General features: G+C 49.7%; 2 protein-coding genes and 1 pseudogene across 2 annotated transcripts in view; 2 read left to right on the forward strand and 1 right to left on the reverse strand.

Annotated features, from left to right (window-relative positions):
* The window catches only part of ADAMTS15 (ADAM metallopeptidase with thrombospondin type 1 motif 15), a 26,267-nt gene extending 12,774 nt beyond the window's left edge, over positions 1-13,493 (reverse strand). Inside the window, exons 1-4 of the mRNA XM_040631019.1 lie at positions 12,537-13,493; positions 1,070-1,202; positions 414-581; positions 1-179 (exon numbers count right to left, since the gene is read on the reverse strand). The exon at positions 1-179 is cut by the window's left edge and continues 105 nt beyond it. Of these exons, the coding sequence (XP_040486953.1) occupies positions 1-179; positions 414-581; positions 1,070-1,202; positions 12,537-13,493 (1,437 nt within the window). The remainder of the gene's footprint in view (positions 180-413; positions 582-1,069; positions 1,203-12,536) is intronic.
* Positions 13,494-22,394: 8,901 nt separating this feature from the next.
* Positions 22,395-24,894, forward strand: LOC121102828 (annotated as a pseudogene).
* A 6,629-nt stretch (positions 24,895-31,523) lies between these two features.
* On the forward strand, positions 31,524-51,615 carry ADAMTS8 (ADAM metallopeptidase with thrombospondin type 1 motif 8). Its single transcript, XM_040630642.1, has 10 exons — positions 31,524-32,147; positions 32,181-32,318; positions 39,927-40,166; positions 41,185-41,320; positions 41,939-42,106; positions 43,088-43,389; positions 45,650-45,833; positions 48,258-48,430; positions 48,550-48,725; positions 50,431-51,615. Exons 1-10 carry the CDS (start codon positions 31,524-31,526, stop codon positions 50,999-51,001), a joined length of 2,712 nt encoding a protein of 903 aa, XP_040486576.1. The 3' UTR covers positions 51,002-51,615.
* The last annotated feature ends 19,105 nt before the right edge of the window (positions 51,616-70,720 follow it).

The raw sequence follows: 70,720 nt of genomic DNA on the forward strand, positions 1-70,720 counted from the left end.
CACCATCTGCCCCTTCGCCTTGCCGGTACACCACAGCTTGGTGCAGTACTGCATGTAGGGACACGGCTTCGAGCCCACGCCGAAGGCCAGCTCACACTGCTGGCTCAGGCTGTAGCTGGCACCCGGCAGGTCCTCGGGCAGGGAGATGGGCTTGCTGGGGGCGTCCAGGAGGCAGTCACCTACAGAGAGTCAAGGGCATTCGTGAGAGCCGAGTTGAGGAAGGCATGACCAGGCTAGCCTAGCGTCTAAGCGGTGGGGAGACAATGAAGCAAGGGCCAGTGGAACAGACCCCCTCGAGAGCCCGACTCTTTGGGGTCAGGCACGCCTTGGGCAATAGAAGACAGATCCAGAGAGGTGGTGAGCACACTCTCCAAGGACAGCACCGACATCCCTCCTCCGTCCTCCTGGCTTACCGTGCCCACTGTCCAGGAAGTCGGTGATGATGGCAGCGCTGCAGGCTGACCAGGGCTTGGCACGGTCGATCTGGATGAGTGTTGGGGACATCATGTGGTTGGCTCTGAGTTTCCCAAACACCTCCTCACACACTTTCACATTGTCATGGGGCATGTTGAACACGTGGCCTGCGGGGTGAGGCAAGAGGACTCAGAGGGCAGAAGGATGTGGGCTCTGCAGTTTTACAAGGAGGGGGGGTCAGCTGGGAAGCTAGAGAGCCCACGTCAGCGATTTTCAGGCTGGTCATTTCGACCTAGTGATAGACTGCTTTATAAATGTCAAGATGGTGTTCTTGTGTTCTCAGCCCTGTCCATCAGGCCGTGGGCTCAGGGAGGACAGCAGTGTATTTAAAATATTCTCCCCTTAGTGCCTAATTGACGAGATACTCTGACTGCTGAGTCAGACGAAATCACTGGCCAACTGGGCTGGGGCAATTGGAAAAAATAAAACAAAGCCATGAGTAAGGCAGACTCTGACCCTAAGAAAGGATCCCTAAGGCTTCAGGACATGAGGAAGCAAAGACAAATATCTACCCCCTGCCCAAAGCATCCAGGACAAACCAGAAAGAACCCAGAGGGGAACCCCCACACACACCCAAGAGCCCCTCTAGTCTTACCCAGCTCATGGGCAGTGGTGAAGGCTGATGGAAGCCCATCATCTTCGATCACAGAACAACTTCTCTTGGGGTCACACATAGTGCCCACATCAGCCATGCCCAGCGTGTCACAGGTGGTGGCCCCACACAGGTCCTGCCGGGATGGGGGGAGGAACAAAAGCCAGCCAGAAATTAGTGACAGGTACAGAAGGGACCTGATGGAAGACAAGGCATCCCGTGGGATGTTCCAGCTCATCCCCACTCTCAGTCCAACCACGCCCAGCTCCTTCCTAGCCAGGTCCTTTCTCCCAAGGCGTTGCAGGGCTATCCACAGAATCAACCCAGGCTGAGGGAGGAGGCTTCAGGAAGAAAGCCCTGTGGCTCTCTAAGAAGATTCTACCCAAATCCTACTCAGGGAGATCCTGTGGGAGGAAATCAGGAGGTACAAAATTAAACCACAAGGCCATTGCTTTATATAGAGACAGATTTCCAAACCAGAAAACGATGAGTTCCGCAGCTGGGCGAGGTTCTGGTCATGGCTAACTGAGGCAGGTGGGGGCGGAAGGCAAGTGTGTTCCTCATCCGGAGTCAGTCCTGAGCCGGCTCAGCCCTTGCTGAGCGATTGCCTTTGGACAACCATGAATTAAGCTCAGATTCTCAGCCAAAGGGTCACGGGCCAAGGACCCGCCCAAGCCAGAGATTTGGCTTCCTCAGGCTGGGAGGAGGCAGACGGAGGTGGATACAAGCTCCTATCCAGACACAGCTCGACTGGCTGCAGAAGACCAAGGGGACCATGGCTCTGTGACTCAATAGAAGAAAAAATAAACGAATTGCCACCCAAGACAGTCCCTCCTTTTGTACTAAAACTTAACTTGCAGCAGAAGCTAGGAATTCCTGCAACAACCCCAATGGGAAGCACTTCCGGGGACACTAAAGGGCAAAAGGGGGTCCTGGGGGCTGATATCTCAATGAATTTATTGAGCATTATGGGCCAGCAATGCACCTATATATTTTAAGAGCCCAGGAGTTGTTAATAAGATAAAATACTTATCACTTAACAGAGAAGACACTGTTGAACCGGTGATACTGGGATTCTGTTCATTACATCCTTGCCTTTCTCTATAGTTAATGAGAAACTATTCTATGTATCATCTCACTTAGTCCCCAGCCGCGTTAGGAGGCAGATGTATTTTTTTTTTTAAAGATTTTATTTATTTATTCGACAGAGATAGAGACAGCCAGCGAGAGAGGGAACACAGCAGGGGAGTGGGAGAGGAAGAAGCAGACTCATAGCAGAGGAGCCTGATGTGGGGCTCGATCCCATAACGCCGGGATCACGCCCTGAGCCGAAGGCAGACGCTTTAACCGCTATGCCACCCAGGCGCTCCAGGAGGCAGATGTATTATTATACCTATTTGTCAAAGGTGAAAACTGAGGCTCATGCTCATAGTGATGATTTATTAAATGCTGACATTGTGTGTGCACTTCACAGGCGTGACCATATTTCATCCCCGCAACATCCCACTGGAAGAATGACTGCTATTATCACCTTCCGCAGACGAGGAAGCTGAAGTTCACAGAGGTCCAAGTCGCGGCGTGGAAATGTGCACTGGGGTCTGTATGACTGACTATCGTCAGCACTCTTTCCACCACGTCAAAGCTGATTGCTCAGCAACTCCTAAGTTAACTCTCCGGAGAAAGAGCTGTGTGTGTTCTCCGTGGGAGCCAAGGTGTCCGCATAAACACACCCAGAGCTGTTCTCAATTTTCGTTCTCTTTAGGGCTATGCGCACGTGTGTGTGCAGACACATGCTGACGTGGGGAGAAAGGGGGGCAGCAGAGTTAGTGGGGCCAGGGGGCATAGGAGGAAAGTGGTCATAGTACAGAAAATCAGCAAAATTTAATCCAGAGCACTCAGAAGTTTACCACCTGAGCAGTCAGACTTGGCTTCCCACGGTCAGGTGACAGTCACACCTTCTAATGAGTTAACAGTTTCTCTGGCCAAAGAACTGAGAGGGCGATCAGACTCCAGAGTTCGCAGGTCAACAATGAGTGATGCATGCCCGGCCTTGATCTGCTGTCCTGAGCTCACACGTGGCATGTCTGCCACTTCGGGGAACCCTCGGGGTGAACCTCAAATTCCCTCTCTTCCAAATATTCTTCCCACTCCAAAGGGTCACCCTTCCAGAAAGTTCTCCTTCCCCTAGAGTTCTGAAACCGAAAAGAGGTTGGGAGGGGATGTTCACCAGGCAAGCAGTTTAGGGAATATGGCTGCTGAGGAACAGGACCGGGTCGCAAGGAACAGCCTGTGAATGGCCGGAAGAGGGGGCAGAAGACGAAGAAGGAAGGAATGGAGGTTTGCATTGGGGCATGGGGCAGAGGGTGGAGGAACTGGACCCATTTGTTCCTGGACACTACAGTCTAGCATCCCCACTAAGGCAGGAGTCTCTGAAAACTCTTATCTGGTGGTCACAGCCCATAGGAAGACCCTGTAGGACAAACGTGACACTGCCCCAGGGTCACCATGCACACACACAAAGGGCATGGGAGGAAGAACCAAGAAGCCTAGATTCTGGTCCTGGCCCCACCACGAAGTAGATGTGTGACTTTGAGCAGGTCACCTCTCTCCTCGGGGCCTCAGTTTCCTCCTCCAGAGAAGGGCCGATTCTCAACTAGAACCCAGACTGGACTAGTGCTTTAATTAAGCCTCTGCTCCTGCCCCAATCCCAGGGTACACCGCCCCTTCTGGCCCTCTAGGTTATAAAAGGAACACACAGAGTGATACACTTTAGAATGGAAAGAACCCCGATCTTGTCTTCTAACCCATCAAACTAACTCCCCGAAAAGGGAAGGTCAGCCATGCGGACACTCCGAGTCCTAGCCCCTGCCCTGGTCAGCAGGAATGGTGAGGCCAGACTGACCGCTCGGACTGGGCTCTAAGCAGCCACTGGACCTCCACTGTCCAGCAGCCCGCCTCTGCCGCTGGAAGGTCCTTAAAGCCAAAAGCCTCCTTCCTCCCTGGGAGGGTGGATTCTCTCTGGAGTGAAGACATGCAGCTGCAGGCCCTTCCTGGCCAGGAGCAACCTGTTCTTTCCATCAAGAAATCCCGGTTTCCCTGGATCAAACAAGAGGAACGAGGAAGGAGCCGGCGAATTTCCTGAGGATCAGGGTGTAGCTGAGAGCAGCCAGCCTGCAGGAACCGCTGTCTTCACTGTGGGAAGATGCAGCTGGTTGGGGTCAGAGGCTCTGCCTGTCCCTCTTCCCCCGGTCAGGGACTCCAGTGAAGAATCGCTGGACCTTCATTCTTTGAACGCCCACAGGCGGGTGCGCGGGGCTCAGCAATGCCTCATTTGTGGCACTGAATGTCTCCACCCTTCTGGAATGAACTCAGATGCACTCAAATTGCTTTAACCTCTTCAGTTCAGGCACTTGTCTCCAGAAATAGAAACGGTTCTGGTTCCTTCTGCCGGGAGGGTGTAGACACTCCCCACCCAACCCCTAACCTACCTCACTATTTCCGGTAATCTGCCATTTCTCCTTGAAGCTGCGGCTGCTTTTCCAGATGACCCCAGAATCATCTTGGCCAAGACCCTAGTCCTCCCAGATTACTGTTTTCTAACTGTGCCTTTTCATAAAATAATTTAGGATTGGAGCCACAATTTGAGAGAAAGCAAGCACCTTGCCGTGGCCCAATCCGCATTTCCCATGCTCGCTCCCTCCACGCCCCACCAGGGCTCCCCATGGCCCTCCTTCTCACCTCCTCTCATTTCGCCTGCCATGTACTGAGATGCTCATATTTTCCAGCAGTACAGGGTGGAGGACCCACAAAAATTAAGCACGTTAACTTTTTTTTGGTAATGTAGCAGAAGACATTTGTTCTCCCGTACCAGCTTCCTACTCGTTGAAGGGCAGGGCTCCTCTTCATGGCCACACCATAGCATCCAGTACCACACAACTTTCGAGCCACCCTCTCATTCTGCAGATGGGGAAATCAAAGCTCGGTGGACTAAGATTGCTCACCCGAGGCCACACAGCCACTAACATGGGAACTGACCCCATGCCTTTTGACACCAGGCCGGCAGTGGTCTTTGTAGTCAGGATATCATAATTACTGTTGAAAACCTCCCTGCGTTGGTATTAATACTGCGCCTTTAACTTGTTTCCCATGAATCTCTGTCATGCATCACTGTATGACCTTGTCCGACCCCAAATCCACGTCTGTTTGTAATCCCCAAGCATGGGAGGGCCTTGCTTTGCTAGAAGAAAAAAAAAAAACCTAGCGATTCTGGGTGTCTGGAGAACATGGCAAAGATGCCTGGCGAAGGAAAGAATGCACCCTGGTCACGGCCATCTGCAGGTTTGGTTTCGCTAGAATATAAATTCCTCAAGGTGTACAAAATGGTATTACAGCGGGAGACTGAGATAACCAAGACAAGAATTGCCTCTGTGAGGAAGAAGAGAAATGAAGCTTGCAGGGAGACCAGGCTTTCTCCGGAAATCATCAGTTCAAGAGAGGGCACGTACCCACCTAAGGTGGGTAGCGAACACTTACCGAGTTGCTACTATGAGCCGAGCACTGTTCTAAGAGCTTCCCTGCACTAGCTCATTGAATCTTCACGAAGGCTTTGGGAGGGAGATGCCATTATTAGGCCCCACTTTATAGATGAGGCTCAGAGAAAGTAAGTTACTAGCACAGGGTCAGTGAGCCCAAGGTTACACAGGAAGGGAGAGGCGGAGTGAAGGTTGAAATCCAGAAGCGCAGCCTCAGGGCTGGAAACTTCCCTAGCATTGGTTCTGCTTCTGGTATAGACGCACCCCTCGAATAAAGGGGCTAGGGAATCTCAAGATAGCCAGACTGTCCACCCCATACCCTCAGCCCCCAAAGTACACATTGGCCACTGAGTGGGGAGAGGTCTGGGAGAGGCCGGTGGAGAGGGAAATGGCAGAATTAAATGCCAAGAGTGCTCTTAGTGCAGTGCCTGCACCTCCTTCCTGGTTGTGCAAGCTCCTGGTTCCTTGCCCACACCTGCACTGACACACCGATCTCATCCCTGCTCTGCACCATGTCTGCTGGCTCCTCGCCGGGGCCTCTCCTTTCTCCAGGGCAAAAACGGATGGCCAAGAGCCAAGAAGAAATGCCAGAAGGACCTAGGACTCCCTCTCCCAACCTTGAAGCCTGACAGCTACAAACGCTGGATTAATGGTCCCCAGTAAGGAAGGCGAACTACCTCGAAATCCATAGCTGCACACAGTCCTTTCGCTAACATCGGTGCCCTCCTCCCATGAATACATACTGAACAGTGGCTGCGTGCAGGGGCCCAGTGGAGGGGCTACAAAGATATAAAAAGGTCTTACTTAAAGGAGTTTACAAGTCAGTGGGAACGGCAAATTCTGGGGCCATGGTTTCCACACAAAAACAGACGAGTATTAAGTACACTTTTAAGTGCAATGCGACAGAATGCTTTAAAACAGGGCCATCCCAAATGTAAGTTCCAGCAACGGACCTGTAGGTAATTACTCAACAACAACAGAGGTGCTGAGTGACCACGAAGGAGCAATGACAGTAGCTGCCATTAACTGGGTGCCTGTTCTGGAACACTTGCTAACTTATCCTTGATCCCACCTTTAAGTTCAGTACCATGACCATCACCCTTATGAGGAAAGTGAAGTTCAACTGGCTGATTCGTTCAACGTCCATTGCTAAAAGTCAAGTGCCAGGACTGAAACTCAGCTCTGTCTCACTCCCAACCTGTGTTCTTTCCATTGTACCACACAACCAAGGACAGGCATTGAGGCAAGGTGTGGGGGGCAGGGGGTAAGCACCAAGAGTGATACAAACATCTACCAAGAAGTTCAAAGGTAGGACAAGAGCAGGACCAAAGGAAGGAAAAAACCTCATTTGCCTTCCTGATTGAACCAGTGGGTAAGAAAAAGAGAGAAAAAGATTCTGGTGCACATTCCTCCCGATGTTTATAGCAGCGTTATCTACAATAGCCAAATTACGGAAAGAGTCAAATGTCCATCAACAGAAGAATGGATAAAGAAGGTGTGGTATGTGCATACAATGGAATATTACTCAGCCATCAAAAAAATGAAATCTTGCCATTTGCAACAACATGGGTGGAGTTAGACAGCATTATGCTAAGGAAGATAAGTCACTCAGAGAAAGACAAATACCATCTGATTTCACTCACATGGGGAATTTGAGAAACAAACAAAAAAAACTGGTCATAGGGGAAAAGGAGAGAGGCAAAGGAGAAACAGACCCTTAACTACAGAGAACAAACGATACCAGAGGGGAGGGAGATTAAGAAGTACACTTACGGCAATAAGCACCGGGTGTCGTATGGAAGTGTTGAATCACTAAATTGTACAGCTGAGGGACACCTGGGTGGTTCAGTCGGTTAAGCATCTGTCTTCAGCTCAGGTCATGATCCCAGGGTCCTGGGATAGAGTCCCACAATGGGCTCCTTGCTCAGCGGGGAGCCTGCTTCTCCTTCTGCCTGTCACTCCTCCTGCTTCTACTCCTTCTCTCTCTCTGACAAATAAATAAATAAAATCTAAAGAAAAAAAATCGTACACCTGAAACTAATATTACACTGTATGTGAACTAACTGGAATTTAAGTAAAAACTAAAAAAGAGAGAGAGAAAGAGAGATTCGGTGCCCATTCCTTCCTCCAAACTTCCTCCCCATCTTCCACTATTAATGCAGGCATTCTTATTTGGTGTAAGTAAAAGAAGGAGGGAGAAGAGCAATTACTTTCCAAGTCAGGGAGCAACCGTATTCCACTCCTTCCTCTCTATTTCTCCTTCCGCCTTCCTCCCTCCTAGAAGTAGTGCTGAGTTTCCATTCAGTGATAAAAGATTTACAAACTCTTGAACACTGAAACTACAGATGCCCCTCTCTGCTAATATCTTCCAAGGCCTGACTTCAAAAAAGATCCTGACAAAATTACGATTCTCTTTATTGTATTAGGAGAGATGTATAAAATACATATTATCATTTTATTAACCTTCTTTATTGAACAGTAAATTTCACTGCCATATGGCAAGTCGTTTATCATAGAAAGAACTGGCCTCCATTTCAAATGAGGTTCCAGAGTGCCGTTCCACTCAGCACAGTACAGAATACGTGTACGTGCCTACCCCCACGGCTGCCGCACAAAAGCGTGGTACAACTCAAGGCCAAAACTTCAAGAAGGTAAGTGCCAAGCTTCGGACTGGGAGGCAGAAAGGGTGAGGACATGAATGAAGGAAACGAAAGAGAAGAGAAAGATGACAAGGAGCCTGCCCTGGAGAATCTCAAAAGAGGAGAAAGGGAGCACAGAAAAAAATGGTGAGGGGAGGAGGGGAGGAGGGAACGGCAGGCATACAGTGGTACTAAGCGCAACAGAATACAAAACATGAAGGAATAAGCCAGCAGAAAACCACAAACTATAAATCCTACAAGACAAAGTCAGTTCAAAGGAGAAAATGTTACAAATAGCAAAACAGATGGTGGAATGGAGAGAGACTCCTGCAACTCGGGAAACAGGCTTCCTTTCCCATTGCCACCAGCTCTCTCATCCCACTGCCTTCTTGCCACCTGTCCCTTATCCCCCTCCCCCACCCCACCCCACCTCGAAAGCCTTCCCTGGCTCCAGCCGCAAGGAGAATGCCTCCCCACCAGACTTTGGACGAAGGGGCCCGTGTCCCCCCCATGGCACTCAACACGCCCAAGTATAACGAGCTATTTCCTTGTCAGGCTCCCTGATATTCGATGAATTCCTGAGAGCCAGAGGCCACATCTTAATATCTGTACCTCCACAGCCCAGGACGGGACCTGGAAATAACAGAGGCTCAAAAAGTATTTTTAAAATGTAGAACAAATTCATGAAACCTAGTCCACCACAAAGCTACCCAGATAGCAGTGGCATCAGAGGCAAAGAGAGAGAAGACAGAGGGAAATGCAGTCTTATTACGTCCCAGCACCAAACACCCCGTCCCTGCTGCCCGGGGCAACAAGAGGCCATAGAAAGGTTTCTTCTCATAGAAATGAACGTCCACCCAGAAAGACTGGCTCTAATTCTCCGCAGATCCTGGTTCCAATCCCGTGCTGACCTCACCCTGCTGTTATGAGCCTGGAGACCGATTGCTTTGCAAAATCAGACGTGTGCGCCTTCTCCAGGAATAAGAACTTACTCTGAATCTTTAAGTCAACTCCTCAAATTGTCAAAATACTTGTTGTATGATCAATTTTTTTTTCTCCTTTGCACACAGCAAAGGCTCCTCCCTGGGTCATGTCTTCCCAGTGTTTTGATTTCAACACCCCACGCCCCTCCCTCTGCCTGCCAAGAGGACAGCAGCGTCTCCCCATAGCCTGGCCCAGCCTTGTTTTCACACACAGCAATCCCGATGGTGGGTCCAAGGGGGAGCCCTGGGGCTGGCCAGTCCTGCCGCTCCTACCCTCCTTCAGGCACCCGGCACCCAGAGCTCTACACGAGCTGCGCTTAGCTCTTCCTCACAGGGGGAAATACAGTCTGACTGAGCCTGACCCTTTCCTGCTTCCTCCCCGTGAAAACCACAACTAGAGTACAATCAGTCAGAGTCACTAGCCATTTCAGAATTTTCTGGGGGGACCAGAAAATTTAGGTGACTCTAAAGATGTCTAACAGTTCAAGATCCATTATAGACAAAAGGTGATTAACAAAATAAGCACATTTCTAGAAACTTCTTATCCAAACAAACAATATACAGGTGATCCTTGAATAATATGAGGGTTGGGGGCACTGACCCCCATGTAGGGGAAAATCCACATACAACTTTTGATTCCCCAAAAACTTAAACTACAAAATAACTCTACTATTGACCAGAAGCCTTACTGATAACAGTCAATTAACACATATGTTGTATACTGCATGTACTATGTACTGTATTCTGACAATAAAGTAAGCTAGGGAAAATAAAATGTGATTAAGAAAATCAAAAGAGAAAATATATTTAGAGGACTGTACCGTATGGAAAAAAGTCCACATATAAGTGGACCCACGCCGTTCAAACCCATGTTGTTCAAGGGTCAACTGTATATATTTATCTTCATAGAAATAAATATGTATATGTCTATATGTATATATATTCCAATTTTAGTAAGAAAAAGCATTGATTACGCCAACATTATAATAATCAGGGAAGCGCATATCTGAGCTAAAGGATCACTACTAACACTTACAAAGTACAACAAAAGTTCCTCTTGTGTTGGAGGACAGCGGGAGGCTCCTCCAGGTTCCCGGAGACCACATCTGCCTCCGTCCACAAAGAGCAGCTGCATGCTCTGTTCTCATCACATACTGTACCTTCCCCAGGGGATTCAGGAATGAGCAGTGCCTAAGACCCTGAGAACGCAGCCAGGCCCTAAAGTCTGTGCTGGCAAGGAGGTGAGAGAGAGAGAGAGATGTTCCCTCTAAAGCATGAAACACATACCTGGATGTTGGTCCTGCCAACACAGCCTCCCCACTTTCTGGCTTCGCCCTCTAGACGCCTAAGAGATAGAGCTTCTAAAAATCACATCTTGCACGTCACTGCTTCTGACCCAAGTGCTCATGCATGTTGTCCCCATTATGCATGTTTCATAGAGCCCCTGGGTCTACAGCACACACCACTGACAGACAGAAGCTGTCACGCTGCTCGATTGCTTCTTCTTCAAAAGGCGAATCCTTCTGATGGGGTGGCCCCTATTCCCAGCAGGAGTCCTCTTTCTAGGGCTGGTTCCAAAAGTCAGCCTCGCCACTAAGCGGCGGAGACAGAGGTCTGTTACTTTAGAAGCCGAAAGTAACCTCCACAGGGGCATCCCAGGTAGCAGATGGGCCAACAGCTGCTTTGCCCATTAAGATATCCTGTTCTTGGCCTTTGCTTTTTTTTTTCCCCCAGCAATCTGACTGCCGAGTTGGTCTGTGTGCAGGGGTGGAAGCCACCTCCTCTGCTGTCTCCCCATGACTCAGGCAGTGTGTGTAGGGGCTGGGCAGTGGCAGCTCTGCAGACCTCAGTTGGAAGAATGAGTGCAAGGAAACTGACTCAGGCCAAAGACCTCCCTAGAGAAACCAGGTGGTGGGAGGAGAAGGCTGGGAAAGGAGGAAGTTCAATTCCAGGAGGGGACCAGCGGTGCCAAATGGGTTAGTGTGGAAGACTTTAGCTCCAGCCCCGCGTGTGCCAGCGCAGCTCTGAGTGGCCTTTGGAAAGAGTGGAGAGTGAGAGCCCCACAGGCAACCAAGGATTCTGGGCCATCCCCGGAATAAGATGGTTGTGATAATAACAAAACAAGAGCATGGCACAGATTCGAGCCGCAGCCCCCCAAATCAGGGGAAGCGGGTCACTTTGGATGGCCGTCTTCCTCCCAGTCCCAGCCATGAATCTCAGAAATTGCAAGAATCCAAAAACTTCACAGAACCCTATCACTCCAATGATCTATGCAGGTAAAGGCTCATAGACCCATAGCGAAAGGCAGAGCTGCTTCTGTGATCTGACCATCTTTCTAAGCCCCGTACTCAGTATCTTTCCAATCCCGCACCTGGGGTCTCCAGATGCTCTTGACCAAGCTCACACCACTTGCACACCGCCGGAAGTTTCAGTGAGTCGGTGTCATGAGCAACCTTGCCTGTTCTGCTCCATAGCACACATCAGGGCAAACGGGTCACCCTGGGCCAACAGGGAAATGGGAAAATTGAGAGATTTTCCCCAACTCAGCTCCAAGTGAAACTCCACTAGAAACGCCAGGCTCCAAACAGGTGCTCTAACTGGATTGCCTGCTCTGAATGGACTGGAATCCGCTCAAGCAGAAGCCAGGCCCAGCACAGGAGAGTACAGGAGAAGCAGCAACCAAGGACGGAATGCTCCCGGTATTTGACTGTCCTTTTCATTTCAACCACAAAATATCCCAAATGATTCCCTCCATCCCAGTCCAGGTTTTCGAGGCCCAAGACGGAGGATAACTGAACATGTTACCCAGAGGAAATGAAGCCAGGCTCTGAACTGGGTTGCTTGCGTCACCTTCCAGTTTTACAAGAAGAGAAAAGAAGCCTCGGAGGGGATATCTGAAAGGATTTAGACGCCCGGGTTGAATACGGGCGGACCTTTCCCGACCCCTCCAACACCATCCTCAGAGCGCCTCCTATCAGCCAAGGAGACACACTGCGGCTCCGGGGCGGCAACTTCCTGGGTTCCGGCCCCTCGGCGCCTGCTCTACGAGGCGCTGATTGGCCACGCCAGGCCAACACCTTCTGAAGGAGCGGGCGCTCCTCCCACCGCCCACGTGCATTCAGATGCACGTGAGCCGAAGCTCCCCGGAGCCTAGGAGCGGCCTGTCCCTGGAAGATCCAAAGTGGGAGTCCGAAGAGATCAACAAAATTTTAACCCGGGATCACTTGTTTGGTACAAAGGGCATTTGGAGAGCTAAGGGCGGTGACCTTAAGAAAATGGGGCTATTGGGATCCAAAGAGGTGACAGATCAACTCACCTGCCTGGTGAAGAGGATGGCTGTGTCCCAGTACTCTGGGTGTTTGTCACTCACTTTATTCAGCTTCTTCTGCCAGGCGCAGAAGTTTCGCAGCGTCAAGGCCGCGTTGCCCGTGACCTTGGGCCCTGTGTCGCGTTCTCCAAGAAGCAGCACCTTGACCACGACGATATTGATGGGGTTGAGGATGCTGGGATGGCGGTACAGTCGTGCCGCCGTGGCCAGCAGCGTCAGCAGATAATGCTCCAAGTCCGCGCCGTGGAACTTGACCATTGACTCGTCCGCCACCACCAGTGTCTCCACGTACCGCGGGATAGACACGAAGCGCTTGGCGCGCCCGGACCTCCGCCGACTGCGACTCTCTCCTAAGCCGGTCCCCCGCGGCTTGTAAGGGTCCAGCGCTCGCAGTATGGCGGGGTTCCAGCCTGAGGCCACCCCGCAGCGAGAGGTGGGATCTCCGGGAGGCCCGCCAGGGGCGCCCCGGCGCTGGAGGAGGTGTGCGCCCTGGCTGTTGCGCTGTGCCGCCTGCGCGCTGGCGTTGGGGAGCGGACTAATGACATACTCGGCGCCTCTGTAGCCAAAAGCTCCTCGTAGACCCCCGCACAGGCTCATAGCGGCGAAGGAATCTGGCTCTGCATTCACGTCCCCAGAGTAGAAGCAACGTCGCAAGTCTGGAGAGTTCCCGGTGAGTGCCGGGAGGCGGACGCCCAGATGCTCAGTGGCGAAGGCGGGCGCCAGGAACTGAGCATCCAGAGTCAGGTGTAGGTAAAAGTCCTCCTGAAATGCTGTGATCTGAAAAATGAGTCCCTGATCCCCGGAGTCCTCGGGACCCCTCCGGTAGTAGTGGCGGCCGTTGATATCCGGGTCCAGTCGGATGGGGACCACCACCTCCTGATCTGGCTCTGACCCGCCAGCGGGTCCCCCGGCGAGAGCCAGGGTTAAGATACCCAGCAGAAGCATGGCGCCGGGCAGCGCACCGCCGCGCTCTCGGAAGGGCTCGGCCCGGCTCCCCGGCCGCCGGCGCGTCTCCTGGCAGCCGGCACACGGGAACCACCAATGCTCCGGGGCAGTCCGTAGCTCCCAGAAAGCAGAGCAAAGGGAGGGAGACTCCTCCCAGAGCAGGGAGCGTGCACCGAGCAGCCCGCGCCTCCTACCTGTGCCTTTCCAAGCAAAGCGCGCCCTGGGAGCTTAAGTACAATCGCTGTCAAGTGCAAGGACGGAGATTTGCAGCCGAGAGCTAGAGGGAGGTGCCGGGCCGCTTCTTCGAACCGCAGCCACTCGCTGCGCCGCAAACCAGGCGCTGGGCGAGCCTATTAAAGGCCCCCTCCTCTTTGGACTGCCCAGTCAGCGCCCCTCCCTCTCTCCCGTCCCAGCCTCCCAAAGCTTGCAGCCCCGAGCCTCCAGGGGCCACCGGAGAACTCGGTCCCGCCTCCTGAGCCGAGAGCCACTTGGCGGGGAGTGAGTGACGTTGAGCTGAGGCAGGAGGCGTGGGCTGGCTAGAGAAATCAGCGCTTAGCGTCTCGGTTCGCATTTTGCCCTCGCGTTATGCCCCAGTGCCCCCACACATCAGTTACTTCTGTCCCGACCGACATCTGTCTGCTCCCTGGGTCCAAGCCTTTCTCTCAAGGCAGGCAGGGTCAGGAGTTGGGAAGGAAGACTCCCCACTGACCCACTCTCCCAGGCCCGCCTCATCCCCCCACCTTGCAACATCCCTGATGTTTCTTTACCACAGTGTCCCCTAAAAGACCCAGAACCAAGAACGGCCCCTGTAAATGTCCTGTCGTTAGAAGGGCAAATTCCCAGGAATATGGAGAACCCTTCTCAAACCCAGGGCCCCGTAGGGCCACCATCTGCCCAGGGGCAGTGGTGTGCTGAGCAGCTGGAGCAGAGCGTTAAATTTTCAGGGATTTGGGCAGTTAGTCCTTTCCCATTTAGGGACATCACAACAGGATCTTGAAACAGGTCCCAGTGGGAGTACTTACACCACCAAATGGGCAACTGCTATCACCCAGGGCTTGGGGAAGGAAAGAGAACCATTGGACCAGCACCGGTGCCTGGAGGGGATGTGGGGAAAGAGGTTGTCCTCCTGCCTGGGAGGGGCTGAGGGAGGGCTGACTGGCGGGCAACAGGGAAATCTGCCAGTACTTCCTCCAAGAGCTTCTCTCATCTGATCCTTGACCAGGTGTCATTTCGGGCACTGGAGGGGAAGGCTGAGTGTGGGTTGATGGGAACAAGACCATCAAGCCATGAGTTCCTATCTAGTTCTGATGAGCCCTGTTTCAGACACTGGTCCCCAAGAGGCTCTGTACCTCTCCATAAAATCCTCTTCTCTCTTCTGACAAGGAAGAAATGCAAGTAGAAAAAAGAAGGTTTTCCTAGTCTCTACTAATACCTAGAAAGTCTTTTCAGAACCAAAGGCAGCAGTTGAATTTGCAAGAAAAGAGGATGGGAGGCGGGGGTAATACAATGATTTGAAGCATGAAGTGGGGTGGTGTGGAAGAAATTTGGAATTTTTTTAGGGAATGGCTCAAGCAAACAACTCTATTATTATAAGAAAGAGAATGCTGGGACTGGTCTATCAGTCAAGAGCACTTTTTGCCCATTATCTTCTCCCCATAAAAGACCCACCCTTCCAAGAGCCCTGTGGTGCCTTGGACCAGGAAGACTGCTCAGATACCCATCATTCTCCTGGGCCCCTCTTCAACTGAGATACACGGGGCTGAAATTCATTATGTGTATGAGTAAGAGATGGGTGTTTATGCTCTCTAAAGGCAAGGAAGCGTGTGTATACGGGGGGATTGTATGTGAGTGAGAAGGGATTCAAGTTTACAAAGGCCCTGTGTGTTTGAGTGTTTCAAGAGGGCCTATAATTAAAGAAAACTCAGACAAACCAAGGGCAATCATAAGTCACTTATTTAGGGCAAGCAATTGTTTTCCTACACCCAGCAGTTTTAATGATGGGTTACGAGCTTTCCAAAGACATTTTACTTTCACTGTGGTGAATGGGGTTGGGTAAGGACCGTGGCATGTCAATCAAGATGGCAGGCTCCACCTGTGTGTCTTGCTTCCCCTTCCCCAGTCATGGCCCAGCTGTTCTCACCACTGGGCACAGAAACCAGCCATGTGGACTTTCTCAAAGGCATGGACGTGCATTGAGCGCTTACTCTGTGCTGAGCACCACACCAAGAATTTTATGAGCATTATCTTATTTCATGCTTGTCTCTCCCCTCTTGGAGGCTGCAATTCTGTACAATTGCTTCTGCCAGAGGTTTCTAACCAGGATTTAAGTATCTAGGGATATGCTGAAATAGATTACTAAGAGCATTCAAGCAGAAGTTGGAACTCAGCATCAACCCTCCATTTCCATCACAAATCTGATTCTCCGACTCTTAATTTTTTCATCTGTCAAAAGAGGAAGGATTATCCTAAATCGGAGGTCTCCTCTCATAGGACCGAATTAAAAATTTCTGGTCTATATGACATCTAAGGTCACTTCCAGATCAAACACTACATGACTGTTTGAAGCCTATGGAAGGCAACATTGCATGATGATCGAGAGCCCAGGGGGACCCTAGGATGTGCATCCTTGCTCCACCCACCTCAGTTGTACAATCTTGGGTAAGAGACTGTACCTCCCTAAGCCTCAGCTTCTCCAGTATTACAGTTAGGATAATAATACTACCCTTCTCCTATAGTTACTTCAAAGATTAAATAAGTTAATCCTTAAAAAGTGCTCAGATATGCTTAGAAACATTAAAAATGTTTCTTGGGGCGCCTGGGTGGCCCAGTTGGTTGAGTGTCTGCCTCTTGGTTTCAGCTCAGGTCATGAACTCAGAGTCCTGGGATGGAGCCCCACATGGCCTCCACGCTCAGTGGGGAGTCTGCTTCCCCTCTCTCTCTCCCTCTGCCCCTCCCCCCATTCATGCACTCTTTCTCTAACATAAATTAATGAATTTTTAAAAAAATGTTCTTTAAATATTATCTAATAGTTAATATTCTCATTAGCTATTATTATTATTATTATTATTATTATTATTATTATTATTATTACCAAGCCTTACTTGGCCCTCCAAAATGACTGCCATCATCACCTTCTGGTGATGCTAACACCAGAAGTCTTCCGGTATTGCTATTAGGGAAAGGATGGAAGTGAATGGGAACAACCTCTCCCAGCCCTGCTCAGAAATTTCCCATGTCACTTTGGCCACCCCACTTCCATATTAGGACTCTGCTACTGCCACCCTCTTGCTTCTCCCTATCCTCCACCATCTTAAGATCTTTGAGAAATAAAGAGCAACTCCTTCTCCAAAAGAAAGACTGGGGGCCTCGTCCATGCTGTCAAGTCTAAATACTTCAGCTTGGCCAGTTATGCCCTTTGCCAACTAGGCAGACCTCTTCCTGCCCTTCCGGTCTCCACCCAGGTTTGCCACCTCCTCAGAGAGGCCTTCCGAGGCCACCCAACCTAAGAAGCCCCAAATCATGACCACGATTCCATGTTCTATTTTCTTCATAGCATGTACTGCTGCTTCAACTTATTTATTCACTTGGAGCTTTACTTTTTTATTGACTTTCCTCCCCCACACCCCGAGTAGAATGAGAGCAGGACCGTATCTGTCCCATTCACTGTTCTCTCCCCCAGGGCCTAGCACAGTGCTTGGCAAATGGGAGCTGTCCATTCATAGTGAATGAAGAAATTGACTCAACCCTAGTCCCAGCTTGGTCACTCAGTCTATGAAACTCTGGACGAGATACTTCACCTCTGAAATGGAGATGGATTAGACTATCTTTTAGGAGAGTTTGGAGTGCCTAACACACTGCTCCCATAATTATTAACTCTCTTCACCTCTGACGGAAACCTTCGCCCAGTGCCCTAGTCACCTAACCCCCTCATTTCCTGGCTGAAGCGGCTGAGGTCCAGAGGGATAGTTACTTGTCTAAGGCTACCTGGTCAGCTACTTTGCTCAGGTCATAAACTCGTTTCTCTTTACCCTTTACATAAAATCCTGGCTCTAGCTAAATTGACTAGCTTGGCTTCTTCTGCCCAGAAGCTGTTGTTTCAACATGCATAGCTTCGTGTAAGCCATTTCCTCCATCTAGGATTTCCTCTCAGCCTCCTCAGTGCCTGCGTGTTTCACTCTCACCTCCTCCAGGAAGCCACATAATGTCATTCACACAGGGCAGCTTTGCTCCTTGTTTCTCATTTCCTTCAGGGTATGCTTACTCCATTTCTAGCATAAAAATATTCTTCTTAAACTTGCCCTTTTGCTAATTAAATGTTAAATCCTTTTCCTGGACTGGGCTATGGCCACACAGGACTAGACGAGAAACTCATCAAAACCAGGGCTTCCTTTACGTTTATGTCAACCTCCATGACAGTCCCCAGAACCTGTGTTGACTGCTTGGTGGAGCCAGGTGGGTGCGGAAGGTTCTAGCTAGAAAATCAGTCCAAAAGGATGATGCATGGAGGCGTCTACAGCAGACGCAGCTACAAGGATTCGGTTTGGAGACGTAGACTTCGCTTCTTTCCGAATGTGATTATTCAAGGTGAGGACCTGCCTTCCTGGAAAATCAAGCATCATGGGCTAGCTCCCCAAATGGGAGAAAAAAATCAAGGAGAAAAGAGAGTGGGTAGGCGAAGAAATACGAAATAAGCTCTGTGGTCTAGGCAATATCTTAATGGGGAGGGAAGTGACTGAAGGAAGTCTTCCCATTCCTCAAATCAGATAGTATTAATTCATTAGTTTACCAGGTTAGGATTCAGATTAGGTTGTCACAGAAAATAGATTTAAGGACTTACCATTTTGTGTGTCTTATGTCTCCAGCATTCTTTTTTTTTTCTTTTTTTTTTAAAGATTTTATTTATTTATGTGACAGAGAGACAGCCAGCGAGAGAGGGAACACAGCAGGGGGAGTGGGAGAGGAAGAAGCAGGCTCATAGCGGAAGAGCCTGATGTGGGGCTCGATCCCGGATCACCAGGATCACGCCCTGAGCCGAAGGCAGACGCTTTAACGACTGCGCTACCCAGGCGCCCCTGTCTCCAGCATTCTTTGTCAAAGATCTCTTAAAGTCCCAGATGTGTTTAAGTACTCTTCCTGGAAACTGTGCCACAGAGATGGCCAAGCATACAACATCTAGGAAAGGCATGGGTTCAAGGAAGCTTCTTGGAAGACTCCGGGCGCGTTAAACCACTGAGCCGCGTCCTCCACTGGCTTCCCCCAGTGCTGGATTCCTTGGCCAATCTTCTCCCAGATGTAGAGACAGCTGAAGCAGCTGGAGATTCATCTGAGGCCCCATGAATTATAATCCTGGGCCTGGGTCCATTCTTCTTTGCTCAGAAGAAATGTTTAACTCTATTTTTCCCCTCTCAGCCACCCACTCTGATTTGTTCTCTGGGGCCAAGTATTTCATGGAAGGCCCTCTGGTTCTTAAGTCCTGTATTTGTTCTCTTGGATGCTAGGAGGTTAGAACAAAGGGTCCTGACTTGGCTTGGGGAAACTCATCAAATCATAGTTCCAGGTTGCCTCCTGCTTATACCCTGAATCCCCCCTTCTAGAGTTTTAAATAACAGCCACTACCCTTGGATCTCAGGCTTCCCAATTTAACAATTCATTCTATAGATTTACACACACACACACACACACACACACACACACACAAATGTAAATTATTTTGGAGTTTTGGGCTGTTGAGGATACAGCTAGCATTCAGGATGGTGGAAGAGGAGGCCTTAGAAGGGAGAAGAAATGAATACTAAATCCTCCACTCCTGTCTGGGGATTTAGAGAGCAGTTTTTTTCTGCCAAACACTCTTCCGTCCACTCTGCTCCTCCCAGTATACCCTTTTCCAACCACCATCAGCATCCAAAATAGTAGCTTCAAGATGTGAACTTGAACTTGAGCCTCAGGCCATGTACCACCATCAGTAGTAAAGCACCCGCTCTTCCTTTCAGAATGTTAGACCAGGCTGCAAAATAAAATGCATCATTCTTCCTAGCTGGCCCTGTTTTCTCCCATCAGTGCGTTCTTCTCAATAAAAATACTTGAGGGGCGCCTGGGTGGCTCTGCTGGTTAAGCATAGGACTCTTGGTTTCAGCTCAGGTCATGACCTCGGGGTTGAGGGGTCAAGCCCTGCGATGGGGTCTGCGTTCAGCATGGAGTCTGCTTGAGATTCTCTCTCCCTGCCCCTCCCCACCAAAATAAATAAATAAATAAATTTAGGGGTGTCTGAATGGTTCAGTCAGTTGAGGCTCCAACTTTTGATTTTGGCTTAGGTCATGACTTCGGAGTCGTGAGATCGAGCCCCACGACAGGCTACGCACTAAGCATGGAGTCTGCTTACGATTCTCTCTCCCTCTCCCTCTGCCCCTCTTCCTGCTCGTGCCCTCTCTCTCTTTCTTTCTTTCCCTCTCTATCTCCTTCTCTCTCTCAAAAACAAATAAATAAATAAATAATAAAATTAAATAAATCAATCTTTTAAAAAATAAAAATACTTGACAAAATACTATACAAAAGAGTACGTGATCTGTAAAACGAGTTCCTATATATTATCGGACTTTATCCTCACAGAAACACTCGAGGAGGGAGAATGGTGGGACAGGAATTATTAGCATCTCCACTTTGGGCAAGTAAAACTAAGACTTTAAAGGGGTTAAGGGAATAGGCAAAAGTCATCTGGTTTGAGAGTAGCAAAAGGAAGACTGACACACTCATCTGGTATTAAGTCCCACCCAGCCTGTTTATTCTGTACCCCACTCAGCTGCCTCTCTTCCAGCGAGACCTGCCATCTGTATGTGTGCACAGGACCCCCCTCACTCCCATCGTGGGCACGGCCCCCTGTCCCGTCATATACTCGCACTACACATAGCTCTCTCCTTATCTTCCTTCCGTATACACGCTCCTCACACTCCTGGGATACGTGCTCACAGGCTAATTGAAATAGGATTTATACGAACACAGTGACTTGCCTGAAAGCCGAGCCCAACTCTGGGTCAACAATGAACTTGATGGCCCCAGTGTGGCTGGTCTACTGTCTTTGGAACCTTTGCAAAAAGGCACAGAGAACACTCATAACAGAGGAGTATTATTTAATTTGTCTTACGAGAACATTTTTTTCCCCCTGTGGTATTCATTTTCACTTCCTCCCCTCCACGCGATGGCACACTATGGGGACTCAACTCATTGGAAGTCAGCAGAGATCACAGTTTGCTCTGATGTGATTCTTAACCATTTGGAGGCTGTGGAGAGGTCATAAATACTGTGAGACCTCATCCCTGAAAAATACCCGGGCACGTACATGCACTCAAAGTTTGGCCCATAACTTTGGGAGAGTTGTACTCTCAGAAGCCCATTCCCCAACCCCTGAACTATGCCAACCAAGTCCTACCCACACTCAACAGGAAGAAGCCTCTCCTCACCTGTTGTTAAAATACTTGAAAACCTGGGGCACCTGGGTGGCTTAGTCGTTAAGCATCTGCCTTCGGCTCAGGGCGTGATCCCAGGATGCTGGGATCGAGCCCCACATCAGGCTCCCTGCTCCGCTGGGAAGCCTGCTTCTTCCTCTCCCATTCCCCCTGCTTCTGTTCCCTCTCTCGCTGGCTGTCTCTCTCTCTGTCAAATAAATAAATAAAATCTTAATAAAATAAAATAAAATACTTGAAAACCAGATATGGCTGCTCCAGGACCTGAGCCTAAAACACCAGCCCTTCTATGACTGAGAGAGCAGGAGCATGGAACCGTCAAGCCGACTGCCCAAAATTGCCGATCTTCAAGCCAGGGCTCAGCCCCAGCTCGGTTTGATGTTGGGTTATTTGGGGATGCTAGTTAAATGACCCAGTCTCTGGGAACTTTGAATTCCTTGCTCATGAAAGAGCAAAAATATTCTTATTATCATCAGTAAGAACACAATGAGCCCACAGAATAAGTAGCATTATTTGGGCCTCTTGCAATTAGAAAGTATGATACCGTTCTCACTTTTGGAGTTTGCAACTTATTTGATTTGTTCTGCCAAAAAAAAAAATAATAATAATAATAGTAACTGAGGTGAGCTGCCGGCTCTTGTTCTCTTCATGTAGGTAAAATTAGGGGGTAGGCACAGAGCCTGTGGAAACCCAGGGCAGCCAACCCCTCCTGTCGGCACCATGTTCCTCCACTCTTGTCTCCTCCAAGCATTCGTGCCCCGTCCCCTCCACCTGCTACACTCCCTGTCTTCCCCACCCCACCCCAGCCCCCACCCTGCTTTCTGCCCTCTCTCTAATTCTTCTCATGTATCCTCACTTCCCTTCCTCAAAATGTGTTGCTGCTTGCGTCTTAATTTACACTCAGGTGAAAACAACCGATAACAGTTTTAAAATGCTTCCCATTCACATATATTTATACTTTAAAAGTATCAGAGTCTTTTTCAAAACTTCCACCATTTCAGACAGGGCCAACAAGGCAGGCTCTTAAAGAGGGGTGGAGGGAGAAAGGAATCTCCCAAAGATCTTTCCAGGCAAGGTCACCTTTAAGGTTTTGAGGGTTGTACATAGCCCAGCACTAGGGGGCACAATTCTCATAAACAAGAAACAAACTACCTGCCCAACAATGGATTCCATCTCTCCACCCTGCTCTCACCCAGCACACTTCTTACTGGACCCAACAGGTTGGGAGGGTTCTTACTAAATCTCCCAGGACGGGAGGACTTCCACTTAGTAAGCTATTGGCCTCAAATTTTTTATCTGGCTTCTCATTGACAAATGCTTTGTGGAATTGCTACCTCACCTCTCATATCTCTTATTAACCTAGTCAATGCATATTGCCTCATGTCGGGCTTCCTGCCTGTGTTTCACTCTGGAAGTGAAGTGAGTAGGCAATGGGGAAGGAGCCATGGATATCATCATGGACAGCTCTCTCACCGAGGTGAGAGCAGTGAGCCCAGAGTAGCAGAGAAGATTTCTAACTGAGAGCCCACAACCAAATATGCCTGAGGCTTATAGGTGTCAGTTTTCTCTGATTCTCAGGAACATCAGAAATTAAAGGGCAGAAAACTCTGGTATTTAACTACAGAAGAATATAAAACTAGACCTTGACCCAGATTAGTGGGAGAAGGAAAGCTACTTCGGGCTCTCTGGCCTCAGCCCCACCTCCCACCTGAGTGTGGGTCCCAGAGCAGAGCCCAAGGCCTCCAGCAGACCTCACTCTTCTCCCACTTTGGGTTCCAATGCTCTGCTGAGAAGCCAGACGTTACCTCCTTCATCAGGCCTTGCTGTTCTTCCCCAGCCCTTGCTTCCTCCTTCCTGCACCTGCAGGCAGCTTCCCTCATCACTGTTGACATCACCAAGAGGTGACGGGACATGGTAATGTCACCTCCTCGCCACCCTGACAGGAGCAGCCCTCCAACTTGTCCGATACTTTCAAGCTGTGGTTGATGAGAGTCCAAACATCAAGTTCCTCCAAGTCGAAATTTCTCCTTCTCTCCCCTCTTTCTCTCCCAGCTACGCAGGAATCTCCTCCTTCCCCTCAGGACATCCCACGCTGACATTTTGAATCAGCCAACGGACCAACTGGAAGACACTTGCAGACTACAGAGCTCCGTTGGGTGCAAATCACTGCCTTCCATAGAGGAAAACCAAGAGTGCTTATTGCTTCTGGAAGGGCCCCAGATGTGGGAAAAGAGAGAGCAAGATTAGTGATTGGGTAGGCAGATGTCACCTGTGCTCTTGGAAGTGTGAAGAGAGAAAAGTGGAGGAATGGGGAAACTGAAAAGAAGAGTAGAAATTTAAACAAAAACCCTTAATTTCACATATATTCCTCCAGCAGAGTGCATTCTGACAGCCTCAACTACCCATCTCGGCGTTTGACTCCCAACTGACAATTCCTAGCCCCCATCCCTGCTGAGCTTCCGTGACATCCCAGTGAGTCCCCACTAGGCCCAAAACTAAACTTAGGAGTCCCTTCTCTGCACATGCCCTACACAGCATACCTTGCATACCTTCTTCTTCCTGTTTTCCCCAACTTGGCCAAAGGTACCTGTATCCACCTCACCCCTCCACTAGTCAGCCTTATCTTCTCCCCACCCTACCTCACCCCTACAGGGCAAACTCGAAGAGGTCCCAGTGTATTCCTCTCCATCACCCCCACCACTTCCTTGGCCCAGGCCCACACCATCTCTGGAAAGCTTGTCCTGACAGGTCTCCATCTTTCCAATCTCTCTTTTCACACAGTCTACAGAATCGCTAGAGCTGTCCTTCTAAAAGACAGATGCCACATTGTTACTTCCCTGCTTAAGTCTTTAGTGAATCTTCATCGCCCTCTGGAAGAAAGCTCAGGCACCCAGGGTGGCAAACATACCCTCACGCACGGGCCCCGCTGACTCTTCCAGCTTCATTGCCGGCCACCCTGGGCAGCACCTTACACTCCAAACCTTCAAGACTTATTTTCCCAAATCCAAAAGTTCATATGTGTGTGTGTACGTGTGTGTGTGTGTGTGTGTGTGTGTGTGTGTGTGTGTGTGTTTAGAGAAAGAAAGCATGGCTTAAAGTTTGGCCGCCATCGTAAACAGCACAGTAGCCATCCAGACCAAGAAGTTCATGACCAACTGACAACTTCAGTGGAAACAAACGGTCATTGGGGTTCATCACCCCGGAAAGGCTACAGTACCTAAGACAGAAATTCGGGGGAAACTAGCCAAAATGTCCAAGCCCACCCAGATGTCATCTTTGTATTTGGATTCAGAACCCATTTTGGTGGTGGCAAGACACCTAGCCCTGGAATGGTTTAGGATTCCTTGGAGTGTGCAAAGAAAAATGAGCCCAACCATAGACTTGCAAGACATGGCCTGTGTGAGAGGAAAAAGACATCAAGAAAACAGCGAAAGGAGCACAAGAACAGAATGAAGAAAGTCAGAGGGGCTGCAAAAGCCAATGTGGTTGCTGGCAAAAGTGAGCCAGAGATCGGATAGCAGAAGGAGGAAAGGTTCTGTAGGGACTTTATCTGTGGTGATTGTGCAAATTTTTCATGAGAAGATGAATGAACTAAGAACTTTATAAAAGAGAGAGAGAGCATGGCTGTGAGTGGTGACAGATGTCACCGAAACCCTATGAACTCTGGTTCTGCTCTGCAGGGGGACAGTGGGATTAGATAGGACACCGGGCTGAGCACACTGGGCTAAGAATCCACATTCTAGTCCTGAATCTCTGGGAAAATGACCTCATCGCAGATCTCAATCTTCCCATCTGTAAAGTGAGAAGTTAGAAAAAGGATCTCCTACTCTCTGCCTCTAATGTCTGTGACCCTTCAAAATCCCGTAGTGCCAATGAATTTGATGAGATTCCAGACACAGCAGACTGCAAGGAAGAATGCTCTTGAAGAAGAAGAAGAAGAAGAAGAAGAAGAAGAAGAAGAAGAAGAAGAAGAAGAAGAAGGAGAAGAAGGAGAAAGGGAGAGAGAGAGAGAGGAGAGGAGAGAAGGAAGGAAGGAAGGAAAGAAGGAAGGAAGGAAGGGAAGAAGAAAAAGGAAAGAAAGAAAGAAAGAAAGAAAGAAAGAAAGAAAGAAAGAAAGAAAGAAAGAAAGAAAGGGAGAGAAAGGAAAAAAAGCAAGCAAAAGAAAGAAACTCCTGGAACCTCAGGAAGGGGCAGCAGTGGACAGCTGCACAATCTGCTCTAGCCCTAGATGTCTAAAAAAAATAGATTTTTTTTTTGTTTTATCGAGAATCAAAAGGATGCTCATTTCCTCCACTACTCAAGAATTCTTGAAAAATAGAATGAATGAGGCCTCAAAGTCCTCCTCTCTCACCCAATTCAAGAATCCTCTTTTAACACTCCCGCAGGTGCCCCCTGCTGTTGCTTAGACAATTCCAATGATCAGAAAACCCCACCCTGCAAAGTCCAGCAGAGATGCGCACAGGAAGCGGTAACAAGCTATAACTTGGGAGCCCCGGCACCTGTCCCTGACCCCAGATTTGCCGCTCATGCTGGAACCACAGGGTCTGAAATTCTACCATGAGTTGTTTATTTCTGTGGGTCTCTTAAAATTCAAACACTCTTGGCAGTACTTGCTGTCAAACCGAAGTGTTCATGATTTAGAGAATCCCCTTCCGCTCTTGAGAGCAGAAGGTCAGGTGGGCACCCTGGGTAATTCTAAAAGAAGGGAGACACTGAGGCTGAGGGGGACCAATGCTAAGACAAACTCCAGATACTGGACAATTATTCTGCCAGGACAGGTAGGAATGCATGATGATGATGATGATGGTGATGATAGAAATTAACATAGATGTGCTTAATACGTGCCAACCACTCTTCTTAAGGCTTCACATTCCAGCTCATTGTGAAAACATTTCTACAAAGGGGATAGTTTTTACAGCAAGTCTTTCGAAATAAAGACCTTGATTAAGCACCTTATCTGCTCTGAGAAATGACCCTCCGTCCGAAGATCCAAGCTCCTTTCTTTCATCCCTCTTTCCTTCCTTCTAAAACAGGGAGAAAGGGTACAGCTTTGTAAGTTAATACTATAAATATATCTGTGTGTTGTCTGTGTCTGTGTGTGTGTTATCAGATGTGATTAATTAAACCCATTGTTCAGAGAGATTTTAGACCATCCGAGGAGTAGCTATAAAAGGTGTATGTGACGAGACTCCCATCTAGTGGTTAGAATCAATAATGAAGATTTGGGGAAAACCTAATGTTTGCATTAATAATTAACTGGATGTACAGAAACTAAGCCATCCTCACAATTAAGGTGGTCCCAGGCCCTGGAGACATCTCAACTTGGCCAGCTTTCCAAGACTGCCTGATAATTTGAGTTGAGAGACACTGGGCTGATGAAGACGAGACATCAGGCGAGAAGAGAACAGTAGGAAGGAGAGAAGCACACATTATAATAAGACAACCGCACAACACCTTCTCCAACCCTCCCCAGTGACTGGATGCAAGAAACAGAATAAACCCTCAGCTTCTTATGTGTACAGTTTTGAAGAATTGCTGTCTCAGACTTTTATGGTGTGATAGAGATTTCTAAGTTCTGAAATCGTTTTGAAAACGTTAAAAAGTTTGCTCTGAAAGTTGGAAGAGAATTACTATCAAGTTGCAACAATGCCACCTGCTGGCTGGCCATAATGTGGTAAAGCAATTATGACCTTAACTGTTACTATCACAATGTCCATTGTTATTGGGTATAAGGCTCAGAATGCACAAGTTACAGTAGTAATCACAGACGCACTGCGCATGGAATCTTGGGCAACCTTATATGTTGGGTGCCCAACACTGAACCCAATAACTTGGCAATTAAGTCACTGAAAATACAAACAGCAGGAACAAAAAGGCTTATTTGTTTGCTTCTTGGTGTATTAAAATCTGGTCAGCAAGCAAGTCAGTGTCACCATCAAAGGAAAGTTTGTGTTAGTTCTGGTTCTCAGAGATAGAGATAACAGGTTTGGGAGCACAGCCATTGAACCAGTGCCTGTAAGCACCGGAACGACCTGATGAAGGTGGAAAAGCACTCCAAGTAGCTAGCATTTTACAGAAGTTAGGAAAGTGAACTTAAAGTGGCCTCAAGAATGTGAATTAGTGGTTTCCCAAATACTGGGTGAAATTCCAAAGGTTCCAAAAGAGAGAACATTTAGAACTAAGAAATAATTCAATAAAAATACATAGGAATACTTGGGCACATACAGGTGGCAATCACAAACACTTGCGTGTCCAAGGGAAAATAAGGTGAATGTCAGCAAAAAAATGATGTCAAAAGCCAAACATAATCTTCCCGAGATAGGTGCTCAGGGGTGTGACAGATAAAGACCAGGGAATTGTCTCTCTGTTAGAGGCAATGCAGGGTTATGGCGATTACTCAATGGCCAAAATTATAGAAAACGAACACAAATTGTGGCAGAAAGAGTATTATTTTGTGTAGAAAGAAAGAACTCTGTATTTAAGTGCTAGAACAGGATTTTGAGAAAGTCTGTTTATTCCCTTCTTTGGGATCTCTTAAGATAACTCCTAGAATCCCTTCCCGCTCTGTAATGCCATGATTTCATCCTTGGTTCTAAGTAAACAAAGGAACATTAATTCAGTTCAGGACACTGTCACCAGAAAGCAATATATTTAATCGGTAGTTTATGAATGTGACCTTGGCTAAAAACAACGTCTCCACTACTCACTAACCGAGAGACCCTAACCAAGTTACCTTGCCTCTCTCAACCTATTTATCCGTAGGATGCCTTTTTCAGAGATCTATCCTGCTGATAGACTGAAATGTTTGTGAGCTGTTCAGCACAGTGCCTAGGCCCTAGCAAACACTTTCAAAAGATGGAAGCTTTCATTTACTGAGGAGGAAATGAAAATTAAATTAAAATGAGCCTTTAGAACAATGCTTGACCCAGAGTCAGCACTCAATGTTAATGAAAAGGTATGAATTGCAAATGAAATTTGAACGTAATACAGTTTCATACAGGTGGTGTCATAGTTTCTTGGGAAAAATTTCACCACTAATTATGTGTCTTTGGGCAAGTCACTAAAACCTCTGCATTTCTGTTTCTTCTCTGCAAAATGGGAGTGCAAGTGGATTCGATGACCACTTACGTGTCTTCCAATCAGGTTCTACAAGGAGGTTCTAGACAGTACCGGAGCTTAGTATACACAATAAATATACACTCTGTAAAACTCCAGTTGTGAACTAAGAAATAACCGGTATTATTTGGTATACATGTTTGGTATATATTGGTATATAAATATACCAATAGTATAATTAAAAACTTAACATTCCCAATAGACCTACAATATAAAGTACCAGAAACATAAAAGTCTTTTCATTATTTAAGAGCTGATTAAATAATGAATAATTGCTAGATACAGAATCAAGCACAAACATAGATATTCAAATTTCAATTTTCATATAATTTCCTTTATATTCACACCAAGAAATTAGTTTAAGCCTCTCATTCTGTAAAAATCACATAGTGAGTTTAAATAATCCATATTCCAAATGTGAGGACTCCAAGCTAAAGCCACTTTACTGTAACCGAGGAGTCAGCAAATGATTCCTACAAAGGCCCAGACAATAGATATATTTTAGGCTCACTAGACCCTGGCCTTATATTACAAGAACAGCCCACGTATAAATGAATGGCTGTGACTGCATTCCAATAAATCAGTAATTGTAGACACCGAAATTTGAATTTCATACTGTTTTTAAGCGTCATGAATTATTTTTCATTTTTTTCAACCATCTAAAAAACATTAACACCATTCTTAGCTTGTACGCTATACAAAAAAGGGGAGTATAGGATTTAGCCAGTGGGCCCAAGTTTGCCATCCCTTGCCGTAATTACATACTTTGGGAAAGAATGTGATAATGTAGAAAATCCAGAATTAACAGAATACCCCTCTGGGATTTTCACTGGTTGGTTGGTTGGTTGTTGTTTTGTTGTACTGTTTTCATCTACTATTTTCCTAAGGGTTTTCACCACAAACCAGGGACCCTTTCTCAGTCCTAGGGCAAGGGCATGCACTGGGTTTAAGCAAAAGTTAGGCAAGCCTGACACCTTGAGGTCGTTCCGCAAGTGGCAGGTGCCACCCTGGAAATTAACTAGCAAGGCGCATCTCCTGGGAAGTAGGAATCCAGGAGGGGGCATCCATGCAGATTCAACTCTGCGGTGAGCCAACCAGCAGCTGTTGTTATTGTTGAAATGCGGCAGGATAAAGTCCACAGATCACTGTCTGACTTCTCTCTCCAAAGGGCTGTCTGTAGGGGCATTTCATTCTATTGAAAAAGTAAATAACTTCCAGAGGCTTCCCAACCGAGACCAGAGGGCTCCAAGGACATTCAAGACTTTCCCTGGTCTGGATAAGTCTCCCACCTGCATTTATTAATACATTCTGGAGGAGAGAAAGGGGTATGGAGCACAATGGCCCCATCCCTCTCCCTACAGATGCTTACAAAGGAAAAAGAAGGGAAATTTATAGGACGTAATTGCTATTAAAAATCAGGGGTTTTACTCTGGAGGAGGGTGATAAGGGGCTTTAAGAAGCAAAGGCCAATGATTGAAATGTTACAACAGGTTTGAAGTAAATAAGATTATTCATTGCCTATCCAGGTCAGACTCTCCCAGGGCTATCACACCGTTGTGCTGGGATGCAGCGTTTTGCTCATTTTTGGAAAAGGGTGGTAGAGGTCTTTCCTTCCATACCCCTCTCTCCAGAAGTGTTGAGACTCGAGTTATTCCTATCTTGTAAATTATCCCGGAAAAACAATCCTACAGCTTGCTAGTTCATCCTTTCATTTAATTGAAAGCCATCCTTCCGTGTTTCTGAGAAAGTAGACAGAGGGGACACTTGGAGGGAATTTGGCAGGGTTTACCCCTGGTTCTGTAGTCACAAAAGTACTTCTGTATTTGTGAGAGCCTCCTCTTTGGAGGTGACAAACCCTGAGGGTCTCACATGTGTGTCGAATGTCTATAGCTATCAGTTCGACAGGCTAAAAAGAAGCAGGAAGGACCTCAACTGTCAGTACTCTCAACATAGGCAGAGAACTGGGTAGCTGGGTATAGGTGAGCTGGCAAAGGACTTAAAGGTCCTGATCCCAGTGAATCTCCCACACTGACAACTTGAAGCAAGGGCAGAGAGGGGCGACTCTAGAGCCTCTACTCAGAACAAGACACAGAATTCACAGCTGTGCCATCAAGACGTGGGTGCCATTAACTGCTGGGTTTAGCGATCCTCCGTGGAGTCTGTAGGTCATGCCACTCCTCTCTCTCTCCCTGGGATGCGTCCCCTCTCATCCAAGGGGGGAGACGGCAGAGTGGGACAGAAGGAATCAGTTCTCACACATTTGTACCTCCAGCTGTGGGCAGTGCCATGAGAGGGAGCTTGCCACCTTTCGTGACGCCCCCCAGGGAACTGAGCAGTGCTCAAATCAAGTTTTCAGGGCCCCACACCCAGTTCCTGAAGATCTGCTGCCCTCCTAGGGAAACGCTTACCGTCCCTCTGGGGTGATTCCACTTGGCTGCCAACATGCATCTCGGGTAATTAACCACTGTGCTGGGCTCTGCCTGCAGCCCCCGGACAAGGCAAGTAACAGACTCCTTGGTTGTGTTAACCAGGTGATGCTTTTTCCCCTATCCCCAGCTGGCGGTGAAAAGGTGGGTTTTAGTGGGGAGCATGATTTTAGTATGACCTTTCCTACCTCCCTCGTTTGCTTTACAATGAAAAACTCTAGAACCTCTCCGGAGACCTCTCTTCTACACATCGGATCCCCAACACCAGATCTGCAATGGTCGGATCCCCAGAGTGACTCTGCAGGGATGGGAACACTGTCTCTGGGGCCAGCGCAGGAGCCTCTTGGAAGCTGTTTTCTGCGCACTTGGTCTTAAAGGAGGTAGCGACTGGGGCCTCCCGGAGGACTCTGCCTGAAAGGCCAGTCCAGCATTGTAGGAGTTAATGTGGGACCGCGCGTAAAGGGAAGGGGAAAAAAGTTGGAGTTGACACTTACGGAGGGGGATGGGGGGAGTGAGTCTTGCTGACTCCTGATTGGTTTTACATTTCATCCAAAAATTTTTTTCTCTCCTCTCTCGCTCCCTCTTTTCAGTTTCTCTCTCTGATCCCAGGGGAGGGGAAACGGGAATAGTGAGAGATCAAAAATAAACCTCTTATGTCAAAGCTGGGAAGGAAGTATAAATACGAAGGGCTCGACAGTCCACTCGGTGCTTCCCGGGGTGGGGAGGAGGCAGGAGGCGGCTGAGCGGGGACCGCGCGCGGGGCAGGGGCGGAGGACCGGCGCACGCGGGCCGGGGCGCCAGTTGCTCGCGCTCGGCTCGGCGGGCGGGCGCGGGAGGAGCGGCCTGCGCCAGCCAGAGGGGCCGCTCGGGGACCGTCGCCGCCGCCGCCAGGTCCCCACTGGCCCGAGTCGGCCACCGAGCTGATTGATTTGCTTTTTCCTGGAGAGAGCGGCCGGGCTGCGCTCGCGCCGCCAGCACCTGCCCGCGCCAGGCCGCCTTCTTCCCTCGCCCGTGCCGCAGCCGGAGCCCCCATGCCCCGCGCCGCCCCCCGGTGGCCGCCGCTCCTGCTGCTGCCGCTGCTCTTGCTGCTGCCGCCGCCGCCGCCGCCGTTCGCCCGCGGCGCCCCGGCCCGGCCCGGCGCCCGGGGGCAGGCCTCGGAGCTGGTGGAGCCCACGCGGTTGCCGGGCAGCGCGGGCGAGCTCGCGTTCCACCTGTCCGCCTTCGGCAAGGGCTTCGTGCTGCGCCTGGCGCCCGACGCCAGCTTCCTGGCGCCCGAGTTCAAGATCGAGCGCCTCGGGGGCTCCGGCGGGGCGGCCGGGGGCGAGCGGGAGCTGCGCGACTGCTTCTTCTCCGGCACGGTGAATGGGGAGCCCGAGTCGCTGGCGGCCGTCAGCCTGTGCCGCGGGCTCAGCGGCTCCTTCCTGCTGGACGGCGAGGAGTTCACCATCCAGCCGCAGGGCGCGGGGGGCTCCCTGAGCCAGCCGCACCGCCTGCAGCGCTGGGGGCCCGTGGCGCGCCGCGGGACCCCAGCGCTCGCGGCCTCCGAAGCCCACCCCCTCCCTGGAGGACCCGAGTGGGAGGTGAAGGGAGAGGATCAGAGGCAGGAGAGAGGAGACGAGGAGCAGGAGAAGGAAGAGGTGGAGGAGGAGGAGGAAGTGGAGGAGGAGGAGGGGGGCAAAGAAGAGGAGGCAGAAGGCGCCAGCGAGCTGCCACCACCCCTGGGGGCCACGAGTAGGACCAAGCGGTTTGTGTCTGAGGCTCGCTTCGTGGAAACGCTGCTGGTGGCCGATGCGTCCATGGCCGCCTTCTATGGAGCCGACGTACAGGTAGGACTCACTTTGCCTGGAGGCCGCCGGTCACCTCCTAGAGCCTCCCAAACATTCCCTTTCCAGCTCCTCTGAGAAAATCCTTCACGTTCCTCATTCTCCCAAGACCGACCCCAAACGAGGTTCTTTCCTTTCTGAGAAAGTGCAGTAACTTTTCTTATCCTCTGACACTTGGGCTACCTCTACTGCCCCTCTCCCCCGTGTCCCTTCCAGTTTAGAGTGGAGGTCCTGGCGCTTCCTCCTCTGCCTCTCACCTTCACCCCTCGCATCCTGACTCTCCATCAGCACTTGGCAAACTGAACTAAAAGTGGGTTGTAAGGAGCACCCCCTCCCCCACGCACCTGCCTCTCCCAACAGAGATGAAAACTGAACATTTTGGAAGAGCATCCACCCCACCCTCCAATTCTCAGCCCTCTACTGTCTGCAGCCCTGAGAGGTTCCCAAGGAAAGTCAGCTGGGATGGAAAGATATGTCCATTTCATTCCCTTTGCGGACAGAACGAAGGTTGCCATAAGTAAAAGATATTGTTTGGAGGGAGTTGAACCTGGAAAGGGGCTGCCCAACTTCTGTGTGCCCAGCTGGTTCTGATCAAGGGGCATGGACTACCTTGCCAACCTGGCACGGGGCCCCGGCCAAACTTGGCAGTGCCAGCATCAGCACAAAAAGGGAGGGGAAACAGAATTTCTGCCTGGGGGCTCAGCCTGGGAAACCGAAGCTTCAGTGGAAAAGGGAGGAGAGAAGGGAATGGGGATTTGAACTCTTGTGGAGCCAGAGCTCTGCTTGGTCCACCCCTGCTGCTCTCGGCCCAGGCACAGCTCTCTACTGAACTTGGGCCGGAAAATTGAGCTCAGGGGACAGCTCCTGTAGCCAGACCACGCACGTCTAACTAGATTCAGAGGCGGTGCAGACTCAGCAGGAGGAGTCTATGGCACCCCGTGTCCCACACCTCCCCCAGGAACTGGGTGAAGTACAAGGGTTCCAGGAGACGGCTATACTTTCTCTTCCCATGGGGAGCACAAAACCAGAGGTGTGCGGGGTAGAGAAGACCTGATCCGCCCGCCCAGAGGTCAGAGATGCCTCTGCTGCAGCTCAGTGAATGCCTTCTCAGTCATGGCAGTCCTGGCCAGTGACTCTCTCCTGGGCTCAGCCTATGCCCGACTGCTGGGGACACCAAGTGCTTCAGTTTCACCTGTGCAGAACAGTATAGATGACGCACGCCATCTTTATCAGTCCGCAATCACTGGGAAATGCATCGAGATGGAAGGATGGGGAGAGGTCCCTGTGGCTGCTTCTCTGGCTCCTGCAGGAGCAGGCTCCTTTGCACACTGTTGTAAAATTCACTTCTCCCAGAGCACGGTAAGGCAGCTCTGAGCCATCAGTGCGGTCTTCCCAGTGGGCTTTGGGTCTATGAGGATTGACTATCTGCTTCCCTGACTACCCTGAGAGCAGGTGGGGGGCACCAGCTGACTCCTCTGACTCCTTTTCCCCAAGCAAGTCCTCAAGAGGGTGCCTAGTGGGGCTTCTCCCATCGCAGGTTAGGACCACCACGCGTGGCTACTAAGGGGCTCTACCAGAGAGAAGCTGAGAGTACAATCATTGCAAACCCAGAGCTGAGATGCTTGAGCCCCTCCCCGTGCATGCACCAGGTTCTGAGGTCTGCCTAAGAACAGGGAGGTAGGAAAGACAAGAACACAGAGAAGCAGCAGAAAAAGTAATGACTTTTCAGCCTTCAGAGCCAAAATGTTTTCTCTCGTGCCTTCCTGTCATCTATCTCCCTCAGCCCATCATCACCTAGTAACTGAAGATACTGAGTATTTGCCTCAAGGAGGTATTTGACTGGGATGGGGCTGCCCCAGGTTCTCTTCACAGAGACACCCAGGAGCGCTCCCACCCTTATAGATTTCTGGCTGGATGACCCAGTGCATGCTTGTCCCATCCCTTCCCCCTCCACATACACCATTTCTGGATCATTCACAGACACACACCTTGCACCCAGCCAGCCTATGTGGGTCAGAAAAGCCCACCAGGCCCCTGTGTAGGCTGAGGTCCTTTCCATAAGGTATCTGCTTCCGGGTCTTACACCCAAAGGAAACGTGCTCTCTCAGCTGGACCAGCTCCATCACGCCCGCCTTGGTCTCATTATGTCACAGCCCATTTACACCCCTGCTGTCACCGTGCTGGGATGAGGCAGGGGCTGACCTCCCACTGACCCCTCTGCTTTGACTGCGTACCACCTGTGGAGACGCCACAGGATAGACTTGAACTTCTCAGCTCAATCTCCTGGGCTTCCTAAACAGGTCCATGAGCTCAGCCAAGACAAGAATGAACGTCAAGTTCTAGTTCCCCAAGACCTTGCCTGCCCAGACCCATCTCCCCGAAATAGAATCCAGTTCTTTATTCTTCAAGGAGTCTCCTGGAGACTTCATTCACACAGATGGAAGGCCCTTTGGGGTGTCTTAGCAGCCAGGGATGTAAGGTAAGGATGAAGAGACTTTACCTCCTTGAGGGCTTGCATTTCCTCATCTGTGAAGTCAGACACCGGTCATCAGCGAGGCTGCTTCATGATGTGTCTTCTAGAAAGTTCGGCACTCGGTAGAAAAGCCATTGTCTGAGTGCATTTCCTTTGCACAATGGTTTGCATGCATCACCTCAGCAGAAATACCTGTGAGAGAGGCAGAGGAAGAAGGTTCAGCTCACAGGGAATCTGTGACTTTCTCAAGGTCACACAGCTAGTGAGTGGCAGGGCTGGGTCATGACCCAGGTCTCTTGAACCTGGGCCAGTGCTCTTTTTTATTATGCCGTGAGGTTTCTTTAGCCCGAGGAGGGTCTGTGACTCTGTGGCTCACTGACCCCCTACACTTGTCTATACTGTGGGAATGGGTCATTGAATCCAGCAGTCCAACGACGCCCAGCCAAAGTGGGAGGCCCTGTCCTGGAAAGAAACCACCTTCAAGGCCAAGAGAAAGAATTAGCCATGCTGGAGGCTGGTCACACTGTGAAGCGACAATGAAGTTTTCCAGAACTCTGTACACTTGAGTTCACTTAATCCCTTGACAGAAGGGGCCCCTGCCTCCCACCTTCTTATCTGGTTTCAGAGTTAATGAGCTCAGACAAAGGGGGCTTTCTGAAAGGAGGGACCACCTCGGAAGAGGCCATTAACTCTGTCTGCATCCGGCTGCTGCTGATTGTTGCCTGGGTGAGCCTGCCCCAGGAAAGCAGTGAGTGGCGGGCTGAGCCGTGCCCCACGCTCGGACTCAGAATCCGTCCTGCCAGTGTATCAGCCGCTGGCTGAGCTCTGAATTCTCTGCTGAGCAGGGAGGGTCCTCAGAGTGGCACTCCTCATCCCCAGAGGAGGCGGGAGGATTCCCAAGATGTCAGGCTACCAGCAAGTGATTTCAGGAAAGGGTTAAATCCCAGCCATTCCATCTCCCCCTTACCCATATCCTCTGGGAAAATGTCTCCCATAAGCCCTAATACTGAAGTGACCCCAGATCCCAGCGCGGTCCCCGGTTAGGCCTGCTCTGGCGTGATTATTAAAGCATCGTCTTCACTCTCAAAAGCGCCCTGGTTTGGATAATAACAGAAGCAGACACATGCCCCACTTGCTCTGTAACTACCTCCGTCCTTCTGGGGGAAAGACATGTGTTCTATCCATGTGAACGGTGTTCCCCTCCTGGCAAGAGAATGAGTCTTTTCCACCGCTTTTGTCTGCTCCAGTCAGAATGATCAACAAATTGAAATTTTCCCCAAAGAAAATGCCTTAATATTCAAAGGTCTTTGATTTACCACGTCTGCCTCCGCAGGTGTAGACAATGCCAGGGGTAAGCTTGCTCGCTGGCGTGCTTTGGGTTTGCTTTGGCTATGCTGTAGTTGTCATTGTAGCAGCAAGGAGAGGTGGCAGTCAGGGTGGTGATTAAGAGCATATACTTTGAAGGGTCATCGAAATAAGCTGACTGGCCTTGAGCAAGTTACCAATTTCTCTGTACCTTGAGTTCGTCACCAGCAAAACAGGAACAGCTATACCAAGGTCCCAGCATTGCCCTGAGGATACAATAAAATATGGAAAGCACCTGCCCCAGGGCCTGGCTCAAAGTAGATGCTCAACAAAGCGTCACTACTACTGGAGTTGCCCTTGGTGATGGCGTCTGTCAGAGTAGGAGGGCCGTGTGGTCATGTGCCTTTGCAGTCAGCCCACTGCCACGTCAGCTCTGCTGTCCCACGCGCCAGGGAGGCCTCCCTTTTCAGCTGGCTTGGCGCAGAGTGTTTAAGCTCGACTCCTTGTGGTAATTGTGTGTAGTTCTGGAGAGGTGACATTGCCCCTTGCTGTTTTGAGAAGGAGGAGAGATAAAGGACATCAGTGCAGGACCCCCTCTTTTCTCCAATTTCTTCTTTACCCTTCTCTGCTTCTCCCCCACCTCCTCAGTAGTCTGGGCCCTAGAGAGACCAGTTGCCGAGGTCAGAAGGTTTCCATGTTGCCACTCTTCCTCTCCTTGCCTCTCCCAGGCGTGCTGCAGGAAGAAGCAATGCGAACCACAGCGTGAAGAGCAAGTGAGCAAAGCGTAGGGATGACACTCTGAGCAGAAGGAGCTGCTGGAAATGCATTTGGCCCAGGCCCAGACTTCTAGACTCCCACCTCAGTTGGCTTTGGCTGCCATGGGAGATCTGGGGGAGGAATGTCCTTAGTTGTATCACAGAGAATCAAAGAGAGCTCTGTCCCAGCCTAGCTGCCTAGGGCATTTCTTTCTCTTCTTCAAGTCGTAGGGGCACCCATGAAGAAGGAGACGCATTTAAAAAAAAAAAAAAAGCCATGTCTTTTCCTAATGAGAATTAAGTGCATGAGGTCCCCAAATCATTCAAGAGCAAGGCTGTTTGACTGCCCCTGGCCAGGCTGGTCATGGGCTCCCACCTACCTGACATGGTTCTTGGAGGTTGTCTGCCATGCTGGGGCTCCCTCTTCACCAGGGGCGCCATCTTGTTCACATTCTTCAGTGAGCAGCCCACACTCGGGTGGTGCACAAGGAGGTATAAATAGACACCAGGTGGTGGAGTGAGCCATCTGACCTTCTCCTTGACTGGCTCCTGAGCCCTCTGTCCGTGGAACTGTAAGTCAGGACTGGCCTTTTGGCCCAGGGTACTGGCTGAGACTCGGAGGCTCACAGACTCGGCCACTGCCCCCACCAGGTCCTCCCCCTAGGGAACTGTAAGATACACTGCAAATGTCAGGCTTTCCCGCCATGGTTTCTTAAAGGAGCTGACAGTGAGGATGGCAGCGCCTCCCACCTCCAAAACCTCAGCAAGACAAGACGAAAGGGGAGGTGAGGAGGACCAGTAATGGGGATTTTAGCAGAAAACACTGAACCGCATAGTCCTTTGCAGCTCTCTTGCAATGGAAATTATCTTCTGAAATAGCAACCATAAGGACATCCAAACTCTCTCAACTCAAACCCACTGCCTTGAAGGAAAATGGCTCTCAAGCCCGCTCAGCCTGACAAGTTACTTCGTGTCTGGAGAAGACGCTCTCGGCTCCCCGAACTGCCAGGGAGACTCCCTGGAAATCTTAGTGTTGGGAAGCCTCCCTCCCCTGATGCCTCACCTCGTCCTTGGCGCAGAAATTGACACCCGTGAGCCTTTGGTTTCCACTGGGGACCTGGCCGATGCGTGGTCCCCACTCAGCCGCCTTGCCCCAGAGCCTCAGTCTGCTCTGGTCAGCTTGAGAACGGCGAGCCCTCGGAAACCTCCAGCCTTCCAGGACCCATGCCGAGCAGCTGGCATCTCTTGCGTTAACACCTTCTTTGTAAAACATCATCTCCCCAGTTTTGAGATTGTGAAACTGACTCAAAGGGAAGAGATCTTGTGAGGAGAGTTGCAGGTGGCCTCTGAAGAGCTTCCAGGGCTTGGGCCCTGGCCCATCAGATTCGACCCTTCCTAGGGCAAGAGAGCTGCCCCCTGGAAGCAGCGAAGGCCTGGTCAGGAAGTAGCCTCAGGGAGCTCCCATTCCTTAGCCCTCACCCCTCAGTTGCATAATAATGTGATTGCTTTTCTCCCTCAGGAATCCAGCTCCAGGAGCCAGTGCCAAGTTTCAGCTTTGCTGATAAGATGTTTACATCAGCCTAAACATAGCTAGAGTGCTTGACACGCTAAGAAACCTGCCAACCCCTGTTTGTAGGGCTTACAAAATACCTGGCTTGTCGCCCGTGAGGTGAACAGACAGATCCCATTCACAAATAATAGGATTCGTCTGGAACTCCCACACATGGCCTCAACCGACGGAGTGTCCCTCTTTAGCCTTTCACCCTCTTTCCCCCTCCTTCCACTCCTACCTTCCAGACCACAGGAGAGAAAACAAGAAAGGCTTACGGGAGCTGGTGCCCTAGGGAACGGGGAGCGGGGCAAATGAGTGGCAGCTCAGGTGGCCACACTCCCGGCTGGAGACACGCGTGCCTCGGCCCCTTTCTCTTCTGCAAAATAATCCAAGAGGACTCACTTCTAGAGGTCGCTGAGGCAGGAGAGTGAGCTCCATCTGGCCGCCTCCAAAGCCTTGGGAGCAGCTGGCAGCCCAGGGATAGGACGGAGGCCAAGCAATGATGTGAACTCCTTCAGTTGGCCTGGGCAAAGCTGGCAGCAGGTGTGATCCTCAGCGCCTGGGTCTCATTAGGCCCACTGCCTCCTCTCAAGCCCCTGGCAGAAAGGAAGAAACCTTTCGGGGTTGTCCAGAAACCCAGCAGTCAAGCCCTGGGAAACTTAATTTGAAGAGTGTAGGCCTCAGAGACAGACGTGCCTGGGCTGGTGTCCTGGCTTTAAGAGCCATGTGACCTTAGCTTATTTAACTCGTGTGAACCTCTACTCCCTCCTTTGTAAAACCCGGATGACAACGCCTACTCCACAGAGTGAGTGTGGGCACTTGATGAGGTGTGGGTCTGGGGACGGGTGCGGACCAGCTCTTCGCAGTGACTATTGGAATGATTTCAGGGTTAACAGTGCCCACCTGAAGAGAAGTTACCCCAGCAGGATCAGGAAAATGCTCAACTGGATCCCAGGGGACACATGCTACTAACCTTGAACACTCAGATAATTGCTTCTGGGCTGAGAACAGAGAGGGGCGGGGGGTGGCCGGCAGGGAGGCGCTTGGTGTCAGAGTTAAGGCAGGGTAGCCAGGGCAGTCCAGTCGGACCTTCTGGTGATGATGGAAGCGTCCTGTCTGCTCAGTTGAATCCAGAAGCCTTGAGCTCTAGGTGGCTAGTGACGGACTTGAAACGTAGCCAGTGTGACAGAGGAACTGTAATTTTAATTTTATTGAATTTTCACTAATTTCGACTGACACAGCCACATGCAGCTGGTGGAGATATTAGGGGCAGAAGCTTTGGCGCCAGGCCACCTCGGTTCAGATGCTGGTGCACGTTCATTAGCTTTGAGATCTTGGGCCGGTTACTGAGCCTTCGTTTTCTTACATGTAAAACGAAGGGAAATAACACCAGGACCTCCGGGTTTGGGGAGTCTTCAGCGCGATGCTCAGCCCAGAGCCCGGCCCATCCAGGGCTGGTGGCAGTGGGCAGGTGACGGGCCAGGAGATTGAACCCTTCCCTCCTCCTGCTCCCCTCTTCCCGACAGAACCACATCCTGACGCTCATGTCCGTGGCAGCCCGCATCTACAAGCACCCCAGCATTAGAAACGCTATCAACCTCATGGTGGTAAAAGTGCTGATCGTGGAAGATGAAAAGTGGGGCCCCGAAGTGTCTGACAACGGGGGGCTCACACTGCGCAACTTCTGCAACTGGCAGCGGCGTTTCAACCAGCCCAGTGACCGGCACCCAGAACACTTTGACACGGCCATTCTGCTCACCAGACAGGTCGGTGGGCTGGCTCCAGAGAGCCCGGGCAGGAAGGGAGGCGGGATGGGCGGATCAAAGGGAGGACCACTAGGCCTGCCCAAACATGGGAAATGTCTCCCTGCTGGCCCCAGCTGGACGCCAGGAGCCTCGTGTGTGGAATGATGAGGGGGAGGTCATGAGGACAAGTGTGAGGTATTTGCAAGGGAAGGAGAGGAATCTCGTAAAGGCTCTTTTCCAAAAGTTTGTGACCAGCTGTCTGCTGAGGTCATAACAAGAGGAAATGGGCTCAAACTGCCCAGTAAAAGATCTGGAGTTGGAAGGAAGAGAGGAGGTCCATCTACAACAATTATTAAACACAGAGGCAGGGAACTGGCGGTCACCCTCGAGATTTCTCCAAATCAGGAGGCCTGCCTTCCTAGCGGGTGCAATGGAAACCAGACAGCTTCCCAAAAGCTAGAAAATCTAATAACATGTGCCAGGCCCTGTTGATGCTGTCAGTCCTCACAACAACCCCACCAAGCCCCATCTTACAACTGAGGAAACTGAGGCACAGATTGCCCCCCTCCCCACAGTGGTGGCTCCCATTGTCAAGCCTAGGCTGTCTTGCTGCAGGGTCGGTACTCGAGCACTGTGCTGTCCTGCCTACCAAAACAAGCCAGCCCTAGGACATGCCAGCTCTAGGACACGAAGTCCCAACCAGACCTAGGACACACCAATGTAGAAAAAGAAAAGGGCTTCCTCACACAAGTGGCCTTTGTGAAGAAATAGGGCCTTTGGCCTAAAAATTCTCCTTCGGGGGCCCCCAGGTGGCGTAGTCGGTTCAACATCCAACTCTTGATTTCCGCTCAGGTCATGGCCGTGGGTTGTGAGATCAAGCCCCATGTCAGGCTCTGTGCTAGGCCTGGAGTCTACTTGAGATGCTCTCTCTCCCCCTCCTTCTGCCCCTCCCCCTCTCTAAAAAAAAATTCCTTTCAACTCAGGAGGAGCGGAAATAGGAAGGCTTTCTTTCTCATGCCCTCACTCTCTCTGCCACCAGAACTTCTGTGGGAAGGAGGGGATGTGTGACACCCTGGGTGTGGCGGACATTGGCACCATCTGCGACCCCAACAAGAGCTGCTCTGTGATCGAGGATGAGGGGCTTCAGGCGGCCTACACCCTGGCCCATGAGCTAGGTAAGACTTGCCACGCCAAGCCTTCTGTATTCTGTCAGAGGCAACTGCCTCTTTCAAACCCAGGCCAGCCCAGGGTCTAAGGAAGATGCGGCTCTCCCACTTGGCCAGGTTCTCCTCAGAGTGTTGATAGAGTGATTATATGCAGATACTGTGCTTTCTCCATTCCCGCCCTGAGCATGAGGTCATGATATTAAAATAGGGTCTTGGACCGTCATCAGGGGCCGCCAGGGAAATGCCCAAATGAAACAAAAGCTCAGGTAAAGCTGTGATGCTTTGCCCCAGCTCAACAGTAACAGTAAGAATTCTGGGAAGAGGGAGGGAATCATTGAGGACGGGCTGAGGCAGAAAACAAAGGGGTGTCGAAGTTCCCCGGCGCTCTGAGAAAGCTTTCTGCAAGAGAAAACCCCAGAGTGAAGCCCAAGACAAAAATCCTTAAGGAATAAGGGCTTGGCCGTCTCCATGAGGAGCTGGTGACTGGTTGGCTGGGGAGGGTCGCTGTGTCGCATGAGAGAGGGAGAGGGGGGCTGGGCCGTGTGGGGAGCCCTTGGGGCGGGACAGGGCGAGCTGGAGGGCAGTGGCGACTGGTTAGGATGGACTTCAGGTCTCTCTCCACCCCAGGGCACGTCCTCAGCATGCCCCACGACGACTCCAAGCCCTGCGCACGGCTCTTTGGGCCCATGGGCAAGCACCACATGATGGCGCCCCTCTTCGTCCACCTAAACAAGACGCTGCCCTGGTCTCCCTGCAGTGCCATGTACCTCACGGAGCTCCTGGACGGTGGGCACGGTAGGTGTCCCCAGGCTTCTCCCTGCTTCTTTCTGGCCCGCTGCTGGTGTTCGAGGTCTGCCCCGCCCGCCTCCGGGATTGCTAGAGTGCTGTTGGCACCTGTGCTCTTTCTGGCTGGGCTCCTTCGCAAAGCATCAGAGACGTTTCGGGTAGAACAGATGTCGGAGAGGAGCTCCTCACCCAGCCTCCCGGCCATGGCAGGCTAACCATCCCCGCGGAGCAGACTCTTCCTTGCCCTGTCTTCCAGCAGCCAGCGTGCTGGGCTAATTTCAATGATTAGTCCCAGAGCTAGTAGAATGAGTCTGAGAAGGTTTGTCTGGAGGAGGTGGGTTTGAACAGATCCTGCAGGAATGGAAGAACGCAGTACAGAGGAGAGAAGAGAGCATCTGGGCTGGAGAGCTAGATCATGCCGTAGCTTAGAAATGGCAAAGAGGCAGGGAACAGGCCAGTGTGAGAGCAAGGGTGGGGGGACGGGGGTGGGTAGCACTCGGGGTTAAAACCGTTCGACTTATTCAGTAAAGCCGTGAAAACACCATTTACTCTTGATTGTTCTCATCGAAGGAGACAGGGACACCTATGATACAAAAATAATAGATGATCCGAACGTCAGTACTTAGGCTTTATTTTGCATGCCATGGTTTTTGAGAGCGCATTTGCATCCCCAGTTACACGTGCTGTAGATTAGTATTACAGTCAGCTGGCATTTCCTAGGTACACACTGAAATGTATACAAGGTGTCGTGGATAACAAAAAAAATTCATTCCTAATAAAATTTTACTTACGTGATAGTCAAAAATCAGATAAGCTCATCCAGATGGTGGAGCGTCGACAGTTGTTAGCTTACTGTCGAAGAAACTGTGATGGCTAGGCCTCACACCCCATCGGTAGGAATTTAAGTGTAAGGTGGGAGGCCACTGGGGAGCGGAAAGAGGGAAACCCCTGCTCCTCATTCTTGTTCCTCTGCTTCCCTCCGTTTCTCAGGAGACTGTCTTCTGGACGCCCCCTCCTCGGCCCTGCCCCTCCCGACAGACCTGCCAGGCCGCAGGGCCCTCTATGAGCTGGACCAGCAGTGCAAGCAGATCTTCGGGCTGGGTTTCCGCCACTGTCCCAACACGTCTGCGCAGGACATCTGCGCCCAGCTCTGGTGCCACGTGGATGACGCCGAGCCCCTTTGCCACACGAAGAACGGCAGTCTGCCATGGGCTGATGGGACGCCCTGTGGGCCTGGGCACCTCTGCTGGGACGGCAGCTGTCTGCCTGAGGAGGAAGTAGACAGGCCCAAGGTGAGGGATGGCCCCTTGGGGGTGTGGGAGGAGAGGGAGGGGGAGGGCTGTTTTCCAGGAGGAAACCACACTTGAGAGCCATGACTTAAGAGACTTTGGGCCAGGCTGCAACTATGACTTCTAAGTCAAATCATTCATCTTTTAACAAACAAAGCAAAGCGTATTTACCCAAACTCAAGAGGAGCCCTTCGAGGCTGGACTCAGAGCAGATGGGTGACGTTACCAGTGCTAAGGGCGTTTTGGGAACTCCCCCTTTGGAATTGTTTTGGGGTTGATTTGAAGGCTTATAAGGATAAGGGATAGACATGAAGCATTCCAGCACAAAGACCAGATCCTGGGCATTCAATAAAGGGAGGCCATTATGAATTCCATTATAAACAGATAGAGTGATGGCAGAAGAGGAACATTCAATCAAAAAATGAGGGAAAAGTATTCGTAGCCTACCCACGTCTGAGCTGCGTTCGTATTCAGCGGTCAGGAGAATGAGATTAATTGTGGGAATTCCATACTCAGGAGGGGAGAAGGAGTCAAAGCTGTCTCTGACCCAGCAGAGAAAACTTGGCCTAGGACAGAGTAAACTTACAAGAAAAACCAAGGCAATGCCAGCAAGAGTCTTTAAATGATTCGCTTCTTTGCCCTGCTCTGAGTACTTTCAAACTGTGAGGCTGACCACATTTCTCTTACGGCGAGTCACTGAGCCCTGCCTATGAAACAGCATATCCACTGAGTTTCGCAGCCTGGTCCCAGCCCAGCACGGAATCACCAGGGTGGCCTGAGCACTCACTCGCCAGAGGGCTGTCCTCAGTGGCATGTCCTTTGCCCTGAGGCTCGGGATCCTGCTTGGGCCAGGTGAGTCACACTCTCGCTAAGCTTGAACCAGGGCAGGATTCACCCTCAGCCACTTCTCATCCTCTCCATTCAGACACTGAGCTTTTCTTCTATGTACTGACTCCCTCTACGCACCGTCCAAAGCTCGTGCTTCACACAGTACCGAGGGGAGGCGAGGTGGTCTGTCCAACATTCCCCGGCACCAGAGCCAAGCTCAATGCAGGGAGAGTTTGACATGGAATGATCATGGGATGATGTTTATCATCTATTTTTAAGGGCAAAAAAACAGATCATAAAACACTACATATATATATATGACAGAATCATAACGATGTAAAATTAAATTATCCCATCTTTAAGATTATTCAGAGCAAAAGCGTGAGAGGTTATTGATGAAAATCACACCAGTGGTTTAATTTGGGTAGTGGTTTTTTTAAGTGATGTTTTCTTTTTTACACTTTTCTGCATTTTTTCAGTTTTTATATAAGCAAGTATTACTGCCCCTTTTGAAAACTCTGTGACCCAATCAAGGGCAAAGCTTTGTTCTCGTGGGTTGATTGTAAGGATGGAAGCAACTCTGATTATTTCCCAGGCATTAAGCTACCACTGGAACTGGTAGCTAGTAGACCAATAGCAACAGCTCCCAGCAATTATTCCTTTAAACCAGGACTTCTCAGCCTCGGCACTAGACACATTTGGGGCTGCATAAGTCTTGGTTGTGGGAGGCTATCTTCTTCATTGTTGGATGCTCATTGTTGGGTGCTTGTTGTTGGGTGCTTGTTGTTGAATGCTCATTCTTGGGGGTTCATTCTTGGGTATTCATTGTTGGAATCTCGTTGGATGGTGGTTGCTGGATGCTCATTGTTGTGTACTTGTTGTTGGGTGCTCATTCTTGGGTATTCATTGTTGGGTGCTCCTTGTTGGAATCTCATTGTTGGATACTCATTACTGGATGCTCATTGTTGAACGCTCATTGTCGAATGTTTAGCAGCACCCCAACCTCTACCCACCAAAGGCCAGCAGCATACGCCCTCCCCAATTGTGACAACCAAAAATGTCTTCAAATATTGCCAGATGTCCCCAGAGGACAAAATTGGCCCTGATGGAGAACTGCTGCATTAGACCCAACCTTATTCCCAGAAAGTGTTGTTTCATCCGACAACTAATACCGAGCACCTTACTAAAGGCAAGGCACTGCTTTAGACACTGGGAAGTCAGCGGTGAACAAGTCCAGCACATCCTCTGTGTTCCAGAGGCCAATCACCAAGCAAACCACACAGTCACTAACAAATGATTAGGGCAGTCTACTCAACAACACCCACCAGGATGAGCGTTACTAGGTGAGGAGGTCAGGGCCACAGACCCCTGTTGCACTGAGAGCTGAGGCCTCCCCACCTCTGCTCCTGACTCAGTGTGGCCTTGTGTGTTGCAGGCTGTGGTGGATGGAGGCTGGGCCTCATGGGGACCCTGGGGAGAATGTTCCCGGACCTGTGGAGGAGGAGTACAGTTTTCACACCGTGAATGCAAGGACCCTGAGCCTCAGAACGGAGGAAGATATTGCCTGGGTCGGAGAGCCAAGTATCAGTCATGCCACACAGAGGAATGCCCCCCTGATGGTAATCACCACTGATGGCCACTACCGTTGTCACTGCAGCAGATCCCCCGACAAGAAGGAGGGTGGGTCTCCTGGGATGCAGAGCTTTCCTGTGAGCCAGACATAAATGGATTCTGCAAGGCACCAAGTTTTAGGGCAAAGCCCAGCGGCCCCTAGACCACTCTCATTGTGCTGGGAGAGTGTAGCAAAGTCAAGGAAAGAAATTGCCCTGATCTTCCAAAATGTGGAAACAGAGGATGTCATTCCCAACCAAACTTGTTCAGGGGGTTGGGAGGAGCTCTGCAGAGGGGCTAGCGTCTAGGATAATAATCTTCCTGGAGGCATCCGAACCCTCGTCTGTGTGCAGAATAGAAGTGTTTTCCAAAGCAAGTATCAGAGCCAAACCTCCACTGTCTTTCCAGCCAACATTCAGCCCAGGGTGGAGGGAGGGTTTCTGAATCTGATTCTAATGCACATTCCTTCTGAGAAGAGTTGCCCATCTTCCCTTGAGGCCGTGGCAACTGCCTGATGGAACCTTACCAGGGAGCAGCACCATCCCTACCTCCCCTTGGCATACATTCCTACCCCAAGTGCCCACTAGAAAGCACACACATTAACTCAGAGGCAGCAGGGTAGCAGCAGCACTGGTGAGAGGGAATCATTAGCAGTTTTCCACCCACCATCCCATCCAACTCCCCTTTGTGCAGCTCCAGGAAATATTGGCAGGCAGCAAAAGACAAGCTGAGTTTTAAGAGAGATGCATCCAAGTGCAAAGACACACTGACATTGGGTTGGTGTCTAATGAGGAAATCTGTAGGCTTTGCAGTTTTGCAAGACAGGAAGGATCAGCGGTGGCATGGGGCTCTAGAAACTTTGTCCTGGAATCGTGAGAATCTGCCTGGCATATGCGGTGAAGAGAGAGAGAGGACGGGGAAGGGATGAAGACAAGGCACGAGGTAGACAGTATGATTTCAGTTCTACCAGGATCAGCGTCTCCATCAACAAGAGTTTTAGTGCCTCTCGTGTGGCTCGAACTATAATAGATGTAACAAATGACATTGTAAAAACGCACAAAGCATGGTCTCTGTCCTCAGAGAACTTGCTGTCTAGTTAGAGATCCACACAGCTTTTACAAAGCAATTGAAGCCTAAGCTTGAAGGCTCGGACCCCCGGCTTGTGAAGAATTCAGAGCAAGGAAGAGCCTGGGCTAGCCAGAAGCTTCCCAGGGAATCAGGGCTGAGCAGGGCCTGGAGCGTGGAGATGGTGATTGGGTATGGGAGGACATGTGCCTGCACGGAGATGGGGAGGCTGGAGAGGGGCTAGCATTCTGGCGGGTGGAGTCAAGCAGCATACTAGCATTTCAAGGCTACACAACAAAGGTTTGTGAAAGCTAAAATGGTATCTGGAGGTTCTCTGTGCCGGCTGTCCCGTCACAACACCTGGGAAGCTTGTCGCAACACAGAGGCCCGGACCCCTCAGATGCGTTGACTCGGAATCTCAGGAGTAGGGCATGGCCATCTGTGTTTTGAAAAGTCTTTACAGGCCATGCAGACATGCAGCTAGGGTAGAGAAGCTCGGTAGTAAGAGCAGGTTTAATTTCAGGATTGTGGGGCAAACAAATAAACAAACACAGTTCTTACTTCTGACAGATTGTTCTGGAAGCAGCACGCAGCAGGTTGGGAAAGGAGGCTGGGCACGAAGTCTCACATGAAACCAAGAGGCCTGGGCCTGTGGGAGGTGGACTCAGATGGTGAGAGTGGGAAGGAGACACTAAAAATCGCAGATTGTCATGAATAGAGTGTAGGACTTAAGGACAGCTTGGAAATGCTCGATACTCAAGTGTTCAGCAGATACCAGATGCCAGTCTCACACCAGAATGCGGCAGTATCCCCAAATGAAAACTAAACCAGTTCATGGAGGAGCCATATGGGGTTGGGCTTTTTCCGAGCTGGAGGTAATCGCACTGCTACACGTGAGGTCCCCCGGAGACACCCAGAATTACAGCAGGCGAGCTATAGGGGCAAGATCAGAACTAAGGATGTCGATCTGAGAGCCTTCGGCCGCACGTTCAATGTCACCAAGGTAGTCAAATAGAGCACGATTAGCAGGGGCCCAAAAATACACTCCACGGATCATTCCAGCTTACTGCCTTGTCCCCTGTTCCTACTAAGTTTATTCATCTGTAAGATAGAATTGGTATCTTCCCCAAATGGACAGGATATTATCGCAGAAATCCCAGCTTGAGGCTGGATGCTCCTTCCCTGCCACACGGACCTAGGTCGGGCGTGTCTAGGAATGTTGGGCCCAGATGATGCTGAACCTATGTACTGGGACTGGGTCAAAACCAGGAGGAAGAAAGGGGCCCTGAATCCTGGCATTTCCGCCGCGGGGTCCTCCCTGCTTCAGCAACACCTGCTTACTATGTGCCGTTCCTTACTCTTTGTAGGGAAAAGCTTCAGGGAGCAGCAGTGTGAGAAGTATAATGCCTACAATTACACGGATATGGATGGGAACCTCCTGCAGTGGGTCCCCAAGTATGCGGGGGTGTCCCCCCGGGACCGCTGCAAGTTGTTCTGCCGAGCCCGGGGAAGGAGCGAATTCAAAGTGTTCGAAGCCAAGGTGAGAACCCTTCTGGAGCTCAGAACTGTGGGTGGGGAGGAAGGTCACCTGCTCCGACCCCACCTGTGGGCGGACTGTGCACACCACGCCCTCTGTTACCTTCCACTTCCCCGCTGCAGGTGATCGATGGCACCCTGTGTGGGCCAGAGACTCTGGCCATCTGCGTCCGTGGCCAGTGTGTCAAGGCTGGCTGTGACCACGTGGTGGACTCGCCTAGGAAGCTGGACAAATGTGGGGTGTGTGGGGGCAAAGGCAATTCGTGCAGGAAGGTGTCTGGTTCCCTCAACCCCTCCAGGTGAGTCTCATCCGTAGTTCTGTGCCTAGGTTCTAGAAGAGCGGAGCAGGCTTCAGAATCACACTGGCCTCCATGTGAACTGTGACAGCTACTTATTACCCATGCAGCCCTGAGCTGTAGTTTCTTTGCAAAGCATTGGGAGTCCCTTCTATCTCAGAATCACCATAACGAGTCATGAGATGGGCGGAACGCTTGGCACAAGGTCTGACTTACAGAAAGGACGGTGCACAGGGCAGCCACAGGCCCTGAGGATAGGGATGTATCGGCTCTGAGTCAACCAGCAGCAGAGCTATGCTGAGTAACCAGGGCCTTTGCCAGAAAGCAGCTCTTCCAGGCCTGTTTTGGGAAGGACATCTCACCCTACATATGAGTCCCATCCTTTCCGCAGGTGTGTCTTTCAAAAAGGGGATCCAAACAGGGGGGTCTTGGTGGCCTTAGTGTTTTCATGAATCTGAGAACTCTGGGTGCTTTCACACACCTTAACACACATATGTTCACGAAATTCCTAGTATTGAAGTACTTTCACTTCTTTTTTTTCTTAAGTGCTTTCATTTCTATGGCCGCATTTGATTCCTAAAATAAGTCCATCAGCTGGCCAATACTATTATTTCCCATTTACAGATGAAGACACCAAAACACTAAACGATGGCACTGATCGTTAGTGACAGCCAGGAAGAGAACCCAGGTGTCTTAATTCCTGGGCTGGTTTTTCCCTGCCATGGCATGTTTCCCAGAGAGGAAGGGCCAGGGCATACGTTACATGACCACACCGTGCCGCCCTCTGTCTCTCACCATCTCTCACCATGTCAGGCGTAGAGAACAGAATCAGCCTACAGCAGACAACTTGGCAGTCTTCAAAGTTAAACGCAAAGGAGATAGAAAAAAGAAGCATGTGGTGTGGGATATTCAGGCACCGGGTCTGTGAGCTGGCTTTCTCTTAGGCATTAGACATATGGGGCTGTGGATTCTTTAAGAGCGCCCCTAGACTCAGCAGCTAGCCCAAGTGGGCAGAAGGCAAGAGTAGCACAGAAGCCGACTGCCCGTCCTCACTCTTCTCTTCTTTCCTCCGGGCCTATGTAACCCAAACACTTCTGCCCCAGAAGAGAAGAATAAAAACTGAGGTTTTTCCATCCCACATAAAACCCTGGACCTACAGTAGAGCTGAAACATGGAGGAAGGCAACTAGAAGCAGATTTTCTCACCCTGGGGCCATATTAACCAAATACTAGGGTCTTATTGGCTCTAAGAGGTGGGGTGAGAGGTCCATTCTGGTCAGAATCTGGGACTGGTGTGTGGAACAGATTTTTCCACATGGCTTTGAACTCTGGGTATGAAGGTGGCCAAGCAAAGTTCTATCCCCATGCACGGAGCTAAATGTGTTTGAGATCTCGCTCGAGCCAAGAGCTGCCAGCCTTGGCCGCACCGATGCGGCTTTGCAGACCCTTCTGGGGTGTGTTCCTGTGTGCTGGTGTCCAGGACCACACATCTAAACTCCAAACATTTGAAGCAGAATTAGCAGGCAAAGCAAAACCCCTTGAAAGCCCCTATGTCCGCATCATTCCTGCCGGCCTCGGCAGCTAATTCACGTGGAACCCACTTGATGATCTGCTAGCCCTTGGTGACCACCCGCCCCAGTCACCAGCATACTCCCTTGCTGAGGCACGGGGCAGGGTCCTCAGGGTGTCTCTTTCCGTTCCTATCATAGTTACGGCTACAATGACATTGTCACCATCCCAGCCGGTGCCACCAACATCGACGTGAAACAACGGAGCCACCCGGGGGTCCAGAACGACGGCAACTACCTGGCACTGAAGACGGCCGATGGGCAGTACCTGCTCAATGGAAACCTGGCCATCTCGGCCATAGAACAGGACATCTTGGTGAAGGGGACCATCCTTAAATACAGCGGGTCCATTGCCACCCTGGAGCGGCTGCAGAGCTTCCGGCCCCTGCCCGAGCCTCTGACTGTGCAGCTGCTGACTGTCCCTGGTGAGGTCTTTCCCCCCAAAGTCAAATACACCTTCTTCGTCCCTAATGACGTGAACTTCAGCATGCAGAACAGCAAGGAGAGGGCGACCACCAACGTCATCCAGCCCCTGCTTAATGCGCAGTGGGTGCTGGGGGACTGGTCTGAGTGCTCCAGCAGCTGCGGCGCGGGCCGGCAGCGGCGGACGGTGGAGTGCCGGGACCCCAACGGCCAGGCCTCCGCCACCTGCAATGAGGCCCTGAAGCCCGAGGATGCCAAGCCCTGTGGAAGCCAGCCGTGCCCGCTGTGATCCGGCGGGGCGGGGCTGGTCTCTTGCTCATGGACTTGGGGTGCTGGGGCGCAGACCAGGGTACCCACTGTGGTGACCCTACCTGTGGGGATGGCGTGGCCTCCCCAGGCCCGCCATTGCCACAGCCACTCCAGTTTGGCACGAATTCATAACGGGGAGACGAGAACGGGGACAACGGATCCTGAAGTCTACTATCTGGCGGGTTGGACCTAGTACGGGTTCAGGTAGAGGGTACAGGTTAAAAGGTAAAAATGCACTCATCGACCCAAACAGGAGACTCGGCCCGTGCGCAAAGGACTAGCAGAGTTAAATGAAAAACATTTTTCCTGTTTGGTTTCCCCGATAAATAATCTACCTCAGAGGGGAAAAACATTAGTAAAAGAGAGGTGCAGGGTGGGGAGGTTGATGATGAATGTCAAAGCTCCATAGCTGCGCCCCCGAGCTGTCTTCAGAAATGACCGTGACTGTCCTCGGTATTAAATCCCATCGCCTGAAGGGCTGCAGAGCTGCAGGACTGTGGAGAGCCACGGGTTCTCAGGCTCCCACCTGCTGGGGTGGATCCATTTCAAGTATTTATGCAAATGTGTCTCTGAACTAAAGTGTGATCTTGTGCCAATGCAGCGGTCTGATCTGGTTCAGTATTTCTTTGGAAAGGGCCGAGGACCCAGAGCCCAAGGACAGAGGCTAAAACTAGGTCAGCTGACCTTGAACACAGCCAGGGAAGCTGGCTCCCTGCCTCAGTCCCTCGGGCCTTCCTCCTGCTGAATCCGGCTCACTCAGGCAACTCTTTATCATCTCCACCAGTGCTTCTCAAACTCGTGTGGGCAGTAGGGTCGTCTAGAGGGATTCTTAAAACACGGATTGCTGGGCCCTACCCCAAGAGTTTCTGATTCCCTGCTTCGGGGCGGGGGTGGGGGCGGAGGGAGTGTCCTGAGAATCTGCATTTCTAGCAAGTTCCCAGGTGATGTGGAGCCTGCTGGTTTGAGAACCACGGCTCTAGGGGAAATGTCTGACTTGGAGGTAACAGTGGCACTGTGATCCTCTGGGCTCATTATTCTTGAGGAAGACTATCCCATTCCACTCTGCAAACATCCCCATGCTCCCTCTGATATACCGACCAGCCAGAGATACCAGATTCTCTTAGGACCTGAGGAAGGCTGAACTGTATCTCAGTATCTACACCATCGTCCCAACAATCTCAGCTCTTTCTCTCCACATCAGACTTATCCCCACCTCACAACCCTTCTGGCCCCAACAACTTGCAATGGTCCCCCTCAGCCCCTTCTTTCTTCCTTTCTTTCTTTTTTTTTTTTTTAAGAGAGAGAGAGTGCGTGCACCCATGTGCGTGTGTGGGCAGGGGTGGGAGGTGGGCGGTGGAAGGAGCAGAGGGAGATGGAGAGAGAGAATCTTAAGCAGACCCCAGTGCAGCATCTGATATGGGGCTCAGTCTCACGACCCTGAGATCATGACCTGAGCTGAAATCCAGAGTTGAAGCCACCCAGGTTCCCCCATCAGCCCTTTCTACACAGAACTGCATTCCCCACCTGCCACCTGAAACCTACCTGAGAGCCCCCAAAGTCCCATCTTCCTCTCCGTATCTCCTCGCCTCTTCCTGGCTCAGTCTTCCACGTGGTCTAATGTAGAGGGAATTTCGTCCTTGGTCGCAAATGGATGAGATGAAACAGGCGACATCAAGAACTGACAATTCCAGTGAAAAGAAGGAACATACATATATTTGCATCTTCCCTTTTCTTATCGCCTTTGACCCCTTGGTCCTTCCCTTTCTCTTTCTTTCAAGACCGCTTCAATTAACTGGTGACCTGGGCAGAGAAGATGCTATATGGAGCCCTGGGGTGAATGAGGAAAAGAGGCCCTCTGGAAGGACTCACCCTGGGGGTACGAGGCAAAGCAAAGGGGATTTCAGCCCCTATAGCGCCCTCAGCTGGTCGCTGCCGGTAACCTCTGTGTGGTGCACAACTCCACACTGTGGCCTTGGACACGGAATTGACCACTTTTTCCCTGTCTGCTGACTCGTTAGTGAGTGGGAGGCCAGGCTTACCTAAACATAAACAAGCACACACACAGGCATGTTGAGGATGACTAGTAAAACCAGATTTTTCCTTGCTGTGCACCAGTTTTGTTGAGGCTGATGTATGTTTCTGCAACTCTTCATCTCCCTCCATTTCTCATTCTCCCCAACATAACCAGGGCCGAGCATGTCCCCCACGAAGTGCCCCTATCAATCCAGCAGTGCCCTTCCTACTGGCTGCATCACTAACAGGCACAGCATTTGCCCCGGGGTTCACTTGGCCGCAGAGCTGCTGATGTGCAAAGCAGAATGGAATCCAGCTTGGCTCTTCCTTGCTGTGTGGGCTCGGCCAGGCTCACAGAATACATACTTGTTTGTGTCTGGAAATTCAACAGCTGCAGTGCAGGGACTCAGAAAATAGATCTGCAGAGAGAGACCACACCATTATTTCCCCTGGCCAACCTCGACCACCCTTTTTTGCCCAGAGAAGGGAAGACTACATTTCCTCCGCTGAGAGTTCGCCTTTTCCAGCTAGTGCTTCTGGTGGAAACTGGTACTGGCGTCCCCTAAAGTCCCTAAGGCCCTGACTCGACAGGTAACTCCGACGGTCATGCCTCTGGCTTCTCCGAACACCTGCCAGAAATATTTCAGAGGGTGGTATGTTAGCATCAAAGTTCATCGCTTTCATCCTTAAGATAAGTGAATCCTTGCCTGGGGTTTACTCTCTGCCCTTTATTCCCCTGTAGCTGACCGGAGGCATTTGTGAATTTACAAAGCTATGCAACATTACTGTTCCCCAGCCCCCTTTAGCAAACCACCTCCCTCCCAGGAACACTGTCCAGGGGTGATGGGTCCAGCTTCCCACCAGCTCCACGCTCCACATCTTGCCCCTCTGATGATGTTCACTAGGCTCTTTGTGTTTGGGTTTTTTAACCAAGTGGGCCCTCATAATAAGGACTGTCCCTCCTTCTAAGCATCTAAACATGTAGTTCTTGCTTTCCTCCAGAGCTCTCTTCATTATTTCCAAGCCTCCCCCACCAACCAAAAAAAAAGACAAGAACAATAGGAAAGTTCTTAAGAATATGTTGGCTTTTGCTTTGTCTTGATATTTTCAACTTGTGGTCCAGGGCAAATAAAGAGAGAGGCTTTGTCACCACTGCATTCTTGAGTCCGTAGAGTGGTAAGGCGGTGTTGCTGCCTTGTGCTGGGCTTTCACACACAGCCCCGGACTCCCAGGGTCTGAGTCTCCCCTGGTTGTAGGAAAAGAGGCTCCCGAGCCCACGGCAATCTCAGGTCCACATGCTCTGCCTCAGATCACCAAGCCCCTTCGGGAAGCAGCCGTGTCCCCTTCACTGTTGGGAACGAGGAATGGCTTGTGAGAGCGAGCAGAAATGTGGAGTCTACCAATGAGAATCAGATGTAGTATCATCCTTGGGTTCCCAGATTTCTGCTGCCACAGGCTTATCCCTTCCTTGTACCTCTTCGGTCGCCTGACGCCCCATTACGGAATATACAGCCGAAACAAAACACGAGGGAGGGTAAGCACGAGGAAGGCCACGAAGGCAACATTTTCGGCAAGGCTACCGTCCCTGACACCTGTCCTTCTCCACCCTGACTCCGCTCTGTGCAGAGTGTGAGGAAATGCCCCAAGAAAAGAGAACCGTACCCTCGCCAGCATTCCCACCCCAAGGCCCTGAGCAGACATGCCCATGGGCGCCAGGACAGAAGGCAGTGGAAGGGAGGGAAGCAGCAGCACTCCCGCCCTTGAGGACTATAAACGGGTTTGCTCGCCTTTGGTGGCCCTTGGCTGCAGGACAGTATGTCTGTGAGAAAGCTCTCTTCTGGCACAGCACATTTTCCTGTGGTCCTTCAAGAAAGCTGCATGTGGAATTCGAGAGAGAAAAGTCATTCACCTAAGCTGACATTTTTGCTGGTTCAATTTAGATAATCACTAAAGTGATATATTGTGGTCATGTTGGCCTTATATATGAAAAATTCTAAACAAGAGAAAATAACACACTGAAGAGGAACTAAATGTTGGAGTGCTGAGTGAGCAGAGTGCTTGGGTTGTGACTTCCATGCTCTCCCTGCCTCACTGGCAGCACATCAGCCCTCGCCAGGCACCTGTCTGCTTTCTAGGTTAACCCTTGCCAACAACCTGGCCAGGCTTATCACAATAGATGTGATCTCTTCACAGCTTGGTTCACTCTTCTTCAGGAGGTAATTGGCCTTCCTTGCTGAAAATTGAGGCCACGCCCCTCAAAAACTAAATTAGAGGGCTCCTCACAGATACAGCCCAAGTGTTGGGAAGAGAAAGGTAAGACCGAGTGTACAAGTATATTCTGAACCGTAGATGCTAGTGCAGGGAGAGAGAAATACAGGAGCTTTCAAAGCCACCTGTCTCTTTTAGAACATACTTTCCCTCAGGCCTTGGGCTCAGCGAGGAGAGACAGGAAAATTCTGGCTAGTCTTCCAACCCCATGAGCTGCCCAGCCTATCCCTGGCAGACGCACACTTGCCCCAGGAAAGGAGAGAGTAAAGAAGCCTTCCCCAGACCTCACCGTTCCTCATTCCAAACATCTTGTAAGTCCCAGGGGCACTGGAAGAGTTCATCCTTAGCCAAACATAACTTCCTGTTTCTAAGAAAGGGCAAGGGGAAAAAAAAAGTTGAAAGAGGTTTTGGACACTGGAGATTTCGAATTTCAGTAAACGCAAATGAATCAGACACATGTGGAATAAATTTCTCCGGAAGTAAGAAGAGATGCTGTGAGTTCCCTTTGCTGGACCAGAAAGTGGGAAAGGGGCAGCTGAGGTGGGAGGTTCCTCAGAGGCTAAAAGGAGAGAGAAAAGCCATGTGAACGTTGAATCAGGGAGAGGGTCCTGGTGATGGCAAGGGTCAATGTGGGCCCTCCCAAGGTCACATCCTGAACTTGCTTATTACTCAGAACTTCTCCACCTCTGAAGTCAGGAGTTTAAATATCCTACTACCGACCATGATCTCCTATCCTTCCAGATCTCTCACTAGCTCCCACTAAATTTATTTTAAGGATCCCCATATTCTTGACCACCTCCATATGGACACATTCCCTTGTCTTTATTTCTCCTTGGTCTCCCCTTCCTCTTTCCCTGTGCTGCTTAGACTTCGTGTTCCAGAACCTTCACCTCAGTCTTGCCAACAGCCCCAACTTCTTTGTCCCATTGACATTCTGTGGAACGCAACAAGCAGAGCCTCACTCCGGAGCCTCACCCTCACCTCTCTGCCTCATGCTCATTAACATCACGCTAACAACCAGGCCTCACACTGCTGAGGGAAGTCGCATGGGTGCCACCCTAAAGTTAGGGTCCTCAGTGGAAACTCTGACCCAAGCAGGCTTCTTTAGTCAGCTCTATTGCTGGTTCTCAGAAATTATTATACACTTTCTCCACTATCCTCAAGCTCATGACCCTGCCACATTTCCCCTTCCTATGTGTAGATAACCTTACCTCCTACTATCAAGTGGTACCAAACCCTGCATCTCCCATGATGGAAGGGAGAAAACGGACAGTCCCACTGTTAAGAGGTCAAGGTACAGACATGAATCTAGAGGAACATTATAATCCTACCTTATTTTGGGTTCAAGAGATGTATTCCAATTGCTGTCAAGTCCACAGGACGGTGAAGATACAGGAGATTATTTCTCTACCTTATTAAATTAATCCCTCAGCTCCTCTGAAGGTCATAGCACATCAGGTCTAGACATCCAGATCTCACACATGGCTCAACTTCCCCATCCTATAATCCTTGTTGACCCCTATGTTCTCCACAGAGTAAATGCCTTTTCTACACAGTGGAATGCCTTTTCTTGGGCTTGGCACCTGACAGGATTCATTCTGTTCCACGTCGAGTCACTGCTACATGGAGCTGGGTCTTCAGATCTAAAGGGTGGAGGAGGGGAAGAGGGGAAAAGCCCTCACAGGGACAGGTCCAAGGACAACGTATCTTAAAGACAATAGACTTTCCACCATGCTAACTTTGGCCTCCTGCTAGCCTATCTCTGATGTGTTGTAATGCTGAAAGAATGTCTACCTCTTCTCCTTCTTGAATTATTTGCCAAAGGTCCCTTTTGTTTTCTCAGCCTCCAAATGTGCTAGATTTCAGGAAGGGGGATGGGGTGGGGGGTGAAAAGAAAAACCTGCCCCACAAGAAAATGAAAGTCATCCTACAAGATGCTCGATTTCTTGCCACGAATCCCAAGGTCTTACCTGTACCTACAGCTATCCTTTTAAAACCCAGCCTCTCTTGTTTACCTGATGAGTTATTTCCCTGTCAGAATTAATCCATTCTGGACACCACCTTTTCAAGTCCTTCAAGGATCCCTCCTTCTCCTGTAGATTTAGCTTCCCCCGCTCTGCTGGCTCCTTCCTGTGAGAGTCTGAAGGACACTGCCTCATCTTGCTGCTCTCGTGTTGTGGCCCTATCTCTTCGTACTCCCCTTGCTTGCCAAGCCCCTGCTGCTCTGCCAACGTAGGCACTCCTCGCTCCCTCTGGACATCCCTGCGCATTCTTCCCTTGCCCTGAAATGTCCTTTTTCCCTTTTCTTCTCTCCTCACTTCAACAAACTCCTATTTATTCATCAAGCCCCAGATTCAAGGTCACTTCCTCAATGAAACCCCCCAGGTTGGATTAAACACCCTCATGGCATTGTGCACTTCACATTTCAAATACGCAGCACACTGGTAGTCCTTCCTGTCTCCACCGCTAGACCCACAGTCCATGAGAGCCGGACCATGCAGACCATGTGTTCTGTTCATTTGCACACAGTAGGCACTTCATAAATGAAACAACAAATGATCGAGCTTTTTTTCTACCTCAGTACGTTTACACCACCTCCACAGTCCTCTCTGCTCCTTCCACAGTCACATTTCGGAAGATTGCTATCCCTCTCACCCGCTAACAATCCAGCTCCCCCCAGAACTGCCCACAGAGACTGTGTTGCCAAGGTTGCCAGTGACCTTGTGCTAAATCCAGACATTCCTCTCTCCTACTGCCTGAGCTCTGGCTCTCCTTTGCAGCTGCGGAGATCCTCAGGGATCTACTCAGTCTTCCTGGGTGATCTCTTTTCCACATGCTGATCACTCCCAAATTTAAATCCTGAGGCTGTGTCAGGGGTCCCCAAGACCACCCAGTCATTTGGAGATTCACTGAAGAACTCAGAACACAGCATGTAGCTATTCTCATGGCCGAGGTTCATTACAGAGATGCAGTTGAATGATAAGGGACAAAGACACAGGAGGAGACTGGAGGAATCCACAGGAGGCTTCCTTGTGTGCTCTTCCTCCCATGAGGGGCCACGCAGAGCCCAGTCTTGCTCCAAAACCTGCGTGTGACGTTTCTGCCCAGGGAAGCCCATGAGAGACTCAGTGCCCTATGTTTTAATTGGGGGCCAGTCAGGTAAGCAGCCTCTGCCTAGCACATACCAAAATTCCAGACTCCCAGAAGGGAAGTAAGTGTTCAACATAAATCATCTTGTCTGCACAAACAGTGCAGGGACCCAACCTTATCAGTCAACTGTTGACTGGGACACTCTGAGAGCCAAGTTCCTAGATACCAGCCAAGGGCCCACCGTGCCATCAGGTCTTTCTAAGGACAGCAGTGGCAGGCGTGCTGGGTTCACTCCTTTCTGGCTGGAGCTGTCTCCTGAACCACAGGCCCATGTCTTTCCAACTTCCCACCAGACTCAGTGTCCTCAAACTCACCCTCTTCCTCCCAGCTGTTGTGACTATGACCGATCTTCTGTTTCTCCTTCTTCCCCACCCATCCTATCCACTGGGCCCCAGATGCAACCACTCCTCTCTACTCCCACTACTGCTCAGGGTCCCCCTAGGATGGCTACAACAGGCCTCTCCCATTCTGCTTGATATCCCTCCAATCTGATGCTCACATTATTCAGTTAGCTTTTATACATGAAAATGGGATCACTTCATTTCCCCATTTAAACCTTATAATGGCTTCCCAATCTACTAAGAATATAAATCTAAAACCCTTAACAAGACCTACAAGTTCCTAAGTGAACATGACAGCTCCCAGTCTTATTTTATGTTGCTCTCCTCCCTCTGGTGACATTTGTGTCTTATCAGTTTCTCACCAAGCCATTTCTCATCCAAGGGCTTCATACATGCCCTTTCCAAGCCTGGGATGCTCTTTCCTCTGCCCACCCTTGGCTCCCCTCAGCTCATCCTCAGGGTCCCAGGTTGAAGGTCAGATCCTCAGGAAGTCCTCCCCCATTTTCCCCAGTCTAAATGAGGCCCCATTACTCTTTTTCATAATTAGTAACTATAAATATCTTATATGCATTGTTCATATCATGCCTCCCTCTCCTCCCCACTAGACTGGAATCTCCACGAGGACAAGAACTCTTTGTTTGCCACTGGATATTCAGAGCCAAGCTAGAACCAGTCACATGACTGTGTGCAGTCTCCATTGGCTCAGCTGCCCTCATGAAGTACCACAGAGAGGGTGGCTTAAACCGCAGACATTTCTGGAGACTGGAAGTCTGAGACCAGGGTGCCGCCATGCTTAGTTCCTGGTGAGGACCTACTTCCTGCTTGCAGATGGCCCCCTTTCCTCGGTTCACACTGACGGGGAGAGAGTGAGAACCCAAGCTCTCTGGAGTCTCTTCCCATATGGCCAGAAATCTCATCATGAAGGCCCCACCCTCATGACCTCCTCTAAACAAACCTACCTCTTCGTCAAGTCCCCATCTCCAAATACCATCACCCTGGAGGTTAGGGCTACAACACATGAATTCGGGGACGGGTTCCAGGGTATGTGCTCTCGGTGTTCAGGGAACAAATTCCTGAATTGCTGACAGAGTTGGATTTCTAAAATGCATATTTAATCTTGTTACTCCTTCACCCAAAACTCCCTCATGATTCCCTGTGCCTATAGGATAATTTCCTAAGTCCTTAGAGACAAGCTCTGAGCCTGTGATGACCCAGCCCCTGCCTCTCTGCCCAGTGTCTCTCCCCACGGCGCGCCCTGGAGAGCTCCCCTTTCTTCTTCAAGAGCATGTTCCGGTGCTCCTGTCTTCTTCCAAATCCTTGCCACCTCGGGGCTGCCCTCCTCTCTTCAGTGGCACTGGACCCTGTTCGAAGCTCCCTAAAGCACAAAGCACTAAAGCAGAAGTGGCGCATCCGAGGAGACCTCGAGACCAGAGGCAGTGAAACTTCCAGAAACCTGACCTCCTACGCACTAAGGAACTCCAGAGAGAAAACACATCCAAGGAAGAAAGAGCCACCCATGGGAGCTTGACCTGAGTCCCTCCTCCCTGGAGGGAAGAGGTTGTGCCAAGCACGGTGTCTATCCCCCAGCACTAGGTGCCACCAGTTACACAGCCCCTTGCTGCCCTGAGAAACTCCCCCTTACCTGCTGGGTGGAGCAGAGATAGTCCCGCCACCCTAGCACCACCATCAGCCCCGCTGTCACACCCTGAGAAAACTGGGGCGGACTTGTCATAACTCTGCACGTGTCCTTCCCCAGTTTGATGAGTGATTGATGGGCGAGCATGGCATGGCAGACACTGGGTCTGTATACATTCATTGCCTCTCTTCCTGTCCCCCATCTGGCAAGCCCATCCCCCACCTTCCACGTGAAACCTGTGCTTTCAGCCCTGGTACTTCTCCCATCATACTTCCTCCTGTCCCCTGGATAACTGGCATTGCCCTAGTCATGTTATGAACTATACCAGTAGATACCCTATCGATGCAGGAATTAGTCCATAATTCCTCTTGTCTGAATAGCTTCAATCTTATCTGCTGATGGAAATGAAATTTGGGGGAGAATTTGCTAGAACTCCAGTCTCCCGCCATATGCCAAATTGAAAACGGACTCTGATGTCACATACATGGCGAAAGGGTTAGCATGTGTATTAGGAAAGCGGTAGGCCGATCATCAGATGATCTGGCTTCAAGATTTGTATCCGTCACTCATCAACCAGGTGACCGTGGGCAAGCCACATAGTCCCTCTGCGCCTCAGGTTCTTCATCTAGAAAATGTCCTGCCAACCTCAGACAATCTGCGTAAAAATCAAAAGAAAGAATGTTTCTAGGAAGATGTTTTGGCAGATTATAACATTCTACTGAAATGGAGGGAATTCGGTGCCTTAAGTATTAGGAGACTGGGGGCATCACTTGCTGGAAGAGTATTCTAGTTACAATCAAACCCCTGGACAGGAGGAGGATGTAGGCAGAAGACAACGAAAAGAATAAAATTACCTAATTTAGTGAACACCGGAACTCACAGCATAATTCGCTGCAGGACAGCACGTTGGAGAGAATTAGGGAGAACGAAAGTACAAACCTGGACATATTTGACTCAGTGGTCCAGGACTTCAAATTCAGTACCAAGCTTGGCAGGCATGTGGAGTGGGGACCATCCTCCTCTCCCCCCTGAGCGCTGAGTCTTTGGGGAATAGACACAAGATATGAGGACCAAAATATCAACTTTATTTTTTTATGATAACAAAATATTGGAAACTACCAGATGCCCATCCACATGGGACTCGTTAAGTAAATTATGGAAATTCATTCAATGAATACTATGCAGCCATTTAAAAAAGTGAAAAACCACAAGGTGTTGAGCAAAATATATAGTATCTACCAATTGTGGGGAATGTATGCACATATGTGCATATGTATTATTTGCTAAAGGACTTATAAAGTATGTCCAAAAGGATATATAAGACGCTGTAAACACTGGTTACCTCTACAGAGGGGACTAAGAAGCCGGGAGAATAGGAATGCTGGAAGACTTTTCACTCTCTGCCCTTTTGTGCCTTTTGAATTTTGAACTGTGTGACGGTGAGCCTGCATCCCGTATGCTTGTATGTATGTGCGTGTGCGTACATCGGCGTTATTGGACTGGATAAACGTCTTGGACCAAAAGTCAGCGGGCTCCCCATTTCCTAATACTTAGGTCCCCACCCTAAGTTCAGACTTTATGACCCACGCGGGGGGAAACCAAATCCAGACAGCACCGTGAAGGATAGGAACAACAGAACACATGCCGTTGGTCTCCAGGCAGGACCACCACGGGCTATGGACAACAGCCCCTCTTCTCCCAGTCTCAGCCAAGGGAAGAGAGGGATTGGAAATTTCTCCAATTGCATGTCCTTTCCCTGCTGTAGTGGTGTAAGGAGTAGGATGACAAGCGTCCTCCCTAACAGTACAAGGAGAGTTAGCATCAAGGGGAGGAATCTAAGATGGGTCGCAGGTGTAAAACAGTGGGGTGGGGGAGGCGGATGCCCAGAACGAAGGTGATACAAGGCAACAAGTCTAAGTTGAAGGATTAGGGGGAAAAAATTAGTGGTGTCAGGGTATCGTGGGTCACAAACTTTTGTAAGGGCCAGAAAATGAGAGAATGGCCCTAAATGGGACCCAAATATTTTAATTGCATTCCTTAGTGAGATTGAAGAGTAAAAAAGATGTAACCTCTAATCTGGCACAGTTATCGAGGATGCTGACAAGATGGTCAATGACAAACCTCACCAGAGCATGATTCAGCCTGGTTCTAAGGAAGCCCCTCCCTTTCCTGATCCCTCGCTGCTCTCCACTGCATTCCCGCCCCCCACATTGAGGAAAGTCTCTTCGTTCGGTGTTCCAATGTTCTGTTTTACATTTGCTTTTGCTCGGCAGCAGCATCTGCTTCGCCAATTTCTGCTTCGGAGCCCCAGTGCCAAGAAACGACACAAGAAGAGCAAGGCCTGGGCAGGCTCAGAAAATGCCAGAGATGTTGCCACCAAGCCTCCTCCACCAAGACTGCCAGGAGAGCTTTGCAAATGGAATCAATCTGAATGTAGCTGATGGGAAACATCTGAATGAAAGAAGCCAGTACAAACAGAAACTGTCGAGTTTCCCACTGCAGTAGCCTGGTTTCTCCTCGTATACGTTCGCTTTTCTATCACAAGGAGGACACATGCTTCTTCTCGGAAAAGTCTCCAGATCATGATGATTAACCATGACCTCACAAACCCCACTTTCCCTCAAGTCCACTCAGCGCGCTGTGCTGTAGTTTGCCCCTTGGCTGTTCGCCCTTGTCGCCCACTCTGATATGTTTTTATACAAGGCAGGTGGGAGGTGGATTTTGGTCCCAGTATGCTGCCTTCTTTTCCCCGGAATTTGGAAAGGTCAGAAAACCCCACCCACTAACCGCATATGTCCCCATCATCCCCAAATAAAAAAGACCAAGATCCCTTCCAAATGTAGTCAAGGAATCTAGGGCGTTCCTCTCTAATTCCCAAGCACACCTGATGTCCAACCAGCAGTGGTGGCATTCACTGTAACACATCTCAGATGAAGTTACAATAAAGGAATGTGATTCTCTCCTTAGAGTTGAAGGAAAAGAGGTAATAATAAAACCTGGACAGAGGATGTCTAGCAAATTCCAAGGAAGGATTCTAACTAACAGTTGACATTGGATCCCAGGCTTCTACGTCTTCAGAGGGGAAACTCAGAACAGTCTCAAGAGATATTAACTTTCGATAGATATTGTTTTGGCAGGGTCCTGTGTCCTTTTCCTGACCCCATTTTCACCATTTAGCCTTCTCCATTTTGGGTTAGAGCAGTTGGCCAATTCCAGTTGCCCTCACAGGTCGTCACCACTGTACCTTAGCACCGTGCTTTATCCGTCGGGGGCTGTTCGTGTTTAGCCAGCACAGATCTGGGCCAATGCCACAGAGGGATTTCGCATCTGTAGAACTTTGGTTCAGACCTGGGACCCGTGGAGATTAAGAGTGCGGTGATTCAATATTTAGGAACCCTCGAGTCACCAGTCCAGAAACGATTAAACCATTGGTCAGGGAGTTGCTCTGCTTCTCAGGTTCTCTGAAGGATAACTTAGCTACGTGTTACTCTGAGCATAAACATTATACTGACCTTGATCCAGGAATTTAAACAGTGTCATTTAATGTAAACGCTAGCAAATACCTTCTTGCTGAAGTGGTCTGTTTTCAGGATGGGTTAGGGTTTCTTCTCTACAAAAGCACTTTGGGGCATTGGATTTTAAACTCACGGTCAGATCTGTATTTCTTCTCTCATTTACTTTGCTTGGCCGTCCAAGCATCAATACCAACTTCTAAGGTTGAGGGAGCCCTCTGCTGATGGCTTGGGTGTAACTTCATAGCACAAAGCGAGGAAAACTGGGCGGTCTCTACAACTCTCGAATCTGAGAGCCGTAGTGCGTCTCTAGACCTCAAGCAGGCTTCTGCTGTGAAAAGCCAGGTTCTAGAAATGTCCTGAATTGTCTCAGACTATGCACATTGTTTCAGGGTTTAGTCTTTCCGGAAGTAGAAGACAAAAGGTCTGGAAAGTGGTTCTCATCCTATGCATCGAGAGAGCTACACACTGCTGGGCACATAAGCGCACGCGCGTGTGCACACACACTGCAACTACAGTGCCGTGATCTACTACCAGAAGGTCTAGAGTAGAACCTTCTGTGTGCACGTCCTGGAGTAAAGGAGTGGGAGGTGCCTGGGTATATATAGCATCCTAGAATCATGGGACTGGATTTAGGAACATTTGCCCTTTGTGGTGTGTCCAGATGAGGAACTGGGATGAGACCACAGCTTGAAAGAGGAATTCTTCCCAGCAGCTGTGGCCTTGATGCTGGAGGTTAACAGCTTAACACCAGAGTGTGCTGTCCAATTCCAAACTCTAAAAATTAATGGTGATAAGGGTGGGCTGCCTGCCAAGGCCCGTGGTGTGAATCCCAGGAGAAGTACCTTCTATTTTGAGATATCTCTCAATGCACGATGTGCTGTCCTGTGCTCTGATGCATGTCCCACCTCTTTGTCTATGTGCCTCTTTCCCCAACTCTTATATCCCTAAACTTTCTGGAGGTTTCAACCCATAGGCAGGGATGACCCATGTAATTCACCGAAAAGAATAGTCCTGTGGTAAAAGGAGTCAAACACCTGACTCAGATGCCAGTCGCAAGAACCATAGGAGAACTCTTGCCTTGCCAAAAGCATCAGAGGAAAGGGAGGGGAAATGGTAGATAGAAACTCAAACTAAACTTTTTTTCTTGGCAAAAGGGGACAAAAGCACAGTAAGTATCTTTTCCTTGAGAGAGCTCCCCTAAAAAGGAAAAAGAAAAGTGCAACTCAAAGGGGGGGAATCAGAGGGAGAGAAGAACCATGACAGACTATGGACTCTGGGAAACAAACTGAGGGCTTCAAAGGGGAAAGGGATGGGGGATGGGCTAGCCCGGTGGTGGGTATTAAGGACGGCACATATTGCATGGAGCACGTGTTACAGGCAAACAATGAATCATGGAACACGACATCAAAAACGAAGGATGTACTGTATGGTGACTAACATAACATAATAAAAAAATAAATAAAATTAAAAATTAAAAAAAATCAAATTAAATTAAAAAAAAAAGTGCAGCTCATGCCGGATAATATAACTAACACCATCCAATGCCTGTACACCCAGCAGGAGCCATCTCCGGAAACCGGGAAGATGAAAAGGTGCTCCGCCCCTGCTCAAAAATCTTCCATGACTCCCACTGCTCATATCGAATCTAAACTCTTTAAGAGGGTATTCAAGTGTCTCTACCCCTCCTGCTGCACCCCTCACCCCTGCTCCTGCCTGCCCCAACACCTGTACACACACCTCACTCTCGCCTTAACTATTAAGCCACTCTCACTTCGTGTTTTTCCTGCGGCTATTCTTTCCTTCTCTATTTGTCAGGGACCTGCCCCTCCTGCAAGAGGGAGCTCAAATATCCCATCCTCCATGAAAGCTTGTCCAGCTCTTCCAGACAGAATAATCTGCTCTCTCCCCTCTGTTCACTAAGGATTTTACTTATATCCTCCCTCCACTGCCACCATTATCGTACTTATGCATAGTCCTCGCCATCCAGTTCCCTCTACAATTTGTAAATTGAGATCAAGGCCATATACCCATTTTCGCATCCTCCCTTGAATTCCCACCTCTGCCACGTCACTCCACGCCCCCCGCCCCCCCCAGCCTCATTCCTCCCGTCAAGGGTCTGTCCGAGCAACTTCCACGTAAGAGATTCTCAAGGGGTTGTTTGTTCCATTAAATTAAATTCATAACTAAGAAGATGAGGAGAGAATACAGTTACTCCAAAGACAGAAGAAAGGCAGTGCCCTGATGACACGCAGGTGAGGTATCACTTCAGATCCTACTAAGAACTCTCATTTGTCTCTTTCAAGGTGGCTCATCTAGAAGCCGTTTAGGATTTCAAATTCCTCCAGTGTAGGGACCCTGCCTTCTACATGTGACAATAGAGCACGGGGAACAATTTTTAAGCAATTATGGGGGAGGGCGGAAGCCAAAATCTTTTTTAAGACACTTAACTAGAATTTACTAGAAATTTGTCATAAAAACTATCCAAAGAGGCTGTGAACAGGAGTTCAGTGGCGCCCCCTGGAGTTTGTAGTGAACAGTCCTCAGTGGCGTTAAACGTCTGCAGTTGAGCACATCCAATCAAGTGTTTGTCCTCCAAGGTGGTCGTCATAGTGCCACATGGGCTTTGGAGTCGAACGAATCTGAGTTTAAATCCAGGTTAACCATTATAACCTTTAGTTTCCATGCCTCTAACATGGAGCTAATAAAACCCCTCTTCATAGAGTTGCTTTTAGGATTAAATGAGATTTTAAATATCAAATACTTAATGACTCACAACAAGTGTTCAGTAAGTGGAAGCTATTATTATTACAGTAACGACTCTATAATTTAATACCATTTGTGAATTTTCTCTTTTAAAATTACCTTCAAAGCCCCTCTATAAGCCACATGCAAAAAATCATGGACTTTCTCCCCTGGTTTTTTGTATTCCTTATTTTGTGCTAAAATATCACAATATTCGAGTCTGCGTTTTGTTGATCAGATTGATCTAAAAGCTATATTTAGAGGTTTACAAAAGCCAAAGCCGCTACTGAAAGAGAAAGTTTTGCAACCACGGACTATAGTTTGCAGGTACTTAGGAATTTCGAAGGCATTGTTCAAAACCTAAATTTTGTATAAAAAGCATTCACATCTGATACAAACATCCCAGACATTCTTCACAAGGTCTGGTAAAAGGTTAGACACACTGCTCCTTGCTTAATCAAATCATCAAGTACTGACTGAATATGAATATGAAGTCTATTATGGGATGACAATCATAAAAATCAGGTCTTCTGAGTTCATAACATAGAATCCCAAGAAACCTAAAACTGTGGAAGCAACCCAACATGGAAGCTGAGTTAAGCTGACATTCTAGATGGCTCCAGGGAACTTCAGTGTGGTGATACTCTCTGAGCTCCCTACTGGACCTGAGAATAACTTTAATTATTACCTCATATTCCCCTGCTTAGCCAGAGGATGTCCTTGAAAGGTCACTGGACTCACTAATAAATACTGCCAAAGCTCTGATTTTTCAATAGGAGATTATTATTCATTCAATCAATAAGTACTTCCTGGCCTCACTTATATATAGGATAATAGTACTCAACACTGTCAGAGTCACAAAGAAGATAACGCATGACCCCTGACCTCACGGGCTTTCCATCCCAGGGGAGATTAGAATTCCAATCTAAAGTCTGTCCATTCTAATCAGTATATAAGCCTATAAAGAATATATCACAAGTCATACAATCACTCGATGAGTAAATAGTAGAAATAAGGCATGCTATGGAGAGAAAGACACCTGTGGATGAGAGTGGTCATGGAGGTCCCAGAATTAAACTCAGCCTAAGGGATAGAAAGCCTTTCCACAGTCAGAGAGAAGGGGAACAATTTTAGGGGAGGAGACCGATACAATAATGGCAGAGCGGTGTAAGTGGCCCAAGAAAACAGAAAGTAAATCAATCCAGTTACACAGAAGCTAAAGCAAGGATGCAGTGAGTTATAAGATGGGAACGGTTTTTGGAACCAGACTATAAAGAATCCAAATGTCAGGAATCCATACTTCATCCTGTAGAGGCCAGGAAGGGATGCTGGCCTGCGGCACATGGTAGGAAGTCGGGCGGAAGATCTGGAAATGCCGAACTTTCAATGGGCTCTTTTGACATTAGCTCCATGGTCCCAGGGAGTCACAGGTGAACGAGTCTAAATCTTCTGCCTTAAGGAAAATGAAATGAAAGATTTGGGGTTTAGCTCTACATCTCCACCTTCCCATGTTCACCCTGGCCTCTCTGAGCAAGGGTCATGAGGAATGGGCGACAGAAGCAGGCCAAGCCAAAGAAACTCAGAGCTGCTAGTGGCTGGAAAGAAACTGTTCCTGGCAGGGAAATCTGCCCCATCGATGCCTGGGATAAAGCAGTGGGATTAGGTGGTTTGCTGGGCCCCACGGCCTGGTCTGTGGTGCTGTCAGCAGCCTCTCATCAAAACATGACGGGGTAACACGCAGTGCAGGCTGGTTTATGTTCTGGATATTAAACGCGGGCTTACGTGTCCCTCTATTTATACATGCACCCAGGCCTGCTGGATGACTGCCATTCCATTCAAGAGAGATAAAATAAAACCCTCCCGTGTAGCACGCCGGGACACTCACCACGCGTTCCTGGAAGCAGCAGGCAAGAAAGGCTTTGACCTCCAACCACAGAAAGGAATCCAGCAGGGGAAACCACAATGGCCTAACAGACCACAAAGAGAAATCCATTCTCAGAGTGTGGAAAGCTGGTCTTGGTAAAAGCCGTAGGTGGGATTTTTAAACAAATCACACCAATTCTGAAGGATGGGAAGGCGAGATGAAGCACCCTGGGGGCACCACGTGTCTCATTCCTCTCAGCTTCATTGTCAAACTACAGTCTTGTCAAAACCCTGCAGTTGGGAGACCACGGAGTTTACGCTGACTTCATTCCCTGATGCATCAGACACATTCTACGACTGTCCTTCCCTGGAGACTAACCTGGTTCAACCCAAAGGAGAGCAGATTGCAGAACTCAGTGTAGTTGGGTGGGGGGGGGGGGGNACGGAGTTTGAAGGCTCTGAGAGAACAGGTGAGCAGCTCCCCCTGACAAAATCCACTGCTACAACCATCTTTAGACCCACCCCACCAGCCTCTCATTCCTCTCTGGTTCCCCACCCTGGAGCATTTCAGACAGACCCATATTTCTATTGGCCACTTCCTTGCCAAAGCTTTCCTAGATTGCGAGACCCGAATGCTTCCTTGTTTGAACTTGTTCTAATTTCGTGGTATTTTTACATATCTCGTTTTATATGATTATTTACATACACAGCTTTCCCCCCCCCATGAGTTTATAAACTCCTATAGGCAAGCTATAATTTCCTCCCTCCCCCTACACGACCTTAAACAACAGAGACATTCAAGAAACTCTTATTGAAATTATGTACAAATTGTGAAACCTCAATAGGTTTTGAATAAATGTTGCTGACTCACTCACTGACTTTTAGAGCAAAATGGCACACTTAAGCAAAACACAAATACCACCCGAAATGAAGATCACAATGCAAATATTATCGCTGTTTGGCCAGACTCTGACCCTCTCTGAACAGATGACTGGGTATTAAAACTAGTGCTCTTCAAATATAAAAATAGAGGGGCAGCAGGCCTTAGAAAGTGACTACCAACCTTCAGGAAAAGCAAATATCAAGATTCTGGCCTCGAGGTTCCTTCACTCCCAACCCTTTCTCTTCACTGCCACGGTCATACTTTCCTGGCCAGTACTCACATTTCCTTCTTCCCTCACCCCTTGAGTTCACCCCTTGATTTCAGATGCTCACTAACTATCCTTTGAACCATGGCACTTGTCTCCTTATTGGTCTTTGACTTGAATAGCTTCAGTAGTTTCCAGTTTTTTTCTAGATGATTTATAGTTTCCCAAGCATATCCCATACAGTCCCATCTCCAGGTCTCTGCTCAGGCCTTTGCTGTGCCTGCGGAATATTTTTCCCCATAACTAACTTATCCGCATTTTATTTATTCCTCAGTCCAACCACTTCATCCTTCATGGAATCTTCCTTGAAATTCCCTCCTGGAAGCAATATCTCTTTTCCTGAACTCTCATAGCCTCTGGCACCTTTCTGATGGCATTTAACATCCTGTATATTACAGTTTTCCATGAATGTCTTCTCTCTACGATTAAAATGGAAATTCCTGCGGGCAGAAACATTTATCTCCATAGTATTATGCATCGTTAATTTCATCTACTATGTCCTCAGTGAATATTTGTTGAGTGAAGGAATGTATGCATGAACGAAGGAGGATATAAAGCAATAGTAAATCACTGAATTGATGAGAGGCATTGTCAGTATTTCCCACATTTAAGGAAAAGCATAGTCACTCCAGATATTTATCAGGTTGAAACTCTTGCCTTTATTTAGGTTAGTTATTATTAGTCTCACTTTAAACAGACCAGGCAACTGAGGCCAACACAGACTAAAAGCCATGTAAAAGTCAGCCTAATGTAGAGCTATTTCTTCTGTGCAATTCTGCTCAATATTCGTCTCTGTCTTTTCAACACCTGGCATGTATCATGAGATTATCTTCACGAAGATCAGAAAAGATACCCCACCTAGTTCTTCTCCTCCTCTTCTCATTAAGCCCTTCTTAGTCCGATGCCTTTAGAGAGTGTGCAGACGAACACTTACTTATAGCAGGATGATGTCCTTCTCATCATAAACAAGGCAGACCCGGTCTAAATAAGTCCAAAAAGCAAAAGTCTTTCAAGATCGAAAAT

Source organism: Ursus maritimus, unplaced genomic scaffold (assembly GCF_017311325.1).
Source record: "Ursus maritimus isolate PB19 unplaced genomic scaffold, ASM1731132v1 scaffold_16, whole genome shotgun sequence".
Taxonomy (NCBI): Eukaryota; Metazoa; Chordata; class Mammalia; order Carnivora; family Ursidae; genus Ursus; species Ursus maritimus.

What these genes read in the sequence shown, in the direction of transcription:
- ADAMTS8 (XM_040630642.1), top strand. Translation starts at nt 31,524, where the DNA reads ATGCCCCGCGCCGCCCCCCGGTGGCCGCCGCTCCTGCTGCTGCCGCTG. An exon ending in AGAGGAATGCCCCCCTGATG is followed by an intron (nt 45,834 to 48,257) that starts GTAATCACCACT and finishes TACTCTTTGTAG; the next exon opens with GGAAAAGCTTCAGGGAGCAG. An exon ending in GGTTCCCTCAACCCCTCCAG is followed by an intron (nt 48,726 to 50,430) that starts GTGAGTCTCATC and finishes TTCCTATCATAG; the next exon opens with TTACGGCTACAATGACATTG.